Raw genomic sequence first — 72,089 nt, 5'->3', positions numbered from 1 at the left:
TTTGCACAGTCACACATCTGGACCCCGAGAGCGTCAAAGCTATGTTGTGAGGTGAAATTTTAACCCCGCGCTTTCCAATTCACCAAACAACTTTGCCCCTATCTACATAATGGGGAAAAAATGAAAGGAAAAGTGTTGGAGGCAAATTAACAGCTGCCAGATGTGAACAAGGGGGACTTAAAGAATGAGAGCGATGGCGCCAAAGAGTATATACTGTACAGTTGCTAAGGTGGGGCCCCGACATGGGATAATCACCACACCACCACGGGGATATGAACACACACACAAAGTGCGCCACACACTACCATGTGCTCGAACACATATACCACCCTCAGCGCACATTTCACCACACATACACCAACCTCGCCACATAAAAGTTGAAACACAAAAGTCGCCGTTCAATACGCGCCACGCGCAAAACTCTCCACATGCAAAACTCGCCACACGTGCAAAACTCACCTCATGGAAAACTCGCCACACGCAAAACTTGCACACGCGGAAAAATTGCCACATGCACAAAAGTTGCAACACATGCAAAAGTTTCCTCACACAAAACTTGCACATACTCAAAAGGCACCACACATAAAACTCGCCACGCGCAAAACTCGCCATGTGCAAAACTTGCTGCACACAACTTGCTACACTAACCTGTCACATGCAACTCGACACACAAAAAGTTGCTACACGCATGTCGCCACACAAAACTCATCTCACAAAAGTCGCTACATGCATGTCGCCACACGCAACTCAACACACACAACTTGACACACGAAACTCGCCCTAAAACACACACAAGTCTTGTATTATCCTTCAAAAATAAAAAATCTGATTAATAAGCAGACAAACTACAAGAGCAACAAATGTACCATATAGGAATCCGGCAGCTGTCAGTCACATGACCAGTCTATTATGTGTATGTGTGAGCTAATATATACTGCCAGGGGGTGGGCTTACTGTTGGCTGGGGATTTATCAGGCTGCCAATTTAGCTTACAAATACTGAGGTAAAAATACTGACCAAATAACGTGTGAACGAGGTCTAATACAGGAGGAGATGACATACAGATATATACTATATACAGGAGGAGATGACACACAGGTATATACTATTTACAGGGGAGATGACACACAGGTATATACTATATGCAGGAGGAGATGACACACAGATATATACTATATACAAGAGAGATGACACACAGGTATATACTATATAGAGGAGGAGATGACATACAGGTACATACTACATACAGCAGGAGATGACATACAGGTATATACTATATACAGAAGGAGATGACACACGTATATACTATATACAGGAGCAGATTACCTACAGGTATATAGTATATACAGGAGGAGATGACATACAGGTATATGCTATGTATAGGAGGAGATGACATACAGGTATATACTATATAAAGGAGGAGATGACACACAGATATATACTATATATAGGTGAGATGACACACAGGTATATACTATATACAGGAGATTACATACAGGTATATACTATATATAGGAGGAGATGACATACAGGTATGTACTATATACAGGGGAGATGACACACAGCAGGTATATACTATATACAGGGGAGATGACATACAGGTATATACTATATACAGGAGATGACATACAGGTGTATACTATATATAAGGGAGATGACAAACATGTATATACTGAGGTGAAAATGAGAGGTGTGAGGTGAAAATGAAAAGGTGTGAGTGCAAAATGAGAGGAGTGAGGGAAAATAGTGGAGTGATCGGAAAATGACAGATGTGAGGTCGAAATGACAAGTGTTAGGGGGGAATGAGAGGAGTGAGGGGAAAATAAGAGGAGTGAGGGGGAAAATGAGAGGTGTGAGGGAGAAAATGAGAGATGTGAGGGGGAAAATGAAAGATGTGATGGGGAAAATGAAAGGCGTGATGGGAAAATAAGAGAAGTGAGGTGCTATAACTAACCACAGATATTTACTATGCCCAGGCAATGCCGGGCTCTTCAGCTAGCTTAGATTTACAATCTCCATGCTTTTCTCATGGTCAACTTTATGTGGCCTGTTCAAGAGTTGGAACAGCCAAAAATCTGTTTGTCTTTGCACCTGATGGAAAAACTAAGAATGTCGTTTATCAAAAGGCTCTCGAATAAGTAGTAGAAGATTACTTCACATTACTTGGCCAATTTAGTTAAATCTGTGTGGAATATCTCTGGTGTTGAAATATATGTTGTAAAATGCTTCTATTAGCTTAGTTTTTGCCTTTTAATAATTACATTTCTATCTATTTGTTTTGTGGTTTTTTTGTGCAGAATAAATTTTTGTTGACACATTCTATTTTGCTAACAGCAGTTATTACCCCGGGCGAAGCCGGGTAGTACAGCTAGTCTAATATATAAAGCTGAATGTGTGTATGTATGTCTGGGATTGGCATCTGAACCGTCGCAGCTACAGCCACAAAATTTTGCACAGTCACACGTCTGGACCCTGAGCGTCATAGGCTATATTGTGAGGTGAAATTTTAACCCCGCGCTTTCCAATTCACCAAACAATTTTGCCCCTATCTACATAATGGGGAAAAAGTGAAAGGAAAAGCGTTGGAGGCGTCGCAGCTACAGGCACAAAATTTTGCAGTCACACGTCTGGACCCCGAGAGCGTCAAAGCTATGTTGTGAGGTGAAATTTTAACCCCGCGCTTTCCAATTCACCAAACAATTTTGCCCCTATCTACATAATGGGGAAAAAGTGAAAGGAAAAGTGTTGGAGGCGTCGCAGCTACAGCCACAAAATTTTGCACAGTCACACGTCTGGACCCTGAGAGCGTCATAGGCTATGTTGTGAGGTGAAATTTTAACCCCGCGCTTTCCAATTCACCAAACAATTTTGCCCCTATCTACATAATGGGGAAAAAATGAAAGGAAAAGTGTTGGAGGCAAATTAACAGCTGCCAGATGTGAACAAGGGGGACTTAAAGAATGAGAGCGATGGCGCCAAAGAGTATATACTGTACAGTTGCTAAGGTGGGGCCCCGACATGGGATAATCACCACACCACCACGGGGATATGAACACACACACAAAATGCGCCACACACTACCACGTGCTCGAACACATATACCACCCTCAGCGCACATTTCACCACACATACACCAACCTCGCCACATAAAAGTTGAAACACAAAAGTCGCCGCTCAAAACGCGCCACGCGCAAAACTCTCCACATGCAAAACTCTCCACACGTGCAAAACTCACCTCATGGAAAACTCGCCACACGCAAAACTTGCACACGCGGAAAAATTGCCACATGCACAAAAGTTGCAACACATGCAAAAGTTGCCTCACACAAAACTTGCACATACTCAAAAGGCACCACACATAAAACTCGCCACGCGCAAAACTCGCCATGCACAAAACTTGCTGCACACAACTTGCTACACTAACCTGTCACATGCAACTCGACACACAAAAAGTTGCTACACGCATGTCGCCACACAAAACTCATCTCACAAAACTCGCTACATGCATGTCGCCACACGCAACTCAACACACACAACTTGACACACGAAACTCGCCCTAAAACACACACAAGTCTTGTATTATCCTTCAAAAATAAAAATCTGATTAATAAGCTGACAAACTACAAGAGCAACAAATGTACCATATAGGAATCCGGCAGCTGTCAGTCACATGACCAGTCTATTATGTGTATGTATGAGCTAATATATACTGCCAGGGGGTGGGCTTACTGTTGGCTGGGGATTTATCAGGCTGCCAATTTAGCTTACAAATACTGAGGTAAAAATACTGACCAAATAACGTGTGAACGAGGTCTAATACAGGAGGAGATGACATACAGATATATACTATATACAGGAGGAGAACACTTGATCAGTGGGGGTGCTGGTTGCATGGACATCAATCTGTAAATTCCAGACAACGAGTTTATAAATTCAGCTTATTTAATAGAATTCTGTCTTTTGACTTCTCTCAGGATGAGCACAATGAGGCATTATATAAAGAATTTCTGACACAGCTGAACACTGCCCTTGTAAGTACTTGCTGTTTATATCATGTTATCTTGTGTCCTAGATTATTTTTCCCAACATCTGAAAAATAAATAATCAAAAACTTTGAGATGGCTGGGATATCTTATTTATTTTTCCTTTTTTGAAGGTAAAATTTAGAGAATTTTACTTATAGCGTGGTCTGCAATATTTAAAAGGAATCTGTCAGCAGGTTTTCTCAGAACAGCATAATGCAGACACAGAGACCCTGATTCCATCAATGTGTCCCTTACTGGGCTGCTTGCTGTAGTTTTGATAAAATCATGGTTTAATCAGCAGAAGAAGATCACTAGAGGATTAGAACACCTGCTTCCATGTAATCCCCCATATTCATTACCTCTGTATAAACTCTCCCCCAATGCTGATTGGCAGTTTTCTGTCGATGCAGAGTGTACACAGAAAGCTGCCAGTCAGTGGTGTGGGTGGGGTTAAACAAAGCTCACCATTCAGAGAACTGGTAGTTTTGCTGCAGTTAAACAGTGCTTTTATCAAAATTGCAGCAAGCAGCCCAGTAAGTGAGGCATCGCTGAAATCGGTGTCTCTACTGCTACATCATGCTGTTCTCACATGGGCTGGAAAACCTTGTGTCATGTCCCACACCGGTCCACAACTTTAAGGCTGGGGTCACATTAGAGAGGAATACGGACGTATGAGAGGCGCAAAAACAACCCATTGCACATGGACCAATGTTTCTCTATGGGGCAGCTCCTATATTTCTCGGATGTATTTTACGGGCTGAGAAAATCACAGCATGCAGCGTTTGTCAGCGTATTGCGCAAAAAATCCGCCAATGAAAGTCTATGGGGGTGAGAAAAATACGGATTACACACGGACCAGCAGTGTGACTTGCGAGAAATACGCTTCGGTGTCCTATAGAAAAGCCGGTAAGTCAGTGTGGTGTACAGTAATATCACACTGACAGGTTAGAATAGAATAGATAGAATAAATGTCTGCACATAGAATAGGTAGATATACAGTGTATATATATATATATATATATATATATATATATATATATATATATATATATATCATTGACACGCATATATATATTTATATTTTATACAGAGCTAGATAGCAGAAAAGACAGTAATTTAATTGCCGGCTTTTGCTATCTCCTTATCAAACCTGACAGGATATGAGACATGGTTTATATACAGTAAACCATTTCATAACCCATATTTTGTTTACATATTCCTCACTAGGGTTGAGCGACTTTCATTTTTTTAAGATCGAGTCGGGTTTTGTGAAACCCGACTTTGTCCAGAGTCGAGTCGAGTGCAGTCGGCCGATTATCGCTAAAAGTCGGGGATCGACCGAAACACGAAACCCAATGCAAGTCAATGGGGAAGCATAGTCAGCAGTGAGTGGAGGCCAGGAAAACACCTACAGTGCACATTTTAATGCCAAAAACATCCATTCTTGTTTCTGAAGCTTGTCAATCTTCATTAACTTTATAATAATAGTTGTTCAATGGAACTTAGGGGTCATTTGGCAAATTTGTGGGGGATAGGGCTGGTTCAAGGTTTTAGTGGGCCCAGGAATTGTGGACTACGTCACGGCGGTGGAGCAGGGAGAGGAAAGTATTTCAACATTGCAAGTGCTGTGATCCTGAGCAAGCAGGGGGGCACACTTGTTCGCATTGGCACTGGCACAGGGCCCGTCAAAGTACAGCAGTGTGTTTGCACGGCGGGGGCGCCTCCCACCAGCAGCAACACTTTTGCGTACTCTGAGGGGCCCTGTGCCAGTGACGTCGCCAACGAGTATGCCCCCCCACCTGATGAAGGAACCTGCACTTTCATCTGCACCTTCCTCTTTGTCCCTGTGTAAGGTGGTATAACATGCGGGAAGGGGAACCTTACTTTCAGCAGGGTCAGATTCTGGCTGTGTAGAGTGCAAGGGGAATGTAGTGGTCTAGGTCAATGTACCAGCAGACTCATCTAGCAGTGGCTGGGCAATGGGCAGGATGAGGAGGAAACAGATATAGGGCCAAAGAATAAAGTAGGCTAAATGCAGTTCAAAATTGGTAACAGGACAGGACTAAACAGGTGGCATTGCTTTGTTCAGTGGAGTAGCAAACCCAGGAGCAGCAGACACTGTTTTAAGGGCCCAACCACACTAGTAGGCCAAATGCAGTTTAATATCTGATACTATAGGCCCAAAGCCAGAAGGTTGAAGCTCAGCTTTATTCAGTTGAGGGCAAACACCAGGGAGGGGCAGACACCGTTAGTAGGCCCTAACCACCAATTTTTAAAAACACAGCACTTAATGAGAGCCAGAAGGTTGAAGCTCAGCTTTATTCAGTTGAGGAAAAACACCAGGGAGGGGCAGACACCGTTAGTAGGCCCTAACCACCAATTTTTGAAAACACAGCACTTAATGAGAGCCAGAAGGTTGAAGCTCAGCTTTATTCAGTTGAGGAAAAACACCAGGCAGGGGCAGACACCGTTAGTAGGCCCTAACCACCAATTTTTGAAAACACAGCACTTAATGAGAGCCAGAAGGTTGAAGCTCAGCTTTATTCAGTTGAGGAAAAACACCAGGCAGGGGCAGACACCGTAAGTAGGCCGTAACCAAAGTTGAAGGCCAAATGCAGTTTAATATCTGATACTATAGGCCCAAAGCCAGAAGGTTGAAGCTCAGCTTTATTCAGTTGAGGGCAAACACCAGGGAGGGGCAGACACCGTTAGTAGGCCCTAACCACCAATTTTTGAAAACACAGCACTTAATGAGAGCCAGAACGATGAAGCTCAGCTTTATTCAGTTGAGGACAAACACCAGGGAGGGGCAGACACCGTTAGTAGGCCCTAACCACCAATTTTTGAAAACACAGCACTTAATGAGAGCCAGAAGGTTGAAGCTCAGCTTTATTCAGTTGAGGAAAAACACCAGGCAGGGGCAGACACCGTTAGTAGGCCCTAACCACCAATTTTTGAAAACACAGCACTTAATGAGAGCCAGAAGGTTGAAGCTCAGCTTTATTCAGTTGAGGAAAAACACCAGGCAGGGGCAGACACCGTTAGTAGGCCCTAACCACCAATTTTTGAAAACACAGCACTTAATGAGAGCCAGAAGGTTGAAGCTCAGCTTTATTCAGTTGAGGAAAAACACCAGGCAGGGGCAGACACCGTAAGTAGGCCGTAACCAAAGTTGAAGGCCAAATGCAGTTTAATATCTGATACTATAGGCCCAAAGCCAGAAGGTTGAAGCTCAGCTTTATTCAGTTGAGGGCAAACACCAGGGAGGGGCAGACACCGTTAGTAGGCCCTAACCACCAATTTTTGAAAACACAGCACTTAATGAGAGCCAGAACGATGAAGCTCAGCTTTATTCAGTTGAGGACAAACACCAGGGAGGGGCAGACACCGTTAGTAGGCCCTAACCACCAATTTTTGAAAACACAGCACTTAATGAGAGCCAGAAGGTTGAAGCTCAGCTTTATTCAGTTGAGGAAAAACACCAGGCAGGGGCAGACACCGTTAGTAGGCCCTAACCACCAATTTTTGAAAACACAGCACTTAATGAGAGCCAGAAGGTTGAAGCTCAGCTTTATTCAGTTGAGGAAAAACACCAGGCAGGGGCAGACACCGTTAGTAGGCCCTAACCACCAATTTTTGAAAACACAGCACTTAATGAGAGCCAGAAGGTTGAAGCTCAGCTTTATTCAGTTGAGGAAAAACACCAGGCAGGAGCAGACACCGTTAGTAGGCCCTAACCACCAATTTTTGAAAACACAGCACTTAATGAGAGTCAGAAGGATGAAGCTCAGCTTTATTCAGTTGAGGAAAAACACCAGGCAGGGGCAGACACCGTTAGTAGGCCGTAACCAAAGTTGAAGTCCAAATGCAGTTTAATATCTGATACTATAGGCCCAAAGCCAGAAGGTTGAAGCTCAGCTTTATTCAGTTGAGGGCAAACACCAGGGAGGGGCAGACACCGTTAGTAGGCCCTAACCACCAATTTTTGAAAACACAGCACTTAATGAGAGCCAGAAGGTTGAAGCTCAGCTTTATTCAGTTGAGGACAAACACCAGGGAGGGGCAGACACCGTTAGTAGGCCCTAACCACCAATTTTTGAAAACACAGCACTTAATGAGAGCCAGAAGGTTGAAGCTCAGCTTAATTCAGTTGAGGAAAAACACCAGGCAGGGGCAGACACCGTTAGTAGGCCCTAACCACCAATTTTTGAAAACACAGCACTTAATGAGAGCCAGAAGGTTGAAGCTCAGCTTTATTCAGTTGAGGAAAAACACCAGGCAGGGGCAGACACCGTTAGTAGGCCCTAACCACCAATTTTTGAAAACACAGCACTTAATGAGAGCCAGAAGAATGAAGCTCAGCTTAATTCAGTTGAGGAAAAACACCAGGCAGGGGCAGACACCGTTAGTAGGCCCTAACCACCAATTTTTGAAAACACAGCACTTAATGAGAGCCAGAAGGATGAAGCTCAGCTTTATTCAGTTGAGGACAAACACCAGGCAGGGGCAGACACCGTTAGTAGGCCGTAACCAAAGTTGAAGGCCAAATGCAGTTTAATTTCTGATACTATAGGCCGAAAGCCAGAAGGTGGAAGCTCCGATTTAGACAGTGGAGGACAATTTGAATTAGGGACTGCAGACAGACTTAGTAGGCTGTCCCCTGTGGACCATGCATCCAACACATTAACCCATTGCACCGTAATGGACACGTAATCTTCCGTGGCCATGCCTACAGGTCCATGCGTCTGTTGTCAGGTGCACCTTTGTACTCACAGATTGCCAGAGTGCATGGACAATGCGGTCTTTTACATGCTGGTGGAGGGTTGGGATGGCTTTTCTCGCAAAAGAAGTGTCGACTGGTTAGCTTGTAGCGTGGTACAGCGTAGTCCATCATGGCCTTATTAATAGTAAATAAAATATATAACTAGGCTCTATGAACTTTTAAATAGGTTCCAGGGGTACACGGGCAGCATTGGTGTGGTCAGTGGAGGAGTATTGCAAGTAGGGGCCGCAGACAGGCTCACAAAGAACTAAAATAACAAACAATAGGCTCATGGCAGTTTTATATCGGTTACATGGATGCACAGGCAGGCAGCATTGTGGTCAGTGGAGGAGTATTGCAAGTAGGGGCTGCAGACAGGCTCACAAAGGCCTAAAATAACAAACAGTAGGCAGTCATGGCAGTTTGAAATCGGTTATATGGATACACAGGCAGGCAGCATTGTGGTCAGTGGAGGAGTATTGCAAGTAGGGGCCGCAGACAGGCTCACAAAGGCCTAAAATAACAAACAGTAGGCAGTCATGGCAGTTTTACATCGGTTACATGGATACACAGGCAGGCACTCCAGGCAGCATTGTGGTCAGTGGAGGAGTATTGCAAGTAGGGGCCGCAGACAGGCTCACAAAGGTCTAAAATAACAAACAGTAGGCAGTCATGGCAGTTTGAAATCGGTTACATGGATACACAGGCAGGCAGCATTGTGGTCAGTGGAGGAGTAATGCAAGTAGGGACGGCAGACAGGCTATCAAAGGCCTAAAATAACAAACAATAGGCTCATGGCAGTTTTATATCGGTTACATGGATGCACAGGCAGGCAGCATTGTGGTCAGTGGAGGAGTATTGCAAGTAGGGACGGCAGACAGGCTATCAAAGGCCTAAAATAACAAACAATAGACTCATGGCAGTTTTACATCGGTTACATGGATACACAGGCAGGCAGCATTGTGGTCAGTGGAGGAGTATTGCAAGGAGTGTCTGACACAGTTAGTACTACAAAAAAATAAATAGATGTTAATGTCTCGCAAAACAACTATAAGTAAAAAAAGGGTGGCATGCTTAGGTACAGGGGTGGGCTCATCTGCAGAGTTTATGACAAAGTAATTTGGCAGTAAATTAGTATTTACTGGTGTCAATATAGGACACTGACCCAGACTACTTTAACTAGCATCATAGATGCAAACAAATTGGTATTGTTTGTCAGTGCCAGGCATTGAATGATGTCAGTGCATAGACTAAACATTGGCGGAGCTGTGCGAGATAATTTTGCACGTGGTAGAGCACAGTTTGAGCTGGGGGGGGAACTCTCTTGTGGCCGGTGGTACTGCCCCAGGGCCCCTCATGTTACAACGGTGTGTCTGACGTTGGGTGCGCACCACCACCGCCAGAGACACTACATTGTACTATGAGGGACCCAGTGGCAATGCCGTCGACCAAAAGCGGGCACACCCGCCTCTTCAGACAATCAGCACTGTAACGGGTGCTTGCGCCAAGTGGCGAGACAACGGCCCCGTGGGGGGATTTTTCCAATTGGGGGAGGTGTAAACATGTCGTATGCTGGACAAACAGCTGCTGCAAATTAACAGATTGGAACACTCAGTAAGACCAGTCCACAAGCAAGACCTTTTTATAGGAAAGCTAGGTGTCAGCCGGGAAAGGTGGGGCAAAATAATTTGAAATCCAGGAGTGGTTCATTTTAATAAAGGTGAGATCATCCACATTTTGGGTAGCCAGACGAGTCTTTTCTAGAAAAGAAGTGCCGACTGGGTAGTTCGTAGCGTGGTACAGCGTAGTCCATCAGCGCTTTGAAAGCTTCGCTTTCAACTAACCGGTAGGGCATCATCTCTAATGAGATTAGTCTAGCAATGTGGGCGTTCAAACCTTGTGTACGCGGATGCGAGGATGAGTACTTCCTTTTCCTAACAAGAGTCTCATGTAGGGTGAGCTGGACTGGAGAGCTGGAGATCGTGGAACTAGCGGTGGTGCCGGTGGACATGGGTGACTGAGAGAGGGTTGGAGATGGTATTCTTGCCGGTGCCCTACATGCAGTGTTTCCTACTACTAACCTGGTGATTCCCTGACTGCTTTGGCCTGGCGACGAAAGCTGCACAGATACTGCAGGTGGTGTGGGAAATGGTCAGCTTACAGGGAGGGAAGGGATGTAACGTTGCTGACTAGCTTCATTGGCCGAGGGTGCTGCAACCTTTAGGGACGTTTGGTAGTTAGTCCAGGCTTGCAAATGCATGGTGGATAAATGTCTATGCATGCAACTTGTATTTAGACTTTTAAGATTCTGACCTCTGCTTAAGGTTGTTGAACATTTTTGACAGATGACTTTGCGCTGATCATTTGGATGTTGTTTAAAAAAATGCCAGACTGCACTCTTTCTACTATCGGATACCTTTTCAGGCATTGCAGACTGAGCTTCTTTAACCGGATGGCCACGATGTCCTCCAACTGGTTTTGGTTTTGCCACGCGTTTTTGGCCAGATACGGGCCCGGTAGATGGAACCTGTTGTGTTGTTGATGCCTGCTGCGGCTCCTCCTCCGCTTCAGAACTACTGCCGCCTGCACCCTGTTCCCCCAATGGCTGCCAATCGGGGTCCACAACTGGGTCATCTATGACCTCCTCTGCTATGTCGTGTGCGATTTCGTCTGTGTCACCGTGTAAGCCGGTGGTATAGCGTCCGTGACGGGGCACCATAGTCTCCGCTGGGTTTGATTCTGCCTCAGTACACTGCGAGGGCAATGTTCTGGTCTGAGTCAAAGGAACAGCATAGTAATCTGGCTGTGGCTGTGCATCTGTGCACTCCATGTCCGATTCAACTTCTAATGGACATGGCCTGTTAACTGTTTCACTGTCTAACCCAGGAACGGTATGTGTAAAGAGCTCCATGGAGTAACCCGTTGTGTCTCATGACGCATCCTTCTCTCTTGTTCTGGGTGAAGAAGACAAGGAAGCGACTTGTCCCTGACCGGGAGCATCCACTGACGATGCACTGCTCTGACATTTGGCACTTTCCGAGGAGGAGGCGAAAGAGCTAGAGGCAGAGTCAGCAATGAAAGCCAATACTTGTTCCTGCTGCTCCGGCTTCAAAAGTGGTTTTCCTACTCCCAGAAAAGAGAGCGTTCGAGGCCTTGTGTAGCCAGACAACGAACCTGGCTCAACAACTCGAGACTTAGGTGCTGTACTGCTTTTACCACGACCACCTGATGCTCCACCACCACTGCCATCATTACCAGCTGACAATGACCGCCCACGGCCACGACCTCTTCCACTAGACTTCCTCATTGCTTGCAAAACGTAACCAAAGTAACATTATTTGTTACTGTAAAACAACTTATAAGGTGAACTCAAACTTCTGTAGGATTTATATATACCTTTATAGGTGCCTGACACTGAAAGGAAAATCAGGCCCAATGTTGCACACTAGGTTTTCTGTGGCCCAATAATTTGAGACAGATGGCACACACAGGCCCAGCACTCAAGCAGAAATGCCAATCTTAATCTCCCACTATTTTTTTTTTTTTCTGGGAGAATTTACCCTAAAAAAAAAAAAAAAAGGCCCAGTATTACACAGTGTTTTCAGTGACACACAATGAGAGAGAGATGCCACACACAGCAATGGCACGGAGGCAGACTTGACAATATTTATCTCCCACTAATTTTTTTTTGGGAAAAGGGAGAATTTAGGAAAAAAAAAAAAAAGGCCAAGTATTACACAGTGTTTTCGGTGCCACACAATGAGAGAGAGATGCCACACACAGCAATGGCACGGAGGCAGACTTGCCAATATTTATCTCCCAATAATTTTTTTTTTTTGAAAAGGGAGAATGTACTCCCCCCCAAAAAAATGGCCAACTATTACACAGTGTTTTCGGTGGCACACAATGAGAGAGAGATGCCACACACAGCAATGGCACGGAGGCAGACTTGACAATATTTATCTCCCACTAATTTTTTTTTTGGAAAAGGGAGAATTTAGAAAAAAAAAAAAAGGCCAAGTATTACACAGTGTTTTCAGTGCCACACAATGAGAGAGAGATGCCACACACAGCAATGGCACGGAGGCAGACTTGCCAATATTTATCTCCCAATAATTTTTTTTTTTTTGAAAAGGGAGAATGTACCCCCCCCAAAAAAAATGGCCAACTATTACACAGTGTTTTCGGTGGCACACAATGAGAGAGAGATGCCACACACAGCAATGGCACGGAGGCAGACTTGACAATATTTATCTCCCACTAATTTTTTTTTGGGAAAAGGGAGAATTTAGAAAAAAAAAAAAAAAGCCCAAGTATTACACAGTGTTTTCAGTGCCACACAATGAGAGAGAGATGCCACACACAGCAATGGCACGGAGGCAGACTTGCCAATATTTATCTCCCAATATTTTTTTTTTTTTTGAAAAGGGAGAATGTACCCAAAAAAAAAAAAAATGGCTGACTATTACACAGTGTTTTCAGTGGCACACAATGAGAGAGAGATGCCACACACAGCAATGGCACGGAGGCAGACTTGACAATATTTATCTCCCACTAATTTTTTTTTTGGAAAAGGGAGAATTTAGAAAAAAAAAAAAAAGGCCAAGTATTACACAGTGTTTTCAGTGCCACACAATGAGAGAGAGATGCCACACACAGCAATGGCACGGAGGCAGACTTGCCAATATTTATCTCCCAATAATTTTTTTTTTTTTTTGAAAAGGGAGAATGTACCCCCCCCAAAAAAAAAATGGCCAAGTATTACACAGTGTTTTCAGTGGCACACAATGAGAGAGAGATGCCACACACAGCAATGGCACGGAGGCAGACTTGCCAATATTTATCTCCCAATAATTTTTTTTTTTTTGAAAAGGGAGAATGTACCCCCCCCAAAAAAAAAATGGCCAACTATTACACAGTGTTTTCAGTGGCACACAATGAGAGAGAGATGCCACACACAGCAATGGCACGGAGGCAGACTTGCCAATATTTATCTCCCACTAATTTTTTTTTTGGAAAAGGGAGAATTTAGAAAAAAAAAAAAAAGGCCAAGTATTACACAGTGTTTTCAGTGCCACACAATGAGAGAGAGATGCCACACACAGCAATGGCACGGAGGCAGACTTGCCAATATTTATCTCCCAATAATTTTTTTTTTTTGAAAAGGGAGAATGTACCCCCCCCCAAAAAAAAATGGCCAAGTATTACACAGTGTTTTCAGTGGCACACAATGAGAGAGAGATGCCACACACAGCAATGGCATGGAGGCAGACTTGACAATATTTATCTCCCACTAATTTTTTTTTTTGGAAAAGGGAGAATTTAGAAAAAAAAAAAAAAGGACAAGTATTACACAGTGTTTTCGGTGCCACACAATGAGAGAGAGATGCCACACGCAGCAATGGCACGGAGGCAGACTTGACAATATTTATCTCCCACTAATTTTTTTTTTGGAAAAGGGAGAATTTAGAAAAAAAAAAAAAAAGGCCAAGTATTACACAGTGTTTTCGGTGCCACACAATGAGAGAGAGATGCCACACACAGCAATGGCACAGAGGCAGACTTGCCAATATTTATCTCCCAATAATTTTTTTTTTTTTGAAAAGGGAGAATGTACCCCCCCCCCAAAAAAAAGGCCAAGTATTACACAGTGTTTTCAGTGGCACACAATGAGAGAGAGATGCCACACACAGCAATGGCACGGAGGCAGACTTGACAATATTTATCTCCCACTAATTTTTTTTTTGGAAAAGGGAGAATTTAGAAAAAAAAAAAAAGGACAAGTATTACACAGTGTTTTCAGTGCCACACAATGAGAGAGAGATGCCACACACAGCAATGGCACGGAGGCAGACTTGACAATATTTATCTCCCAATAATTTTTTTTGGGGAAAAGGGAGAATTTAGAAAAAAAAAAAAGGACAAGTATTACACAGTGTTTTCAGTGGCACACAATGAGAGAGAGATGCCACACACAGCAATGGCACGGAGGCAGACTTGCCAATATTTATCTCCCACTAATTTTTTTTTTGGAAAAGTGAGAATTTAGGAAAAAAAAAAAAAAAGGCCAAGTATTACACAGTGTTTTCGGTGCCACACAATGAGAGAGAGATGCCACACACAGCAATGGCACGGAGGCAGACTTGCCAATATTTATCTCCCTGCAGTTATCTCAGAAAAGTATGGCAGGCAGCTGTAAAAAAGGACTGCTGCACACAAAAGTGTGGACAAACACACAAGATAGCTGTGCAGAAAGGAAGGAAAAACAGGATTTGTGCTTTGAAAAAAGCAGTTGGTTTACACAGCGCCGTACACACAAAGCAACGCAGCTATCAGGGAGCCTTCTAGGGCAGCCCAATGAGCTACAGCGCTGAGGAAAAAAAAATGTAGCTTCCACTGTCCTGAAAACAAAAGGTGGTATTGGACAGTGGAAATCGCTACAGCACAAGCGGTTTGTGGCTTTATGTACCCTGCCTATCACTATCCCTGCTTCCGAAGAAGCTGCAGCAACCTCTCCCTACGCTCAGATCAGCAGCAGTAAGATGGCGGTCGGCGGGAACGCCCCTTTATAGCCCTTGTGATGCCGCAGAAAGCAAGCCAATCACTGCAATGCCCTTCTCTAAGATGGTGGGGACTGAGATCTATGTCATCACGCTGCCCACACTCTGCGTCCACCTTCATTGGCTGAGAAATGGCGCTTTTAGCGTCATTGTAACGCGACTTTGGCGCGAAAGTCGCGTACCGCATGGCCGACCCCACACAGGGATCGGCTCGGTTTCATGAGACGCCGACTTTGCCAAAAGTCGGCGACATGAAAATGAACGATTCGTTTCGCTCAACCCTATTCCTCACTACTAATGTTAGAAGTGTCTGTGTGTCAAATTTGGGAGCTCTAGGTGTAAAAATAAAGGGTTAAATCAGGGAAAAAACTGACGTGCTCTCCCGTGCAATTTTCTCCGCCAGAGTGGGAAAGCCAGTGACTGAGGGCAGATATTAATATCCTAGAGAGGGACCATGGTTATTGCCCCCCCCCCCAGCTGCAAGCAGCGTCCGAGGTCCGTCACAAAAGAACGGCACATCGCTAGCGCGTGCCGAAAATGGCATGCGCTAGTGATGCGCTACAGGGCAATATCACATTGCTGTCAATGGGTGCGCTAACGGACCCATTGCACGGCGTTAATTGTGACATTTTCGCCATGCAACGCAGTCCGTTAGCGTTAACCCATTAACGCAATGTGAACCTAGCCTAAGATCTGCCTATTCTGACACTTAGCCACTCTCTTCCCACTCCCGAGTAGCGGTGGGATATTGGATAATAAAAGGTTAATGTCACCTTGCTAATGTAAGGTGACATTAAGCCTGGTTAATAATGGAGAGATGTCAATAAGACACCTATCCATTATTAATCCAATGGTAATAAAGGGTTAAAAAAATACACACATTATGAACAAAGTATATTAATGAAATAAATACACATGGGGTTTTATCATCTTTATTGTATGCTCAATCCAAATGACGACCCTTGTCATCTGAAAAAAAGGGAAAATTAAAAAAAACAATATCCCATACCTGTCCGCCATACGGTCATGTCCCACGATGTAAATCCATCATTAAATAAAAGGGGTTAAATAAATTTACAGCCAGGAGCCTGCTAATGCAGCCACCCCTGGCTGTAAAAACTGGGGAATGAATGGAACTGGATGGAGTGCCAGAATAGGTGGATCTTCCAGATGTGCCTTTTCTGGGGTGGCTGGGGGTAGATATTTTTAGCCGGGGGGGGGGGGGCAATGACCATGGTCTCTCTCTAAGCTATTAAAATCTGCCCTCAGTCACTGGCTTTCCCACTCGGGGAAAATTGCGTGGGAGCCCACGCCAGTTTTTTCCGTGATTTAACCCTTTATTTTAACACCTAGAGCTCCCAAATTTTACACACAGACACTACTAACATTAGTCGGGTTTGATAAGGAGATAGCAAAATCTGGCAATTAAATTACCGGCTTTTCTGCTATCTAGCTCTGTATGAAATATAAATACATATATGTATATATATATATGTATCTCACTGACATATATATATATATAGAGAGAGAGAGAGAGAGACTGTATATATGTTTTCACGAATATTTGAGCCCATGGATCCATTCTATGTCCATTTTGCAAGCCGGCGAGCAACTCTCGCCGTACGGATGACATACGGAGGTTTACATGCGCAGCCATACCTTGCCTACGAATGACATATGGATCACTGTTCAGGGAACATTTCTGCGTATTTGGTCTGTAAAAAACAGACTGTATATTTATACTTTGTGTGTGACTCCAGCCTAATTGTTGAGAATAACCCTTTATCATTTTACTAATATTTTAAAATGGTTATGTACAATTACATACACTAAATATCTACAGACACTGCACTAGAGGCCATAAACAGAGCATCTAGTAGCAATATCCTAAGATGTGACATGTTTTCTTTTCAACCCCCCATTTCGTGCTTTAGGGGGATGTTTTGTGGCAGCAATTAGACTTGCTGGCTGTACTATTAAAGAATCATATTATTTTACTAAAATACCTGTGTGACCACCAAATGTTTAATGATAGCATGTGGTGTAGGTGCTTTGTCTGCAACATTGTCTATTTGGCATTGTTGCTGTAGCGGGGGATACTGGCTGCTACTATCAGCTCCACTTTGTGGAGCAGCTGCCAACTCTTCAGCCAGTAAAGGAGGTTCACAAACTGCAGGACCCCTTTGCAGTCAGCATTCAGGATTCAGGACCTGGAGATGACAATAGGTCTTTCTGCTCAATTATCTGCACTTAGCTCACACTAACAGCACCACTGACACAAGGTAAATGAACATAATACAAAAAAGAAATAAGCCAAATATACTTTGTTTTATGCATCTCCAAAACAAACTTCATCCACATAAAACAAAGCCTTAGCAAGGGAAAGTCAGTTTTACAGCAATGTAAAAAAAAAATTAAAAAAAAGTTACAGGTGTTGAAACGCAAGACATCAGTAAGACATTAAATTAGTTAATAATGTTATTTGTTTGTTGGTTTTCAATTAGTTAATTAATGAGATTGATTTTTATGGTTTCCAGAGAGACGTTGGCTGTTCACTTGATGAGGTTCTGGGAACAAAGAATATTCTGGTATGAGATACACCTGTTTAACAATCTCTTTTCTTTGTTTGCAAAACTAATATTTCCAGTTTTTATATATATTTTTGCTCAACTCCAGTCATCCACTAAGAAGTTTGATGCCACCCAGGATCAAACCAGAAAAATCAATATATGGTCCAAAATATATACAGGCACTTCTATATTACCAACTAAAGTCTACAGTATACAGAAAAGAAGTGAACACCCAATCAAAAGTTTATACTTTGATTTATAAAATAGACAAAGTATAGATATATTAAAAAGAGAATATATGCAGAGTTACTATGTCATTCAGGGAATAATTGAGATGTGTCCTAATGAACTATAAATAAAAAATTGAGCACAATAAAAGGTCGGGTAAACCTAAAGGATATTATGCATAAGTAAAATGCCCAATTTAGAAGAAATGCAGTACAATCAAAAGACCTAGTGGCCATAAATGGAAAGTGCAATCAAAGGATTACTTGTGGTTCCTCTAAACAATCAAAAGTACTGGTGGCCATACAAAATAAATAAGAAATATGAAATGTCACATCATGCATATAAAGAGAAAGCAAAGTAATAGGTACATTAAAAAAATCAAAAAGTAAATGAAATCGACCTGAATGACACAGGTATGAAACCCCAACGAATGTTTCGCATTCAGCTTCTTCCTGGGGGGGGGGTTAGTATATTTGATTGCTTGGTACTAGAAATTGAAAGTGGTAGTAATTCTGTGATTAATATTGAAATGTGACAAGGAGGAGCACCTGTATAGTCAGCGTGATTGTCAATTTATTGATCTGTTACATACTGTGGTGACATTACATTAGTAACAGCTTTTTTTAATTTTCACGCACTGCAATTGCAAATCAGGAAAGCTGTTTAATATCATTTGTCCTACATTTGCTACTAAAGAAAATCCTGAAACCTAGTCTTGTGTGTTACTCGCAAGAACGCTATACTTTTTTTAGTTTTAGTTTTTAAAACACAAATCGCAAATTTACAGAATTCAGAAATTTTAAATCAACTGTTTAGTAATTACCTTCCACACTGTGTTGTTAAAATGCTTTAAATTTGTTGGACACTTCATTCTTGTGTAGTCCAATGTTAGGCCTGTGCAAGCCACCAAAATATAGCGGCCTGTTACAGGTGCTCACTGTTGAAAAGTTTGTCTGATTTTTCTTTTTATAGGTATATTTTTGAGTAAAATGTAAATTTCGGAAAAGGAGAAATGGTCAAAAATAAAAAAAACAGTGCTTTCAGACCTCAAACAATGCAAAGAAAATAAGTTGATAATCATTTAGAAACAATAATACTAATGTTTTAACTCAGGAAGAGTTCATAAATCAATATTTTGTGGAATAACCATGATTTTTAATCCCAGCTTTCATGCGTCTTGGCATGCTTTCCACCAGTCTTTCACACTGCTTCTGGTGCAAAAATTTAAGCAGTTCTTTGTTTGATGGCTTGTGACTATCCATCATCCTCTTGATTACATTCCAGAGGTTTTCAATGGGGTTCAGGTCTGGAGATTGGGCTGCTCATGATAGGATTTTGATGTTGTGGTCTCTTAATTTTTGCTAGAGCTGTATATGCCATAAACTAGAAGACTGATAGAATAGTACCTGGGTTTGATGGGGTCCTGTAGTGAGTGTGGCACTCACCTCAATGCACTTCTCGGTTCGTACCTTCGTCATGGCAAGCGCATCATGAGTGGGAGGTCTGCATCCTCCCTGTACGTAACTTGCCAGAAGAGGGAGAGGCAGAGATCCAGGCTAGAGCACATGGGACCATCAAGGATGCGAAGGTTTGCAACCAGCTCTTTTCGGACAAAACTGTGGGTAGCCCTACACCCCTTCCAGGAGATGTTCAGCAACAATGCCAGAAGAACAGAGTTGGCCGTCGATCACATGGACATTGGGGATCACCACCCTATACGGCATTCAGCATATTGGGTCTCCCTGGAGGTGTAGCAGCACATGCGCCAGGAGATTGACGACATGCTGAAGCACGGGGTCAACTGAGTATCCAGCAGTGCCTGTAGTCCTTGTCCTACAGAAGGACAGGACAACCCGATTCTGCATGGATAACAGGAGGCTCAATGCTGTCACGGTCAACGATACATACCCAATGCCGTGCATCAATGATCTGCTTGATCAGTTGGCCAGGGCCAAGTACCTGACCATCATAGATCTGAGCTGGGATATTGGCAGATTCCCCTGACCTGTCTTGGTAACGCTCTGCCTTTATCATTTGGAATGTACGAGTCCACCGTGATGCCGTTCGGCATGAAGAATACCTTTGCCACTATTCAGCGGATGATCAACACGCTGCTCAAGGGAATTAAAGGGTATGGCCATCTTCAGTCCCATCTGGGAGGAACACCTATAGCATAAAATGCATGTTCTTGGGTGGATCCACCAGGCACACTTGACCATTAAACCATGAATGTGCCAGCTGGGCCTGAGAGAGATCCACTACTTGAGGCACCAGGTAGGCAGTTGGGGCTCTGAAACTGAGCCTGGGAAAGTGGAAGCCATTGTGTCCTGGCCCCCCACTAGGACCAAGAAATAGGTGATGTCCTTCCTGGGCACCGCTGGGTACAATAGGAAATTTATTACCCACTATTGTAGCCTGGCAAATCCCCTGAAGGACCTCACAAAGAAGAAGCTGCCCTCTGCAGGGTGCTTGGACAAATGTCATGCTTGGGCAAACGACTGCAAGGTGGTCTTTCAGGTGCTACAGACCGCTCTTTCCAGCTATCCAGTACTACACACAACTGAATTCACACTGCTATTTGGAGAACAGATCGATGCCAGTGAATTTGGCTTCAGTGCCATTCTCAATCTAGTCGACTCTGTGGACGAGGAACACCGCATTTTATACCTGAGTAAGAAGCTCCTGCCAAGGACATGGCCTACTCCACGATGGAGGAGAAATGCCTGGCTGCAGTTACTTGTACGGGTGCCACTTCACCGTGGAGACGGACCACAACCTCCTCAGCTGATTACACACTGTATCAATAACAAATGTGAGGTTGCTACACTTGAGCCTTGTGTTTCAGCAGTACCACTACGCCTATCGCCACAAAAAGGGCCATGACCCCAGTAATGCCGAAAGGTTATTACGGCGAGAGGAGGTTGTGGACAGGCACCAGGAGGAACACTGGAAAGTGCTGCCCTCTATCGCCCTCTAAAGGAGGGAAGTGTGAAGAGTATGGGGGACAAAAATGTCATGCCAATCAACTGTATCATATCTGGTGCAAGACTATAGACCTCCTTCAAAGAGCAAAGCTGTCGCAGTACACCTGGTTAAGCAGCTAGTTCAACTTCAAAAGCTCCAAGGGTAAAAACTCACACCCCCAGCAGCCTAACTGGTTTCAAGGTTTTTTGGCAGGACAAACCTCTGCTGGGAGCCCAAGCTGCTTAACTGCTTCAAAGTTCCCACCCAGATGTACAGGAGCTGTATTTTCTCAAAGAGTTATGGAGTTATCATACGTCCTAGCGATATACCGTTTACATTTTCGGGAATGGGTAGAATGTCCACAGGGGTCTCGGCCCATTCTAGCACTCGTGGGTGGGGAGTTACTTAGAATGGCTAGAAGCCAAGTAGGCGTGCTTGTTATCAATGCGTATGGGGCTGGCCATATCTCATGATGCCAAAATCGTCTCCCTATTACCTTCTGTTGAAAAGTTATGATCCAGAATAGCTTTTGGAGTTTCAGCTACCAGACCTAAGGGGAGAGAAAGTAGGATGATCCTGGGAGTGGGAAAGGGAGTGACCGACTAAGTGGTTAATTGCTCATGAGCAGTTGTGACTTGATTCACTTCTAAAGTCACACCATGTATCATGTTGGAAGAAACCTGAAACAGCTGGCAACCCACACCTCCCATATAGCTGCGCAGCACCAAGGCCTAACAACCTGCTGGTAACTGACTTTTGTATCATTTGCTTATACTTATTGTACTACCACCTGCATTTGCAGGCGGTCTTTTCTTTATCCACCTCTGCCAGGGGAACCTGCCAATACCCACTGGTGAGATCTAAGGTGGAGAAATAGTTAGCGGATTTCGGTGCAGCTAATGATTCCTCTATTCTGGGTAACGGGTAGGCAAGGCATCCTTATGTGTAAATCCACAGTAATAGCATAAAATGGGCGGCACAGTCTATTTCATTAGGGTCGTCTCCAGACCGCTACCCTCTGTACGGGTGCTCAGCAGTGATTAATACAGCCCTACAATGCTTGACTTCGGGTGCTCCTCTGAAAAAAGTGACCATCTCTGTAATCCATAAATGAGAAGAAAACGAGGGCACTCACCAGTCTTCAAAATTCAAGCTTTTATTGGCGATATATCCAGATAAAACTCATGGCCGGGAACGACGGAGCCGAAGCTCGTGGGAGCAGTGGAGAACGGGGACGACGGCCGTTTCGCGCTGTGCTTGCGCTTCTACGGGTCACTTGGTGCAAGAGCAAGACAGCGGAAATATAGTGCCGGCCACGACACCTCCCTCCACCTTCAAAGCCCTCCCACCAAACCTAAAACACTCTTAATATAAAAAGCAAAATTTAAAACAATCTCACATCATAAATGTTATCTCATAAACTATGAACAATGGCTAGAAATATAAACCAGGTTATTAAACTTGCATGTATAACATCTGCATACATTCCCAAGAACGGCATGGAAATTACACAACACTCCCAGAATTATCTATATCAAGATTGTTAATACCCCACCTATAATTAATTCTTAACAAATTATCATCTTATTATCCCACCAAACAGATCAGAGAAATATTGAAAGGTCCACCCTATCATTAAAGCCCAGGGGTCCCATCGCATTACTGCGCATGATCCACTTCACCTCGGCTCTAAGAAGCAGGTTATCCAGATCGCCCCCTCTTATGGGTAAACTAACCTTCTCGATCCCCGCGAAGGTAAGACACTCCGCATTACCCCCATGCTTCTCTTTTACATGGGTAATCAAGCGCGGTACCCCCTTACCTGTTACTACCGACCTTCAGTGCTCATGGAACTGGACATACATCGACCTTATCGTCTTTCCGATGTAGTAAAACCTACAAGGACAGAAAACCACATATACTACGTGGTCTGTCCTGCATGTTATAAAATCGCTCACAACATGTCTCAATGCTCCTATATGAAGGGTCCGTTCTATTACGTGCTGACTGCACATAGAGCAATGTCCACACCTGAAATTGCCTTTCAGCGCCACAGCATTCAACCAATTCTGATCAGGCTTAGTGATCCGGTTCCGCACTAATTTATCCCTTAGTCTGGTACTCCTTCTGTTGGCTATCAGAGGACCTCTGGCCACTACCTCCACCAGCTCCTTGTCCTGGCCCAGAATATGCCAATTTCTCTTGATAGCCAACCTAATCTGCCGATCCATATTATTATATGCAAAGCAAAAATTAAATCTTTTTCCTTTATCAGTACTCCGTATTATTGGCTCGCGCTCACCCCCCATTGTCCTGTCTTTTGCTACCCTTTCTTTTGCTGACATTACCAATTTCTCTGGGTAACCCCTCTCTTTAAATCTCTGCGACATCTCCTCTGATTGGCGTTTAAACCCCTCTTCAGTATTGTTGACTCTGCTCACCCTCATGAACTGACTACGGGGCAACGCTTGCTTTGTGTGTGCAGGATGAAAACTCTTGTAATGCATCATTGTGTTTGCTGCCGCCGGTTTATGGTATAACGATGTGCATATTTCGTCTCCTACAATTTCTACTAAAACATCCAAAAATTCCAAACGTCGCCCTCCAAACACGGACGTGAAAACCATATTCATCTTGTTAGTCTCATTCAAATAGGACACAAATCTATCAAACTCCTCCTCAGTACTGTCCCAGACCACTAATACATCATCTATATATCTTTGGTAGAATTTAATATGCCGCAAGAAAATGTTATTTTCTGCATAAATGTATTTTTCCTCAAAAAGGCTTAAGAACAGGTTGGCGAAAGTACAAGCTGCCGGAGTCCCCATCGCAGTCCCCACCTTTTGTATATACCACTCATCCAAAAACATAAACGCATTATGCGTGAGAATGAACTCCAAACCTTCACATACAAATCCAACGAAATCACGACTTTTATCTGTGGTGTTCAAAATCTGTTCAACGGCCCCCACGCCTATTTTCTGAGGGATCCTCGTGTACAGACTTTCCACGTCTATTGAGACCAAGGAATAATTTTCCTGCCATTCAAAATTTTTTTTTATTCCCGCCTATCTGAGGGACACGAATTGTTTCCTCGACAGTATAAAAAATTTTGAATGGCAGGAAAATTATTCCTTGGTCTCAATAGACGTGGAAAGTGAAGGTGAAGGTTTGGAGTTCATTCTCACGCATAATGCGTTTATGTTTTTGGATGAGTGGTATGTACAAAAGGTGGGGACTGCGATGGGGACTCCGGCAGCTTGTACTTTCGCCAACCTGTTCTTAAGCCTTTTTGAGGAAAAATACATTTATGCAGAAAACAGCATTTTCTTGCGGCATATTAAATTCTACCAAAGATATATAGATGATGTAGTAGTGGTCTGGGACAGTACTGAGGAGGAGTTTGATAGATTTGTGTCCTATTTGAATGAGACTAACAAGATGAATATGGTTTTCACGTCCGTGTTTGGAGGGCGACGTTTGGAATTTTTGGATGTTTTAATAGAAATTGTAGGAGACGAAATATGCACATCGTTATACCGTAAACCGGTGGCAGCAAACACAATGATGCATTACAAGAGTTTTCATCCTGCACACACAAAGCAAGCGTTGCCTCGTAGTCAGTTCATGAGGGTGAGCAGAGTCAACAATACTGAAGAGGGGTTTAAACGCCAATCAGAGGAGATGTCGCAGAGATTTAAAGAGAGGGGTTACCCAGAGAAATTGGTAGGGTCAGCAAAAGAAAGGGTAGCAAAAGACAGGACAATGGGGGGCGAGCGCGAGCCAATAATACGGAGTACTGATAAAGGAAAAAGATTTAATTTTTGCTTTGCATATAATAATATGGATCGGCAGATTAGGTTGGCTATCAAGAGAAATTGGCATGTTCTGGGCCAGGACAAGGAGCTGGCGGAGGTAGTGGCCAGAGGTCCTCTGATAGCCAACAGAAGGAGTACCAGACTAAGGGATAAATTAGTGTGGAACCAGATCACTAAGCCTGATCAGAATTGGTTGAATGCTGCGGCGCCGAAAGGCAATTTCAGGTGTGGACATTGCTCTATGTGCAGTCAGCACGTAATAGAACGGACCCTTCATATAGGAGCATTGAGACATGTTGTGAACGATTTTATAACATGCAGGACAGACCACGTAGTATATGTGGTTTTCTGTCCTTGTAGGTTTTACTACATCGGAAAGACGATAAGGTCGATGTATGTCCGGTTCCGTGAGCACTGCAGGTCGGTAGTAACAGGTAAGGGGGTACCGTGCTTGATTACCCATGTAAAAGAGAAGCATGGGGGTAATGCGGAGTGTCTTACCTTCGCGGGGATCGAGAAGGTTAGTTTACCCTTAAGAGGGGGCGATCTGGATAACCTGCTTCTTAGAGCCGAGGTGAAGTGGATCATGCGCAGTAATGCGATGGGACCCCTGGGCTTTAATGATAGGGTGGACCTTTCAATATTTCTCTGATCCGTTTGGTGGGATAATAAGATGATAATTTGTTAAGAATTAATTATAGATGGGGTATTAACAATCTTGATATAGATAATTCTGGGAGTGTTGTGTAATTTCCATGCCGTTCTTGGGAATGTATGCAGATGTTATACATGCAAGTTTAATAACCTGGTTTATATTTCTAGCCATTGTTCATAGTTTATGAGATAACATTTATGATGTGAGATTGTTTTAAATTGTGCTTTTTATATTAAGAGTGTTTTAGGTTTGGTGGGAGGGCTTTGAAGGTGGAGGGAGGTGTCGTGGCCGGCACTATATTTCCGCTGTCTTGCTCTTGCACCAAGTGACCCGTAGAAGCGCAAGCACAGCGCAAAACGGCCATCGTCCCCGTTCTCCCCTGCTCCCACGAGCTTCGGCTCCGTCGTTCCCGGCCATGAGTTTTATCTGGATATATTGCCAATAAAAGCTTGAATTTTGAATACTGGTGAGTGCCCTCGTTGTCTTCTCATTTATGGATTGCATCCTTATGTGTAATTCAGTTAATCTGCCTGTAGTCAACACACATCCTCATTGTACCATCCTTCTCTCTAACGAGGACTAACGGAGCTGCCCAGGGGCTACAACTGTCTCTGATCACCGCAGCCTTCTTCATCTCCTGTAACATACCCTTGGCACATTGATAATGAACTGGAGGTACAAGCTGGTACCTCTCTTTAATGGGCGGATGATCTCCAGTGGGGACATGATGTTGGACCCCTTTTAACTGCCCAAAGTCTAGTGCGTGTTTGCTGAATACCTGCTCATATTCTTGGACCACCCGGTAAGCCCCATGCTTTAGGTGCAAAGGAGTGGAGTCAGTGCCTAAGTGTAGCTGTTGACACCAATCCTCCAGCTGTCCTGCAGAGCCATTGTCCTCCGCTTGGTTGGACTGGACCAAGGGTTCTGCTGCTTGTATTGCATTGTTACTGACAGTGAACAGTTTAGCAAGGGTGGCATATCTGGGTAAATGGACCTCTTTTTCCCCACAGTTCAGGATGCATATTGGTACCCTCCCCTTGCTGATATCGACTACCCCTCTGGCTGTCAGGATAGTGGGTCTACTATCAGAATACATGGGTTCTACTAGGGCCTGGTAGTCTTGACCCCTGAGTTCTATTGCTACTCGACACCAGATTAACATTTCACTCCTGGGGGTATTGCAATGGGGATTGGATCACTCACTCTGACGCTGCTAACTTCTCCACCAGACAGTTCTACCTGTTGTCTCTGCGTCAGAGCTTTGGTCTCTTTTTTGCAGGACATGCTGCTCACTGGAACCAGCAGTTTTGGCTATCTGTTGCAACAAAACAATAACCTCGCTAAGACAGTTTTCTATCACATTAGTACCTAAAATCATCATTGGGTTCTTTCCTGTGATGAAACTATGTACAAACTCCAAATGAAAAAGGGATATTAAAGAACACTATACCATGACAATTGGTCAGATTATAATTTTGTTACTGTTAATTATATATTATACATGTTTTTATGGTACGATAAATGATTGTACAATTACTGTTGAGATACTTAGATATTTTACATCTCTAAATTATATTTGTTTAGGAACAAGTTACTGACAATGCAGGGAAGATTGCTGATCAACTGGTCTTTGAAATTCTCAAGATTGCGGTAATTTTTTTTTGGTTTGCTAATATTATTTTGCCTTTACACCTTACATATAATTTGTGATTGCTGCTATTAATTACTGACTGCAGCTGTAACGTAAAAATACAGTGGGGCAAAAAAGTATTTAGTCAGTCAGCAATAGTGCAAGTTCCACCACTTAAAAAGATGAGAGGCGTCTGTAATTTACATCATAGGTAGACCTCAACTATGGGAGACAAACTGAGAAAAAAAAATCCAGAAAATCACATTGTCTGTTTTTTTATCATTTTATTTGCATATTATGGTGGAAAATAAGTATTTGGTCAGAAACAAACAATCAAGATTTCTGGCTCTCACAGACCTGTAACTTCTTCTTTAAGAGTCTCCTCTTTCCTCCACTCATTACCTGTAGTAATGGCACCTGTTTAAACTTGTTATCAGTATAAAAAGACACCTGTGCACACCCTCAAACAGTCTGACTCCAAACTCCACTATGGTGAAGACCAAAGAGCTGTCAAAGGACACCAGAAACAAAATTGTAGCCCTGCACCAGGCTGGGAAGACTGAATCTGCAATAGCCAACCAGCTTGGAGTGAAGAAATCAACAGTGGGAGCAATAATTAGAAAATGGAAGACATTCAAGACCACTGATAATCTCCCTCGATCTGGGGCTCCACGCAAAATCCCACCCTGTGGGGTCAGAATGATCACAAGAACGGTGAGCAAAAATCCCAGAACCACGCGGGGGGACCTAGTGAATGAACTGCAGAGAGCTGGGACCAATGTAACAAGGCCTACCATAAGTAACACACTACGCCACCATGGACTCAGATCCTGCAGTGCCAGACGTGTCCCACTGCTTAAGCCAGTACATGTCCGGGCCCGTCTGAAGTTTGCTAGAGAGCATTTGGATGATCCAGAGGAGTTTTGGGAGAATGTCCTATGGTCTGATGAAACCAAACTGGAACTGTTTGGTAGAAACACAACTTGTAGTGTTTGGAGGAAAAAGAATACTGAGTTGCATCCATCAAACACCATACCTACTGTAAAGCATGTTGGTGGAAACATCATGCTTTGGGGCTGTTTCTCTGCAAAGGGGCCAGGACGACTGATCCGGGTACATGAAAGAATGAATGGGGCCATGTATCGTGAGATTTTGAGTGCAAACCTCCTTCCATCAGCAAGGGCATTGAAGATGAAACGTGGCTGGGTCTTTCAACATGACAATGATCCAAAGCACACCGCCAGGGCAACGAAGGAGTGGCTTCGTAAGAAGCATTTCAAGGTCCTGGAGTGGCCTAGCCAGTCTCCAGATCTCAACCCTATAGAAAACCTTTGGAGGGAGTTGAAAGTCCGTGTTGCCAAGCGAAAAGCCAAAAACATCACTGCTCTAGAGGAGATCTGCATGGAGGATTGGGCCAACATACCAACAACAGTGTGTGGCAACCTTGTGAAGACTTACAGAAAACGTTTGACCTCTGTCATTGCCAACAAAGGATATATTACAAAGTATTGAGATGAAATTTTGTTTCTGACCAAATACTTATTTTCCACCATAATATGCAAATAAAATGATAAAAAAACATAAAATGTGATTTTCTGGATTTTTTTTTCTCAGTTTGTCTCCCATAGTTGAGGTCTACCTATTATGTAAATTACAGACACCTCTCATCTTTTTAAGTGGTGGAACTTGCACTATTGCTGACTGACTAAATACTTTTTTGCCCCACTGTATATAGTTTAACAAACCAGGGGGAGCCTCTTTAATGGCTGCAATATCCATGATACCGAAACCAAACTCCAATCACTTACTCTGGTCTAACTATAGACCAATATTCCTTATTAACATAGACCTTAAGATTCTGGCTAAAATCCCATCTCAGCGCTTGAACTTTGGCCTGGGAACTCTAATACATATAGATCAAGTGGGCTTTGTTCCTTGTAGATAAGCCTCACATAATATACGGAGAGTCTCCCATTTGCTGCACCTCTGCAAACAGTGTAACCTTGTATGCATGTTATTGTCGCTGGATATTAAAAAAGCCTTTGACTATTTCTTGGCCTTATCTGTTTGCGGTCTTGCAGAAGTGGAAGGTTCCCGACTACTTTCTTACATGGATCCATGCTCTTTACAGCTCCCCATTGGCTTCCGTACGTTATAATGGCTTCTCCTCTGCGCTCTTCCCCATTGGTAGAGGTACTCGATAAGGGTGACCTGTATCACTCTTACTATTCCTCCTGGCATTTGAACCATTAGCTATTCACCTCCGACTCAATGCTGTTGTAGCGCCGCCACTGCTGCAGGGCCGAGGGGTACCCGGTACTGGGCCTCTGAGTCTCTGCTCTGGGGTTGTCACGGTGGCTAGACCCGGTCCGTGACCCTGCTGAGGGGCGCCCAATAATAGGTGTGGATGGTGGTGGTAGTGCGGTGCAGTGCCGGTCACAGTAAATAACAAGGACACCAGGTTGCAGTCTCTTTACCTCTTTACTGAAGGCTTCGAGTTAGCCAATCCAGAGCACTGTTAACCGGGCTGTCTGAGACCGGCCGGTCCAAAGGCACATTAGGAGTTCCCCTTGACAGGTGAGAATCAGCGTCTACCTGCTAGCGCCTATGTGTTGTAGTCCTTCCCTGCTGAGCACCCCGGGATAGTCCTCACAACTGATTCTGTCTGTCTCTGATGTTCGTTCTCTCCGTCCCCCAGATGATATGGCTAGGACGCACCCGTATGACGGGGTAGGCCTGGAGTTCTTCCGGGACTCTAGAGTCGCCCCTCTCCCACAGCTGCCTCCGTTGTCTGCTTAGGTGTTTAAGTGAGACAGCCAACCTATAATTGGCTGTCCTGCCGTGGTTTGAAGTAATGCTTAAAGTCTCTTACTTTCTCGGCGTTCCGGCCACCGACTGTTTGCGCCTCAGAAGGATGTTGCCTCGATCTTTCAGCACGACTCCTTCTGGTCCTATTGCCTCATTGCTGTATTCCCGTTGCTCACTTGTTGCATTGTTCTCTTAGGAGTCTGCCAGGATCCCATCCCTGACAGGTCCTCTCTCTAGCTCTTCCCAGTTACTTCTCCTTGTCTTGTTGTCCAACCCCCAGTTTTACCAGAGTGTGAGGAGTGGCCTACTAGATAGAACCACCCCCCCTGGTGGCCGGAGTGTGAAGTGTAGTGTGTGATACCTGATCAAGTGAACTCCCTTAGTGCAATCAGACGCAACATCACTCCCCTTAGCGGCAGAGCGACGTTACTGCAACGACCAGGACTCTGGGGCACTGCACTCCCCCCCGGTTAAATCCAGTACTCCCGGACTGGGAAAATAAGAACAACAATACATGTTAACAGAAAACACACAAAATTTTGAAACATCATAAACAATTAAACACAACAGTGCTTCCCTTTATGGGAGGTGAGGATTCTTGAACGTTTCAAAGGTTAGGTCATGCACAGTTTATGACTCTCAGTTCAGTGGTTGAAACAGCGGGGACCCCGGCTAAACAAAGGGGTCCCCTTCTAGAAGTTTTTGGAGCAATCACTGTCCATTACTCCGTTGTCCATTTTAAAACCTGTAACAAAAGATATGCACACAAACAATTGTTAACTAAATAGCAGCCCTCACTAATACCTCCAAGTTTTGTAGCGGAGGGGAGTTTGATTCTGAGTGCTGCGCATAGACCTTCGCAGCGCAGGGGTTGCTACTGGCCTAACAGGGCCCACTATGCTTGCTACTGCTGGTGTAGTGCACTGCCTTCTAGCTACACTTCTAGTGAGTCTGGGTAGCACTGGCAGGCTGGGGTTCTCAGGGCTGCTGCTAGCAACAGTGGGTACGGCAGGCTCGCCGATAGCAGAGGGAGGATTTGCCAGTTCAACGGTCGGCACAACATCTTCAGGTAGGGCTTGTTGAGGTTGCGGGGACGGATGATCTGGTACCACCATTGGTTCTGGTGGGTTCGGCTGTTGGAACGTTAGAACAGGTACCACGATGGCCTGATTTATCTGAGTCCAGGACTGGGGAAAGTCACCAAGGACAGTGTGGATCATCTTCTCCTCTTCTACAGGTGGGGAGGTTCCTGGATCCATTTCCCTCGCTCTCAGTTTATCAGGGCAGGCTTTAAGGTGGTCCCTGGAAATCACTGTCGAGGTCTCCCCTCCATCCTTGCTGATGAGGCAAACCTTCGTGTTGTCGAAATCGGATGGCAGGACAGTATACGGTTCCGCTTCCCATTGGTCGTCGAGTTTGTGTAACCTCCTCTTTCGTTTGAGTACGTGCTCACCAGGTGGCAAGGGAATTGCAGGGGCATGCTGGTTGTTGTCCCTTTCCTGTTTTTGCCTGGCCTGAGCAAGGCTTCTTTCCACGCACTCCTGTACCTTGCGGTACCTTTGCCGCCTCTTGGTATCCCAATCGGCATCCGGCGAGGTATCCTCGGGGGTTAGGACCCCCATGTCCAGATCAACGGGTAACTTGCTAGACCTTCCTCGCATCAGGTACGCTGGAGTGCAGTTGGTGGAATTTACTGGGATGTGATTATATATGTCCACCAAGTCAGGCAACTTCGTTGGCCACAGGCTCCGTTCCTCTACGGGCAAGGTCTTTAGTAAGTCGATCACCACCTGGTTCATCTTTTCGCACATCCCATTGGTTTGGGGATGGTACGGTGTGGTTCTGATCTTCTTACACCCGTACAATTGGCAGAACTCTTGGAACACTTCCGCTTCGAATGCTGGTCCCTGATCGGTCAGTACCTTCTCCTGGTAGCCATGGGGCCTACAAAAGTACTGCTGGAAAGCCTTGGCGGCCGTCCTGGCCGTTAGGTCCTTGACAGGCACAACCACCAAAAATCTGGAGTAGTGATCCACGATGGTAAGAGCGTAGACATAGCCTGACCGGCTAGGTGTCAGCTTCACATGATCCAGTGCGACCAGTTCGAGCGGCCGCTTGGTGATGATAGGCTGCAAGGGAGCCCGTTGGCTGCCACGGTCCCTCCTGCGTAGGCTACATGGACCGCACTCTCGACACCACTTCTCAATGGCTCTCTTCATGCCAATCCAATAGAACCTCCCTCGGAGTAGCCTCTCCAGCTTCTTCCATCCGAAGTGTCCGGCTCCATCGTGGTAGGCTCCCAGAACCATGGGCGCATCTCGCCTTGGCACTACTATCTGCCATACCAATTCGTGAGTACGTGGGTCGATGCCTCTCTGGCACAGCTTGCCATCATGGATAAACAGTTTACTTCTCCCCTTCCACAGCTGTTGGGTCTCCTGTGGATCGTCTGGGCCGGGATGCAACCCTGCCTGCGTCAAGAGCTCTTTCACCCGACGGACCGCGGGGTCACCATCCTGGGTCTCCGCCCATCCATGGTGGGGCAGGGGATTCAGCAGGGCATCCGGATGGTTCTTGTGCCTGTTCTTCACATGATGGGAGTTCTGAGTGGCTTTGGGGTGATGGAATGCAGGCAGCTCCACCTCTTCAAGTGCCTCCGGGTCTTCTCCCATTTCGGGCAAATTGGGCATTCGGGACAGGGCATCGGCATTCGCATTCTTGCGTCCTGCCCGGTACTTGATGGTGAAGTCGTAGTTGGACAGTCGGGCCATCCACCGCTGTTCCAAGGCCCCGAGTTTGGCGGTATCCAGATGCGTTAGCGGATTGTTATCTGTGAAGACGGTGAATCTCGCTGAGGCCAGGTAGTGTTTGAACCTCTCTGTCACTGCCCAGACGATGGCAAGGAATTCCAGCTTAAAGGAACTGTAGTTGTCAGGGTTCCTTTCCGTGGGACGAAGCTTCCTGCTGGCGTAAGCGATTACCCTCTCCTGGCCTTTCTGTACCTGGGACAGCACGGCCCCCAATCCTACATTGCTGGCATCCGTGTACAGCACAAACGGTTGGTCGTATTCGGGGTAGGCCAGTACCTCTTCTCCCGTCAGTGCCGACTTTAAGCAAGTGAAGGATCCCTCCAGCCCCTCGTTCCAATCAAATGGGGTGTTCCTCCCCTTGGTCTTCTTTGATTGGCCCACCAACAGGTCTTGCAAGGGCGCGGCCTTCTTGGTGAAGTCCTTAATGAACCTCCGGTAATAGCCTACCAGCCCGAGGAACTGCCGGACTTCGTGGAGGTTGCTGGGCTTTGGCCAGTCCTGGATCACCGTGACCTTGTCGGGGTCTGGGGCCACTCCTTCGGCGCTCACCACATGGTCCAGGTACTGTACTTTAGGTTTCAGCAGATGACATTTGGACGGTTTCACCTTTAAGCCAAAGTTGGACAGGGCTTCAAACACCTCAGCCAGGTGCTTCAGATGGTCTTCGTAGGTCTTAGAGAAGACAATGACATCATCCAAATACAGCAGTACGGTTTCAAAGTTCTTGTGCCCCAGGCAGCACTCCATCATCCTCTGGAACGTCCCCGGGGCATTGCACAATCCGAAGGGCATGTAGTTAAATTCGCAGAGACCCATCGGTGTCGTGAAGGCCGTCTTCTCCTTGTCCGCCTCCGCCACGGGAACCTGCCAGTACCCACTGGTGAGATCTAAGCTGGAGAAGTAGTTAGCAGATTTTAAGGCAGCCAGAGACTCCTCTATCCTGGGCAGTGGGTATGCGTCCTTATGTGTAATGCGATTCAACTGCCTGTAATCAACACACAATCTCATTGTACCATCCTTCTTTTTAACAAGGACTAATGGAGCTGCCCAGGGGCTACAACTGTCTCTCACCACCCCGGCCTCCTTCATTTCTCGCAACATGTCCTTGGCACACTGGTAATGAGCTGGGGGTACAGGGCGATATCTCTTTTTTATGGGTCGGTGATCTCCCGTGGGGATGTGATGTTGGATCCCTTTCACCTGTCCAAAATCTAAGGGGTGTTTGCTGAATACCTGCTCGTACTCATGAACCACCCTGTAGGCCCCCTGTTTCTGATGGGATGGGGTAGAGTCAGTGCCCAAATGCAATTCCCGACACCAATCTTTCGAGTGCCCTGCAGAACCGTTGTCCTCCACCACGTTTGACGGAACCAAGGGTTCAGGTGTCTGTATCACACTATTATTGACAGCGAACAGTTTGGCGAGCGTGGCATACTTGGTGAGGTGGACCTCTTCCTCCCCACAATTGAGGACACGTACGGGCACCCTCCCCTGGCGGACGTCGACCACCCCCCGGGCTGTCAGGATAGTAGGCCTATTGTCTGAATATACGGGTTCTACCAAGGCCTGGTAGTCCTTACCCCTGAGGCCTATGGCTGCCCGACACCATATTAACATCTCACTCCTGGGGGGTATCGCGATGGGGTTTGAATCACTCACAGTGACACGACCAATCTCACCACCAGTCAGCTCTACCTGCTGTCTCTGCATCAGAGCTCTGATTTCTTTTTGCAGGGCGCGTTGTTCACTGTGGCCAGCGGTTTCTGCTACCTGTTGCAACAAAACAATAACTTCTGCAAGACAATTTTCTATCACATTAGTACCGATAGTCATCATGGGATTACATTCTCATCGATCAATATCAACAATCACAATCCCTTGGGCTTTAAATTCCACCCGCCCCACCTTGATGGGGGGCCACGAGTAATATCGGTGTCCTCCCAATACCGTTTATAAAGCACGTAAGGCATAGTCGTCACCTGAGAACCGGTGTCCAGCAAAGCGTTCATGGGGATACCGTCAACCACTACAGGAAGAAATGGTCGCCCTCCAATGTATTTGGCTCTCCAATGCTGCGGGCCTGACCGTCCTACTCCTGGGGGTTGGCCCTTTGCCCCAGGGGTTGCTTGTTTAAAGGACAGTACCTTGCAAGGTGGCCCACCTGATGACAGCGGCGGCAGATGGGTCGTCCGTCCCGATGAAAGCGATCGTCGTCCCGGCCTTTGGTCGGCGGAGTCCTCCTCTGTCGCATCCAAGGGACATCCTCTGGTCTGGAGGCCAGCTGGATCTTCTCCTTGGGGGCCTCCTGTAGGGACTGCACTGTCCGGGCCAGGGCAGCAATGCTCTTGGTCAGCTCCTGCATCTGGAGGCGGAGTCCTGCAGGGGAGTCGTCCTCTAGGCTCTGGGCATCGGCCTCGGCGGCGACTGGGGCATCCGACGCCACCTCCTGGTGGTACGTGAGAGCGGGATGCCTGGGAGGTGATGCACGGTTGGGCTGTCACTCCTGCAACGCCTGGATAGCTTTATCCTTGAATTGCGCAAAAGTCAAGTCTGGATTTTGCATGGCCAGGAAGTGCAATTGGCCCCGTTGGTGACTGCACAGGAGCCCCTCAATGAACCGCTCCTTCAGGAGTTTATCCTCATCCTGCATGCTGTCGGGATCACTCTGGTTAATAGCCCGCAGCGCCTCCTGGAGATTAAGGGCATAGTCCCGTAAGCTATCCTGCGGTCTCTGTTTGCATCCATAGAAAGTCAGTTTAATTTCTGTAGCAGTGCGGGTATCGAAGGTGGCTTTAAGCTTTGCAAAAACCTGCTGTGCAGTTCCCTTATCCGCAGCGGGCCAGGACTTCACTTCTCTCAGAGCCGCCCCGAAGAGTTGGCCGATTATCATATGAACCTTCTGAGGCTCCGTCAGGGGATAGAACTCGAGCAGGCTGCAGATTCCCTCTTTAAAATCGTTTAATGTGTGCGACTCCCCGGAGTATCGCGGGAGCCAGGCCGCTCCGGGCAGGTACGGCATAGAGAAGGTCATTATGGCCTTTGTGGTAGCGGCAGTGTCTGACTGGCTGATGGGGGCAGCGGGCTCCGTGGCCACCAGTGGTGGTATTAGGGCCGCGGTTACGTCCGCTATGGGGACCGGAGCTGCCTCTGCGTTCACGGCTGCGACCGCCGCCTCCGCTTCCCCTGACTCAGACATGGCTGTCCCTTCCTCCCACTAACCTGCTGGAGGTCGGAGTTCCTCTTCCGGGGTTGGCACCTTACCGCGCTTTCTCGTTCCGCGCTTCTTTTTGACCGGTTCCGCCCACGAAACTAAGGCTCCTCCCTCCGTGCGCAGCGATGGCGAATTGTGGCGGGAACTCTTGGCGGCAATAACAATGCACAGTCTTTGCAATAAGTCACAGTTCAAGCACAATAAATCACAGTTCCAAGGCACACATGACCTGATTCTTCAGGCTTAAGTAGATACTGTTCGTGACGCCAAGTTGTAGCGCCCCCACTGCCGCAGGGCCGAGGGGTACCCGGTACCGGGCCTCTGAGTCTCTGCTCTGGGGTTGTCACGGTGGCTAGACCCGGTCCGTGACTCTGCTGAGGGGCGCCCAATAATAGGTGTGGATGGTGGTGGTAGTGCGGTGCAGTGCCGGTCACAGTAAATAACGAGGACACCAGGTTGCAGTCTCTTTACCTCTTTACTGAAGGCTTCGAATTAGCCAATCCAGAGCACTGTTAACCGGGCTGTCTGAGACCGGCTGGTCCAAAGGCACATTAGGAGTTCCCCTTGACAGGTGAGAATCAGCGTCTACCTGCTAGCGCCTATGTGTTGTAGTCCTTCCCTGCTGAGCACCCCGGGATAGTCCTCACAACTGATTCTGTCTGTCTCTGATGTTCGTTCTCTCCGTCCCCCAGATGATATGGCTAGGACGCACCCGTATGACGGGGTAGGCCTGGAGTTCTTCCGGGACTCTAGAGTCGCCCCTCTCCCACAGCTGCCTCCGTTGTCTGCTTAGGTGTTTAAGTGAGACAGCCAACCTATAATTGGCTGTCCTGCCGTGGTTTGAAGTAATGCTTAAAGTCTCTTACTTTCTCGGCGTTCCGGCCACCGACTGTTTGCGCCTCAGAAGGATGTTGCCTCGATCTTTCAGCACGACTCCTTCTGGTCCTATTGCCTCTTTGCTGTATTCCCGTTGCTCACTTGTTGTGTTGTTCTCTTAGGAGTCTGCCAGGATCCCATCCCTGACTGGTCCTCTCTCTAGCTCTTCCCAGTTACTTCTCCTCCTTGTCTTGTTGTCCAACCCCCAGTTTTACCAGAGTGTGAGGAGTGGCCTACTAGATAGAACCACCCCCCCTGGTGGCCGGAGTGTGAAGTGTAGTGTGTGATACCTGGTCAAGTGAACTCCCTTAGTGCAATCAGACGCAACATCACTCCCCTTAGCGGCAGAGCGACGTTACTGCAACGACCAGGACTCTGGGGCGCTGCACTAATATACAGGGTGTAGAAATAGCGTCAGTTTCCCACAAACTCTTTATGTTTGCAGATGACATGCTACTTCTCTTATCAATGCCACATACATCCTTGCCAGCCCCACTTCAAGCTCTTAGTAATTTTGAATGTATCTCTGATTTACAGGATAATCATTCAAAATCATATGGAATAAATATATTACTTCCTTCAGCTAGTGTTTCACCGCTCCAACATGACTTTCCATTTCAATGGGCTACTAACCACCTGGATTACCTAGGAGTGACATTGATAAACAACTTGGCTCCCTTTTTGCAGCAAATTATCCTCAAATGCTCCACATACTTCGTTTGTTACTCCAGGAATGGGAGAGGTTGCATTTCTCCTGGCTTGGTCGTGTGCATGCACTGAAGATGACTATTCTCCCCAAATTACATTATTTAGTTCAAGTTTTGCCAGTCCCTGTCCCTTCATACTACCTCAAAATAGCCCCAAAACTAGTCGATACTTTTGTCTGGAGGAGTGGCCTCCCCAAGGTTAGTAGAGCTACCCTATATCGTCATTGTTTAAAGGGAGGTAGGCAAATCTCGAAACCTATTATAACACACTCTCTTAAGATTTGGGACTTGTTGAAATATTCCTCGCAGCTAATCTCGCCATTCTTGCCCCTCGCCCCCCTTTGGGGCAATCTCCAGTTCCACCCAGGTATGGAGCCCCTTAGGAACTTCCGTTTATAGGTCACTGCAGGGATGACCAGAGTGTTCATGATCTCTTCAATGTTGAGGGGATTATTCCATTCTCGGTCCTGAGAGAAAAATATAATTTTCCCCCCGTGAGAGGTGTTTCGTTATTTGCAACTTAAAAACTTTGTCACTTCATTACTATTCATTACTAAAAAATTCTACCCCTCCATATACCTTTACTCCCTTTGAACAAAGATGATGTCAAAATCCACACGCACCTGGCATTACATCACTTCTCTACTCCTAAATCAACTCTCCCTCACATAGGTGCTGTTTAAACTACACTTCTCACTGGGAATCTGATATTGGTTCCACTCTAAAGGTACATTTAGCGACGCTGCAGCGATCTAGACAACGATCCTGATCACTGCAGCGCAGTGCAGTGCACAGTGCAGAGAAGCACAGCGCCGGGGGACAGACACCGGAATGTAAGTATGTAGTATTTGTTTTTTTTTACATTTACGCTGGTAACCAGGGTAAACATCGGGTTACTAAGCGCGGCCCTGCGCTTAGTAACCCGATGTTTACCCTGGTTACCAGTGAAGACATCGCTGAATCGGCGTCACACACGCCGATTCAGCGATGTCTACGGGAGATCCAGCGACGAAATAAAGTTCTGGCCTTTCTGCTCCGACCAACGATGGCACAGCAGGATACTGATCGCTGCTGCCTGTCAAACTCAACGATATCGCTATCCAGGACGCTGCAACGTCACGGATCGCTAGTGATATCGTTCAGTGTGAAGGTACCTTAACTTATTCAGAATGATCCCAAATTTGGTCCTCCTCTATTGGAGGAATATTAAATACCCTTATGCTGGAAACTAATTATAAGGTGTTGACCAGGTGGTACTTGACCCCAGCCAGAGTGGCTAAGGCTAACTACTCTCCAAATTGCTTTAGAGGGTGTAATTCCACAGGCGATATGTTCCATATATGGTGGCTATGCCCAATTGTACGTAGATTTTGGATTAGAATAAATCACCTGATCTCCTAAATACAAACATAAACCTAATAAAAAAAACCTTGGGAGGTTTTACTCAACAAACGTATCCCCAACATCCCTAAACACACTCAAGCCCTCATCACATTTATATTCCTGGCAGCCAAACAAACATTAGCTTGGAAAAAACAAGTCTAGATTTATCTGCTTTCTTGTTATATGATCAATGAAAAACTATCTGCCATACCTACAGAAACAGTTAGTAAATTTTAGAAAATATGGCTTCCCTGGGCAGAGTATGCCAACCATACCCCCTTTGCCACACCTGTATTTTGTCTAACCAATCCAGATTCTCCTGATTCTGGTTGAATCACTTAACTGGAAATGGACATAATATACCCCCCTCCTCTGGCTTCCCCCCCCCTTGCCTCCCACCCTGTTATTTGTTGTCAAATGTTTAAAAGCCCTTTTATACGTATGCTGTAAACATACTGTATGTCTGTATTGAGGTTTTCTTCACCCTATTTGTAAAATTCAATAAACATTTATTGTTTAAAAAAAAAGATATTTAGTTTAAGACAATTGAAGCCAGTGGAATTCTGTAGTTCACAAAAAATCCAGTAAAAAACTCCATTCATATGCACAGAATGTGGATAGTCATTACAATTTGTGTGATTTCAAAGATTAAATTAAAATGTCCCTCCAATGTTACTGGATTCTTTTAACCTGGCATCCACATGTCTGCAAATATATTGATTGTTTTCTTTTATATTTTTTTAAGGATAACTTGGAAGTCACGGGTCAGCTGCTAAATGTAGTATGCAAGTTACTGGTAAGAATTAATAATATATGACTAATGCCGCTATTTCATTATTACATGATCTTTTACCTTTATCTTGCCTTTTATACAGACCACAGTGCTCAAAGAGGACCTTTTCCAGTTTGAGCATGTTAAGCTGTGCTAGCCTCATCATGGAAATGGTGGATACACAGCTGAGTAAAATGTTTTATTTTTTTAATTTCTCATCTTCATTTCAAAAATATTAGCTTGTAAAGTTTATTTTCTTGTATTCACATAGGCATTAGGGTTGAGCGAAACGGGTCGGCAATTTTCAGAAGTCGCCGACTTTTGGCAAAGTCGGGTTTCATGAAACCCGACCCGACCCCTGTGTGGGGTCGGCCATGAAGTCGGCGATCTTCTGAATCTGGAATCGGAATTCCGATACCGATTCCCGATATGTTTAAGATATCGGGAATTGGTATCGGAATTCAGATTTAAGTGTAAAATAAAGAATTAAAATAAAAAATATTGCTATACTTACCATCTGACGGGCCCTGGTACTAACCGGGAACCTTCCTTCCTTAGAATCAGCCTTCCAGGACCTTGCGGTGACGTCGCGGTGACGTCGCGGCTTGTGATTGGTCACGCGGCCGCCCATGTGACCGCTCGCGCGACCAATCACAAGCCGCGACGTCACCGCGACGTCACCGCAAGGTCCTGGAAGGCTGATTCTAAGGAAGGAAGGTTCCCGCTTAGTACCAGGGCGCATCAGATGGTAAGTATAGCGATATTTTTTATTTTAATTCTTTATTTTACACTTAAATATGGATCGCAGGGCCTGAAGGAGAGTTTCCGCTCCTTCAGACCCTGGGAACCATTGGAAAGCCAATGCACTGCATTGGGTTTCGAGTTTCGGCCGACCCCGACCCCGACTTTTTTATAGGATCGGCCGATTTCACTCGACCCGACTTTTGAAAAAGTTGCGTTTCGTGAAACCCGACCCGATCCTATAAATGTAAAGGTCGCTCAACCCTAATAGGCATTAATAGAGAACTTGCCCAAAGAGAAGGTCAGACCTAGCTATATTTGTGCAAGACACACAGCCTTGCTTTCCTCATTGATCTCACTGCTAGCATCTGTTGTGTTTACAAGTGAGGGAGTGGAATAGAGCCGAGATGTGTGTCACTACAAATACTTCTTGCAGCTGCAGCTTTCATTCCACGGCACTGTTAGGCTGGTTTCACATGTCCTGATATTTCCGATACCGGAGATATCCGTGTCCGCGTGTCCATGTGACACATCCGTGTGGCACATGTGCGGCAGCCATGTGCCACCCGTGTGCCGCAACAGGACCACATGGACAGCCGCCGGAAAGCAGCACTACATTAAGCGCTGTCCCCTTGCATGTGGTGCTGAAGCCGGCTGTCATCCGTTCTCTCCTGCCTGGGAGAAGGGATGAAAGAAAAAAACAATGTGGGGTCCCCCCTATATTTTACAACCAGCCTGACAAAACTCACAGGTGCAGGCTGCTATTCTCAGGCTGGTAAGGGGCCATGGATATGTGCCCCCCAGCCTAAAAACAGCAGCCCGCAGCTGCCCAAAAAAGGCGCATCTATAAGGGTATGTGCACACGCTGCGGATTTTGCTGCGGATCCGCGGATTTGACCCTGCGAATCCACAGCAGTTTTCCCAAAGTTTACAGTACCATGTAAACCTATGGGAAAAAAAACCCACTGTGCACATGCTGCGGAAAAATCTGCACGGAAACGCAGCAGATTATTTTCCGCAGCATGTCAATTCTTTGTGCGGATTCCGCAGCGGTTTTCAACCAGCACCATACGGAAAGTGCAGTTGAAAACCCGCAGAGGAATCCGCAGAAGAAACCGCGAGAAACCGCGTGGTTTTGCACTGCGGATTTTCCAAATCCGCTGCGGAAAAATCCGCAGCAGAATCCGCAACGTGGGCACATACCGTTAGACTTTTTTTCTTACTGTGTGGTTTTATTAACCCTTTAACTACTGTAGGATTAGTAATGGATAGATGTCTTATTGACACTTCTCCATTACTAAGCTGGCTTAATGTCACCTTACAATAGGAAGGTGACATTAACCCCTCATTACCCCACTTGCCACCGCTACAGGGCAAGTGGGAAGAACCGGGCAAAGCTCCAGAATTGGCGCATCTAATAGATGCGCCTTTTCTGGGCAGCTACGGGATGCTTTTTTTAGGCTGGGGGGCCCATATCCATGGCTTCTTACCAGCCTTAGCATAGCAGCTTGCACCTGTGAGGTTTGCTGGCTTGGTTGTAAAATATAGCGGCGACCCCATGTTTTTTTTTTTTCTTTCATTCATTGTCCCCTGCTTGCGCTGCTGCCGACAGAGCAGGGTACAATGGATGACAGAGCCGGCTTCAGCACTACACCGTGTGCACGTGTGGGACGTTTGGCGGGCCGTGTGTCCGGGTAAAAACGGACATGTCTGCGTGTTTTGCATACGGACACACGGTCCATCAAAACATGCTGACATCTGCATAGACCTATTCATTTGAATAGGTCTACATGTGTCAGTGTCTCCCGTACGTGAGAAAACTGTCACTACATATACCGGAGGCACTGACATGTGATGGGCAGCATGGTGGCGCAGTGGATAGCACAGCAGCCTTGCAGCGCTGGAGTCCTGGGTTCAAGCCCCACAAAGGACAACATCTGCAAAGAGTTTGTATGTTCTCTCCGTGTTTGCGTGGGTTTCCTCCGGGTACTCCGGTTTCCTCCCACATTCCAAAGACATACTGATAGGGAATTTAGATTGTGAGCCCCACAAAAGTGTTTGTTATGACATACAGTTTTGCTCAACTCTTTTTCGCCACAGAGATCAGTGAGGAGAGCAAGGGTGTGTATCATTACATGTTAAAGTTGGGTCTCACCTACTCTTGCGGCCCAACTTTATTATTTTTTTTTTTTTTCCGAGGGGAAAAAGTAAAAGAGTACAGAGACAAATCTCTGCTAATGCCCCCTTGATCTTAGTGAAGATTAGAAACTAAACTTTACAAATTAATATCTTTACAACGAAAATGAGATCTGAAAAAAAACTGTATTATTCATCTGTATAGCCACTATTCTGGGAAGTGGCCAGTTTAACGTACTGGTGAAAACTGGTGAAAGTTACTTTTTTAATTGGTCCCTGTATCTGTAACAAACAACATAAATCAATAGTGCAAGCAAATATAGGGATGTTGTAATATATGTTATTAGAATAATTGATGGAGAAAGGTTGAACATGATGGACCTATGTCTTTTATCAACCTAAGTAACTATGTAAAGAAATGTGCTTCTTTCTCGTCTTATGAGCCCCTACTTCCCCCATGCTCCTTGAACTCCCCATTCACTCTAAAAAAAAAAAAGCTTGACTCTGTCTTGATAAGTATGAACTACCAACACAATTGACACAGATTTACCACAACAAAGAGGGACCAGAAGACTGGCTAATTTGTTCAGCTTGGCGTCTCTGTAGCTTTCCAGCTTGGATGATCTTAGCAGTTCAGTATTGGGCACTTCCCTCTCCTATATTCCGTATTTTGTGGATTATAAGAGACACCTGTTTATAAGAAGCAATCCAAATTTTCGGGAGGAAAATAGGATTTTTTTTTCATAAAATAGTGCATATTATAATCCAGTTTTGAGGTAGCTTAACTGGGGGGCAGAGGTGGTGGAGCGGGGTCCCAGGTGGCAAGGTTGCTGCCTGCGGAGGCAGGAGATGCTGTGGGCTCCAGGCTGGTACCACAGGGTGTTCAGTGGTGCGGGGGCTCCGCTGACATTTTGTGACAGTCCGAAGCCCTGTTCCTTCATTACTTTCTAATGTGGTGGACTCCAGGAAAATGGCCACCGGAAACGCTTTTGAGATCTCGGGAGCCAAGATCTTGTGCCGAGATTTCAATTTGAACATGTGCTGCCTTTGGGATCTATTTTCCCAGAGTCCACCATATAAAAGAGTATGGAAAGTGAAGGGCTCAGGGCTGTGACAAAATGTTGGCGGAGCCACCGCACTGCCAAACACCTTGTTGTACCAGCCTGGGGCCTGTAGCCATCGGCCAACTCCTGCCGCTGCCAGAAATATCCGGTAGCAACGACCCTGGGACCCTACTCCACAGCATTTGGTAAGTTCCACTGCAGCTACAATTTTGATTATAAAATGCACCCCAATTTTCTCCCAAATTTTATAGAGATAAGTGTATTTTATAATCCGAAAAATAGGATATACTTGTCTTTGGCAATCTGAATTGCCAGTGTTGAGTCTTTTACTGCCTAGTGAGGAGTGGAGGAGATGATTGTTGGTAGAGGAGTTTTGGAGTGTTTATCTTTGATTGTTGCTAGGCTGTGTCCAATCCCTTGTCCTCTCCTATTTAGCTTCCCTACTTTTTCTATTCAGTGTTCCCCTCTGTGTTCTGTGAATGCATATTTGTCAGGGAGAGACTAGGTGAGTGAGAGCTAATAACCCGGGCTCCTGCAATTTCCCTAAGACTAGGGAAATCCTGACTGACTGACCCTCTACCTGAAGTTTACACTGATGGTGTGCATGTTCAGGCCTCGAACCTCACCCTATCTCCTGAGCTCAGCCCTAGGCTGAAACCTTCACCCACCACCCAGTGAAAAGGTAATACTTAAATACCCACAGTTAGCACAGACAAGGATAAAAGAAAATATACACCACGCCGCAGACACTCAGGAATACACTATAAATGTGCAGGGCAAAATAAACACAAATATAGGAAGGAGTAAATAAGACGAAGGAATATACACCACCAGCAACGAATCTCCAACCACCAGCTCTCCACTCCAGACCGAGATAACAATGCAAGACAGAAGCTATAATCGGCGATGCCCAATGATCAGGAGAACTATTTAAAGGTCATGGAAATGGCCCAGCTTCCAATCCGAGGATCAGGTAAATTAACCCCGGAACAGCTAGACTAAATCTAGCAGACGCCAAAGAGTAAATAGTGGTAAAAAGCGGAATTACCGCTGTCTGTCGGACGACCTGGTCTGAACAGCATCCGACATGACAGTACCCCGCCTTCTACGAGGGACCCCAGGGCCCTAACGGCTAATAGGACCCAGCTTGTCCGGACGACGGCGGTGAAACAACATGACCAGCCGGTCAGCATGAACATCCGAGGCTGGTACCCAGGACCTCTCCTCAGGCCCATAACCACGCCAGTGTACCAAGTACTGTAAAGTGCGACGCACTACACGAGAGTCAACCACCTTGGAGACTTCAAACTCCAAATTACCATCCACCAAGACTGGAGGTGGCATAGGCGCCACATCCACAGAACCCACGACCTTCTTTAGAAGAGACCTGTGGAACACGTTGTGTATCTTATACACCGTAGGGAGCTCCAATCGGTACGCAACTAGGTTAATGACGGCGGTGACCCTAAATGGACCAATAAACCGTGGACCCAATTTAAGGGACGGTATCTTGAGTCTTATGTTTTTTGTGGATAACCACACCCAGTCATCCACACTCAGGTCCGGACCTGGCACACGCCTACTGTCAGCCACACGTTTGTACCTAGCACCCACACTCAACAGGCGCTGTTTAACTCTCCTCCAGACTGATGACAATTGTGTTCCTAACTGGTCCTCCTCCGGAACGCCGGAAGAGCCCCTCTGACTCAAGGTACAAAATTGAGGATGTAGCCCGTAAGCACAAAAAAACGGAGACTCCCCAGACGACTCCTGGCGGTGATTATTGATGGCAAACTCAGCCAAAGGAAGAAAGGTAGACCACTCCTCCTGGTTATCAAAGACAAAGCAGCGTAAGTACTGTTCCAAATTTTGGTTCATACGCTCAGTCTGACCATTTGACTGAGGATGAAACGCCGAAGAATGAGAACTTGATTCCCAGCCGTGAGCAAAACGCTCTCCAAAATTTTGCCACAAACTGAGACCCCCTATCAGACACGATGTCAGATGGAACTCCATGAAGTCTGACCACCTCCTGCACAAATACCTGAGCCAGAGTCTTAGCGTTAGGCAATGCAGGCAAAGACACAAAGTGCGACATTTTAGAAAAACGATCAACAATCACCAAGATGACCGTGTTTCCAGCTGATGAGGGCAAATCAGTGATGAAATCCATGGAGATTTCCGTCCATGGCTTACTAGGTACCTCAAGAGGAAGTAGTGTGCCAACAGGATGGGAGCGGTGCGTCTTAGCCCTAGCGCACGTGGTACAAGCTGACACGTATGAGACCACGTCCTGTCGGATCTTGGGCCACCAAAACCAACGTGACACCAACTCCAAGGTACCTCTAACCCCTGGGTGACCAGCCAGGACGGCATCATGATGCTCCGCCAAAACCTTTAGGCGGAGATGAAGCGGAACAAAAGATTTGTTGACGGGAAGCTCAGAGGGTACCTCCTCCTGAGCCTCGGCAATCTCAGCCTCAACCTCGGTAGTGAGAGCCGAAACCACAACACCCTTTTGGAGGATGGGTACTGGATCCTCCCGAGGTTCTCCCCCTGGAAAACACCTGGACAGAGCATCCACCTTTGTGTTTTTAGACCCCGGTCTGTAAGTGACCACAAAATTGAACCGCGTGAAAAACAATGCCCAGCGAGCCTGCCTGGGGGACAGACGCTTGGCTGACTCCAAATACAGCAGATTCTTATGATCGGTAATAACAGTTACCTGATGGACCGACCCCTCCAAGAAGTGTCGCCATTCCTCAAAGGCCAACTTAATTGCCAACCAGTCCCTGTTGCCGATATTGTAGTTACGTTCGGCGGATGACAGTTTCTTGGAGAAATAGGCGCACGGACGTAAACCACTCAAAGATGAGCCTTGAGATAGTACCGCCCCCACACCAACTTCAGACGCATCGACTTCCACAACAAGTGGTTTAGATACGTCTGGCTGCACAAGAATGGGGGCTGAAACAAAACTGTTCTTAAGAAATTCAAAGGGCAAAATAAACACAAATATAGGAAGGAGTAAATAAGACGAAGGATTATACACCACCAGCAACCAATCTCCAACCACCAGCTCTCCACTCCAGACCGAGATAACAACGCAAGACAGAAGCTATAATCGGCGACGCCCAATGATCAGGAGAACTATTTAAAGGCCATGGAAATGGCCCAGCTTCCAATCCGAGGATCAGGTAAATTAACCCCGGAACAGCTAGACAAAATCTAGCAGACGCCAAAGAGTAAATAGTGGTCAAAAGCGGAATTACCGCTGTCTGTCGGACGACCTGGTCTGAACAGCGTCTGACATGACAATATTTCTCTGACTGGTATGTTAATTTATTCATGTACATCTTCTTTTGTTTGAGGGGAACAGATATAGGGCTAATTCAGGAATTCAACAAGGTATGTGACCCCAGTATCTTCAAATTAGGGAATATAGGGGGTGCTCACTGTGTGTACGAGGTGGTGCTCCAAGGTATTAGTTAGCAATAAATAACAAAAAAAAGCTTGAGCACTCAAATTATTATTATTTATTATTATTATTATTTATTATTATAGTGCCACTTATTCCATGGCGCTTTACATGTGAGGAGGGGTATACATAATAAAAACAGGTACAATAATCAAATGAAAATATATTGTCCAATGTAGACCAATGAGGCAAATACCTCCACCATACAACAAAAGAAAAATTACAGGATGACCAGATTGAAAGACAGATTCAATTTCGCAACGTTTCGGCACGAATATGCCTTTCTCAAGCTGAATCTGCTGTAGAACGGGGTCAAAGATAATGGGACCTAGTCTCCATTCATGCCTGGATAGTGTGGAGGTGCCAGGCACTCGTGCAGAAGATGTCAGTAGAATGCAAAATCACAAGTGAGGCAGCCATCTTTTATCGTACTGCACTCACAAATGAACTGATAATACATTCAAACCTGCACAGCAGTTACCGGAGAGACAGAGACCTTGTATGGGAAGAGCTGAACACAATCTGGCCAACAAAAGTTTCAATATACTGTGTAGAAAATTTTTGGCTCACCATTGTATACTGGCCTTAAATAATGTTATACCTCATGTACACAAACAGCTTGTTTTTAGAAGTGACATGAAACAACAAGCACACTTTAAAGAATTTTTGACTTAATTTATGAGTCACAAATTAATTGGAGTTCCCAGATTTGGTGCAAAAGCCTGTAGTCAGGCTACGTGACTGCAGACTGCTGAATCATTACACGGTCACAATTTCTTGGTATTCCCAGTGTTAGTTGGTGGTCCCATAACCACATGTATGCAATTTGCATACATGAAGTCACATGCTGACTAATCTCATCCAACTTTTCTAACTTCACTTCTATTGAGAGAAGCCAAACAAGTCTAGGTCACACGTGACCACAAGTATGCAAATCGCATATATGCATTTATATGACTGCTCGCTGACTGGGAATAACGAAGAACTGTGACAGTGTGTGCACCGCCTGATCATCCCCTTTAATACATTGCATATAATATAGACAAATATTTAAGCCCTTGTTACCTACAAGTTTATTCATTTTGGCATTTTGTTTTCAGGGGAAAACACTCTCTACCCTTAGTGAAACCCTGGTAAGTAAGCAGCAAAAATAACTAATATCGCTTTTCCTTTCCCAGACAATTTTCTCATAACCCAAGAAAATACCATTAATGCCTCATAGGTGCAAGTCTCGTCTCTGGAACACTGACTTCATCACTTCATGCCAATTTTAGTTTTTGCATTTACTTTTTTCCTTCCCTTATTCAAAAAGCCATAACTTTTTTATTTTTTCACTCACATAGCCATAATGACACCATCCATTTTTATAGTTTTGAATGACACTATAAATTTTTTCATACAGTGTACTGGAAAACAGGAAAAATAATTCCAAATGTGGTGAAATTGCAAAAAATTGCATTGTTTTTTAGGGTTTTGTTTATACAGTGTTCATTTAGTCATAAAAACGACCTGGTATTATGATTCACCACATCAGTACAATTGTGGCCATACCAAACTTGTTCACTTTATTTAATCTTTTAGTGTTTAAGAAAAAATCAGAAATTAAAAAAAAAAAGAATGTCATTGTTTGTGTCACCATTTTTTGAGACCAGAAAATTTTTTAGTTTTCCATCAATGGAGTTGTGTAAGGGCTTTCTCTTTTGCATGGTGCTCAGCAATGACTGGGAGCTTGTCAGACCGCTGGAAGGGACAGAGTGTGTTGCCCCGGACCCCCGGGCAGTGGAAGTGGGCACCTGAACTACATAAGTGCCCCACCGAGGACTATAAGCATCCAGACATCGGCTTGTGGACTTCCACTAATACTGTTATTGCCGCTGTTGTTGCCACTGAAATGGCAGTGAAGGGTACTAGGGAAAGAGCAGAAAGTTACACCCAATTTACTGCATCTACTTTCTCCACTTCTTTTGCTTTACAATAAATTGTTTCCCTGTTGGATTACAACTGTGTTTCTGGATCCTGATTGTCCGCGCTGCAGAGACTATGGAGAAGATGTAAATTGTCTGGGGTTTCATCTGTCCTGTCTGTTTATGTGCAAGGGGCCGGGGTGCTTGTGGACTGGTGCTTTGAGTGGCCTTATCTGCTACTACCACCCCGTGCCACATTGTTACACTGTAATACAGTCATCATCTGCCAGCAATGGGGTGAGCTAAGTCTCTGAGCCCACTTCATGCGCCTGCTCCATACTTGCACCATCAATATACTGCAGAAGTCAGTAAGGAGTTAAAGAAGTTGTCCAGTCAATATAATAGCTATCCATATGACCGCACTTATAGGGGCTGTCACTATTGGTCAATTGCTTTATATACAGTTATATGAAAAAGTTTGGGCACCCCTATTAATCTTTAGCTTAATGTTTTATAAAAATTGTTTTTTTTGCAACAGCTATTTCAGTTTCATATATCTAATAACTGTTGGACACAGTAATGTTTCTGCCTTGAAATGAGGTTTATTGTACTAACAGAAAATGTGCAATCTGCATTCAAACAAAATTTGACAGGTGCATAAGTATGGGCACCTCACCAGAAAAGTGACATTAATATTTAGTAGATCCTCCTTTTGCAAAAATAACAGCCTCTAGTCACTTCCTGTAGCTTTTAATGAGTTCCTGGATCCTGGATGAAGGTATTTTTGACCATTCCTCTTTACAAAACAACTCCAGTTCAGTTAAGTTTGATGGTCGCCGAGCATGGACAGCCCTCTTCAAATGATCCCACAGATGTTCAATGATATTCAGGTCTGGGGACTGGGATGGCCATTCCAGAACAGTGTAATTGTTCCTCTGCATGAATGCCTGAGTAGATTTGGAGCGGTGTTTTGGATCATTGTCTTGCTGAAAGATCCATCCCCTGCATAATTTCAACTTTGTCACTGATTCATGAACATTATTGTCAAGAATCTGCTGATATTGAGAGGAATTCATGCGTCCCTCAACTTTAACAAGATTCCCGGTGCCGGCATTGGCCACACAGCCCCAAAGCATGATGGAACCTCCACCAAATTTTACTGTGGGTAGCAAGTGTTTTTCTTGGAATGCTGTGTTTTTTTGCCGCCATGCATAACGCCTTTTTGTATGACCAAACAACTCAATCTTGGTTTCATCAGTCCACAGGACCTTCTTCCATCTGCAGCAAATTGATGCTGCAGCTCTCTTAGGTGGTCTGAGGATTGTCCTTGACTGATCTCACCATTCTTCTTCTCTGCTGTTTTTCTTGGCCTGCCACTTCTGGCCTTAACAAGAACTGTACCTGTGTTCTTCCGTTTCCTTACTATGTTCCTCACAGTGGAAATTGACAGGTTAAATCTCTGAGACAGCTTTTTGCATCCTTCCCCTGAACAACTATGTTGAATAATCTTTGTTTTCAGATCATTTGACAGTTGTTTTGAGGAGCCTATGATGCCACTCTTCAGAGGAGATTCAAACAGGAGAACAACTTGCAAGTGGCTACTTTAAGTAGCTTTTCTCATGATTGCATACACCTGGCTATGAAGTTCAAAGCTCAATGAGGTTACAAAACCAAAAAAAGTGCTTTAGTAAGTCAGTAAAAAGTAGGTAGGAGTATTTAAAACAAGAAAATGATAAGGGTGCCCATACTTATGCACCTGTCAAATTTTGTTTGAATGCAGATTGTACATTTTCTGTTAGTACAATAAACCTCATTTCAAGGCAGAAACATTACTGTGTCCAACAGTTATTAGATATATGAAACTGAAATAGCTGTTGCAAAAAAACTATTTTTATAAAACATTAAGCTTAAGATTAATAGGGGTGCCCAAACTTTTTCATATAACTGTATGTAAAAAAAGATCTATAAAAATATATACTTACCACCTGGACCGGCACCAGTCATTTGCTCTCAGCCCTGAAACAGTGTCCGAGCAGGAGAAACAGTATTTCTTCTACCGGGACATAAATGTAAAGGCTGACCCCGATAAAAAGATGCTGATTTGTCTTAGTGGTCACATGACATTGATAAGGGGCATTAGTAGGTGATTTCCCATAAAAGACAACCCCTTTAAAGGGAACCTGTGGGGTCATTTTGTCCTTCTGAACTGACCGCACTATCAAAAAGGTCATGTAATTTGCTTCCCTAACATCTGTCTGTAAAGCTAAGCGCCCAAGTATATAAGTAAAAAAAAAACCCACTTTAATCATTAGTTACTAATTTCCAGTAATGTGGGTGGCTCTTGATATTGCTTTAATCACGCGCTTGTTGTCTATAGTCATGCCCACCGCTGTTTGAATGATGGGTTGAAATGCCAATGGCACGCTCCGGATATGCGCATTGAAGCTGCATATATGTCCCCATCTAAATTTTCGATCTGCACATTCTCTAAAAGCGGCTTCCGGACCATGCACAGATCGAAAAGGAAGCAGGGGACATATGCCCAGTGAGCTGGTTGCGTAAGCGTGGAATTTCGTGAGAGAGCACTATGACGTCAGTGCAGTTCAACCCATAATTCACACTGCAGTGGCCATGACTACTCTCAGGGAAAGTGTGACTTAACTGATATCCAGTGCCACCCACATGGCTGGAGGCCACGAATTTATGTAGACGGTAACTAAAGATTAACGCCTGATGCAGATGTCCATGTAGCACAGAGTGGTTATAGATCTCCTGAACTAAACTTGAGAGGCTCATATATTCCTGGGAAGCTGTCAAGTTTGGGCCAGGAGACTCAAAAACAGTGTGTGCATCACGGTTCTTACATGGGCCTAATTGCTCTCAAGTCCACCACCGCAGGAGTCCACTCAGCTCTTTGTTTGAAATCCTGATTGATAGTGAATTTGTCACATTACCACAATAACCAAGCATAAACCAAGTGGAATAATGAAAGATTTTAATATCAACCATTCTTTCTGGGCTATGTTAAAGGGAATTATACAACCTTGGGGTCACCTCACCAGAGCTACTTGCCTTATAAATGTCTATTGTGATCCGAGTATGGTCCATCTTTCAAAAACCTGTGAATTCAGTCCTTGGAAGCTTCTGTTTAATTATCACAATTAAATATTCACATTGATTTCTTGTTTTTCACTTTCAGGGTAACATTAGTTTGGGTGTGAAGAATATTGCTGGTGGACTTTTAGGATAATGAACAGAAAATAATCTATATATGGTAACTGAATTGTAAGGCATTTTAATACAATATATTTATGCATTGCATTGGTGACTGTGCAACCAGAGAATTGAAGGTCAGCTAACAACATTGATGGAAAAATAGACAATTTTTATATCTCATCTGATATGTATGCAGCGCCCCAGAGTCCTGGTCATTGCAGTACTGACGCTCCGCCACTAAGGGGAGTGATGGTACGTCTGATGGCACTAAAGGAGTTCACCTGACCAGGTATCACAGTCACACATTACACTTCACACTCCGGCCACCAGGGGGAGCAAAGGGTTCTATGTATTAGGCCACTCCTCCCACTCTGGTAAAACTGGGGGTTGGATAGGAAGTTAGAGAGAAGCTGACTGGGTTTTGCCCAGGTAACATCTAGTGAGAGAAGAGCGTTGCTTGGGAAGATCCAGGGGGATCCCTGTCAGGGGTGGGATCCTGACAGAGGCCTAGCGAAAGGACAGAATGTTACGGAGCCGCGCCTGCACTTCATTGCAGCGGCATCTTAAGAAAGGACACGAAGCGAAGTATATTGTGGAGAAGTGAGAAACGAGATCACAGCACAAAGGCGATAGCACCAGTAGGAGTCGTGCCCCGAGATCTGCAACATCCTACTGAGGCGCGTAGCCGATGGCCGGAACGCCGAGGAAGTATTGGGCTCCAAGCATTACTTCAAACAGCGGCAGGACAGTTAACTCTAGGTTGGCTGTCTCACCTAAATCACCTAAGCAGACAACGGAGGCAATTGTGGGAGAGGGGCCTCTCTAGGGTCCCAGAATAACTCCAGGCCTACCCCGTCATACGGGTGCATCCTAGCCATATCATCTGGGGGACGGAGAGAGAAAGAACATCAGAAACAGACACAACAGTTGTGAGTAGTGTTGAGCGATACCGTCCGATACTTGAAAGTATCGGTATCGGAAAGTATCGGCCGATACCGGCAAAGTATCGGATCCAATCCGATACCGATACCCGATACCAATACAAGTCAATGGGACTCATGTATCGGACGGTATTCCTGATGGTTCCCAGGGTCTGAAGGAGAGGAAACTCTCCTTCAGGCCCTGGGAACCATATTAATGTGTAAAAGAAAGAATTAAAATAAAAAATATCGCTATACTCACCTGTCCGACGCAGCCGGGACTTCAGCGAGGGAACCGGCAGCGTTGTTTGTTTAAAATTTGCGCTATTACTTGGTTACGTGAATTCCCGGCTTGTGATTGGTCAGGTCGGCCATGTTGCCGGGACGCGGACCAATCACAGCAAGCCGTGACGAAATTACGTCACGGCTTGCTGTGATTGGTCCGCGTCCCGGCAATATGGCCGCCCTGACCAATCACAAGCCGTGACGTCACGGGAGGCTGGACACGCGCTCATTTTAAAATGGGCGCGTGTCCAGCCTCCCGTGACGTCATGGCTTGTGATTGGTTGCGCCGCGGTCAACCAATCACAAGCCGGGAGGCTGGACGCGCTCATTTTAAAATGGGCGCGTGTCCAGCCTCCCGTGACGTCACGGCTTGTGATTGGTTGCGCCGCGGTCAACCAATCACAAGCCGGGAGGCTGGACGCGCTCATTTTAAAATGGGCGCGTGTCCAGCCTCCCGTGACGTCACGGCTTGTGATTGGTCAGGGCGGCCATATTGCCGGGACGCGGACCAATCACAGCAAGCCGTGACGTAATTTCGTCACGGCTTGCTGTGATTGGTCCGCGTCCCGGCAACATGGCCGACCTGACCAATCACAAGCCGGGAATTCACGTAACCAAGTAATAGCGCGAATTTTAAACAAACAACGCTGCCGGTTCCCTCGCTGAAGTCCCGGCTGCGTCGGAGAGGTGAGTATAGCGATATTTTTTATTTTAATTCTCTCTTTTACACATTTTAACATTAATGTTGTTGCGATACCCGATACCCGATACCACAAGAGTATCGGAATCCCGGTATCGGAATTCCGATACAGCAAGTATCGGCCGATACCCGATACTTGCAGCATCGGAATGCTCAACACTAGTTGTGAGGACTATCCCGTGGTGCTCAGCAGGGAGGTACTACAACACACAGGCGCTAGAAGGTAGGCACTGATTTCCACCTGCAAAGGGAATTCTGGATGTGCCTTCGGACCGGCCGGTCTCAGCCAGCCCTGTTAGCAGTGCTCTGGATTGCGGATCCCGAAGCCTTCAGTAAAGAGACTGCAACCCTGTGTCCTCGTTATTCACTGCGCCGTGCACCACGCACCATCATCACACCTTTCATTGGACACCCCTCAGCAGGGTCACGGACCGGGTCTAGCCACCGTGACAACCCCAGGACCGAGACAGAGAGGCCCGGTACCTAGTACCCCGCAGCCCTGCGTCTGGGGGCGCTCCATGTACTGTAGAGCATGGGTGGGATTTCTCCATTCATTTTATTCAGCAATCCGTGCATCCATTATCCAGGAAAGGTCAGAGAGGCCCAGCGCCTGTGCACTGCAGTACTTTGCTCTGCCCTCAACAGGGCAGACAAAGTACGCCTGCGCCGGAGCCGCGGCAGGAAGACAAGAAGAGGACATCATCCTGTGAAGATGGGAGGCGCTGGACCCGGTCTGTGACACCCATCGGACCGGACTGCAGCAGGACCGCCCCCCTGTGTGAGTATAATATAACCTGTTTTTCTTATCTTTCAGGATACATCGGGGGCTTATCTACAGCATTGCAGAATGCAGCAGATAAGCCCCTGATGCCGGTGGCCTTAGTTTATAGGCCATTTTTGGGATGACAGATTCCCTTTAATGAGCCTTGTCACATGACTTGGGATAAAAGCCAAACCAGAATCTCAATATGCAGACACTGTGCTTCGGGGTATTAACATGTCACTCTCCGCAAGGAGAAACAATACTTCTTGGATCCCGGTCAGATGCCTCTCAATCAGCCAAACCAGATCTCCACTTTGCACTGACGAGGGGCAGTACCCCGAAACACAGTGTCTGCAAATTGAGATTCTGGTTTGGCTTTTATCCTAAGTCATGTGACAAGGCTCGCTAAAGGGTCGACATTGACTGTTAGGATTGCTACCTTCCAATAGGTGGCACTAGAGTTCTAGTCCTCTTCCTCTCTGAAGAGACAATTTACATATTTCCCAGAGGAGCATTGCGGCTTTAAGTCTCCTCACCTTGACATGCTTAACATGGATCTCAGTTAGACACCTCTCAATCAGCCAAACCAGATCTCCACTTTGCACTGATGAGGGACAGTGTGACTTGCCACACGGGTTGCATTCAGCATAGCTCATTCTGTTCCTGTGAATGCTGCCACTTCTTCCTTGCATCTGCATGTATACAGCAGGGTGTACATACATACAAAAAAAAGCAAAAACAAAAGTAGCATATACGATGCAGTATGTAAATAGTAGTAGTACATGCAAATAACATAGGGTATCTTGCCCTATCCGTACATACATATATCCATCCCATCATCTATGTCAGTGAGGCGGAACAGTGAATAATCTTTATTGTCAGTGCTGGGGTAATGTTCCTTTATGCATTACTTATACTCTCTGCAGTGTCTGTGCAGGAGATTATGTTGGGCCAGTGTGTGACATGAGGAGTGAGGGGGGTTTAGGTGGGGTTACAGATCTGTGCTCACTTCTGGCTTGAAGCCCAGCACAAGGAATGATGGGAAATGTAATAAGAAGGTAGCTGAGGATTCTGAAGAGGAAGTGTTCACAATGACAACAGAACTGGTGCCAGGGCACAGGAAGCAAAGCAGAAAGGTATAAAACAACATGAAAATTGGCAGAAAATGTATATGGGGATGTTTAGGGACAATATCTTTAAGCATTTATGGCAAAACCTGTAAGGGGATGTGCACACGTAGATGGAACCTCTGCGGATTTTTCCGCACCTGTTTTGAGAAATCCGCACGTAAAAAGCACTGCGTTTTACCTGCGGATTTAGCGCGGATTTTATGCGCTTTTTGTGTGGATTCCACCTGCGGTTTTACACCTGCAAATTCCTATTATGGAGCAGGTGTAAACCGCTGCGGAATCCGCACAAAGAATTGACATGCTGCGGAATAAACAATGCTACGTTTCCGCACGTTTTTTTCCGCAGCATGTGCACTGTGGATTTTGTTTTCCATAGGTTTACATGGTACTGTAAACCTGATGGAAAACTGCTGTGAATCCGCAGCGTCAAAACCGCAATGTGTGCACATACCCTAACAGTCAGGGTAGTGTACATCCTCTTTATATAACATAATGTCCGTATTTTTAATAAGTATTAAAAAATATATAATCTACTGCAACAATCACAATACACGAAAAATGCTAAAACAATTGCAGAATGACTGTATTTTTTACCACTCACCTGCAAACAAAAATAAAAAAATAGGCATATTACAGGGTTATTTAGTAACTTCTTTTTAAGTTTTCGATATATTGTATAAATCCTATTTCTCTTCCTCACTGTATACAATTACATATATCGATTTAGATTATTTTTTTCTGTTTTTTTTTCAGATATCATCTCCTTTCTTCTGGCGTTTAAACACTGATTCTTTGCTAAATTTAACCAGCCATTGTGTGTAATTGCCATTCACTATAGTTTTCCTATTCTTAGGCTTCATTCAGACATTCGTTTCTCATGTACAGTACATGTTTTATCCATGGCTTTGAAAGATAGAACATGTACCTACTATCATATATGGAGATGTTCACATGTTTGTGGTTTTTTGCAGACTGTGTGTCTGCAAAAACAATCTCGACAATGTCTGTTTTTTTATCCAAGTCATTCACTGATGAAAAACTAATAAAAACGCAATCCAAAATAAAAACACTCTGTTTTTTAAGTATGAGAAAAATCCCAGATGACTGAATGAGGCCATTCAGTAGATGTTTGTCTTTCTTTACAATTAATAAATAGATGTGTCATTTCATAACAGATTGTTTGAATTATTTATATGGTCGCATGCCTCGAGCAGGGGAAGAATGCACACTGGCCTTTCTAATTCTTATATCTACAAAGAGGAGCCATTTTAATTGTAGCTAAGAGTCATGTTAGCTAATAGATTTGTATATCTATCCTACTGCTCAGAGGTTAGAGATTTTGCATTTCTGGACTTCTGTTTACCGTGAACATACTATAAAATTGAAAAATTAATGTCCTGATTCATCAAAGCTTATACGCCAGAAAATTGGTTTTAAAAGGTTTGAAAATTAACAACATTTTTGAACAATATAAGGCATTGCAAAAATGTGGGCGTTTTCACGTAATTTTCAACCACCTTTCACAATGTGATCAGAATTGGATCGGGAAGGAGTCGAGATGAACGGTGGAATTCCTTACACCACAAATCTTTCTCCAGTCTTAGAATGGAATACGATTTGTGGCAAACTGCACACAGAGACACATGCCACATTGTGCCATATCTGATTCATTGAGAGACGGGCACATCTTAATGCATCAGACACCTCACACTCAACCCTGATCCATCATCAAGACTGGAGTGAAACATGCCAGTCTTTATGAAACATGGCCTTAGACTTCCAACACAGTTTACATGTATGAAAATGGCTGCACTGACCCCTGTATTTCAATTTTCAAAAATTGTTGCTCCACATGAAATAATGCACAGTAAAAGCAGGTTGATTCTGTAGCTTATAATTCTTAACTCCAATATTCAACTGAGGATGGCACAGTAACTAGCACAAGCAGAAAGCTTCAACTATATCAAATGTTTACTCAGAAGAAGACTACTAGATTAGCGATAACAATCAGTGTATTGTAGCCAACATTGTGCTTTTGCTTACAATTTTGAGGCACATTAAAACAGAAAACAGGCATAGAGATTGGGGGTTGCATATCATATTTGAGGCACAAAGCTTTAAAGTTACCAGTCGCAACAGAGGCAGTCTACACATAGTTAAGTCTACATTCACACTTCAGTTTAGGTATTCCTTTTGACATTTATGATTTTCACAACAGACAAGCAGAATTAACAGATCCACTGCATAAGTGATGCAGCCAAAAGCAGAGAGATCACAATGATTATATTATGGAACTTGTTTGAGTTCTTTTATGTGTCTGTTGTTAGAATAGAAGAAAATAATCCCATGTGCTGCACTTTTCTACCAGACACATAATGGAGAGAACAAAGAGGATACAGGAGTATACTGGGTATTCAAATTTATTAAATATACAAAAATGTAAATACACACATAGACTACATAAATGTGAAGCATATATAAAAAATACATACAAAATGCATAAGGATGGAGACAAGTTCTCACCCGGGTGAGCAGAGCCCAGAAAATCAATCTGTCTGCATGTCACGGCAGACTGATAGAGTGTAAAGCCGCAAGACACTACTAAGCTTATAAGTGCAATGAAGTGACCAACAGTCACTACTAGTAGGCACTGCAGGGTATGCTTACCGCCAATAAGGTGGGCACACAAGGACACCGGGCTGGAACCAGGATGGAAGGACCCCCAACGCACGTTTCACTGGGATAATTAGCTGCTTTCTCAAGGGTGAGAACTTGTCTCCATCCTTATGCATTTTGTATGTATTTTTTATATATGCTTCACATTTATGTAGTCTATGTGTGTATTTACATTTTTGTATATTTAATAAATTTGAATACCCAGTATACTCCTGTATCCTCTTTGTTCTCATTATTAGCATGGAGTGGGTGGCCTCCTCTGTAGGCTTTGGGTCGTTTTACACTATTTAGTGGTAATTAGCCCTTTGTTGTTTTCTTTTTTGAAACATGTGCTCTGGTTCTGTTATAATAGCATAATGGAACCCAGATGGGCCACATAATAATCCATAGGTTTAAGTTTGGATTAATAATGCAATGCGTACATTTTGGACATTATATCAATTTGTAAGTTCTTATAAAAAGAACAAAGATAATGTTGAAAAGGTATCACAACACAGCTGTTGGGAAACACGGGACCAGGTGCTCCTTCTCTGTCCCTAACACCAGGGGGCACCTCAACTCTCCCTATTCCCCGGGATACTTCTGAACGTGAAGATGCCGGGGCCGCCACCCTTGCCTAACCTCCTGAGTTGGCCCTCAGTCTGTTCTCTTCCCCCACCCAGGGAAGAGGGGTGCTACTCTGCACCACAGTACACAAACAAGGCTACACAAACAGGGGTTAGCTGAGAGCTCGGTGTTTCCAACATAGCTGATTAACCTCTGTTCTGCCAAAATAAATAAACACTATTAAAATGAAGGAGAAATGCTTCTTCTCAGCACAGGAGTAGGAGCAATGAGATGCTGTGTTCATTTGGCTACTTTTTGCTGCGGTAACCCCCGTGGCAAAAGGTGTAAATATAGCCTTTCAATGAGACACACAACAGGGCTTAGCGTGCTAACTTGATCACTGCCCCAGGTCATACTCTTAAACCTAAAATTCTAGCATTTTCACACAATACAAACTTTAGACTTGATGGGCTCCCCAAACATTTGCAGTACTCAGACCCACCTTTAAATATGGGGCACTCACTACAGCAGGCTAAATAGAATCAACAGTTCAGTCTGAATGTGCCCATCAAATTCACTACTTCAACCAACTCTATCCTACTGACTGCCACCAATATAGCACAGGAGTGCATTGGCAGTGGAATACTTTGCTTAGTACATTCACTCACTTTATCTGTCCGTCTGACCAAATCGTATATATCTCTTTATCTCAGTTCTGTGCATCTCCAATATGTAGCGGAGGGAGCTGTAACCATTAGGAGACAGCAGGGGAATCAGTTAAAGAAGCACTTTCATCCAAATTTTTATCCTCTTATTATATTGCAGTCATCATATTATATAGCACTGTGTACTTAGAATTGCTCATTTTGCCCTTTTACCCAGTTAATTCTTCTCTTTTCCATTAGGTCTATGACATCATGTGATTAAAAACTGACTAGCTGAGTCCTTCTAATCTTTATGTAGAAACATAAAGTCTCTTTTCCCTATGTGAGTCATAAGTCACTGCAAAAGTCTCTGGTAGGGGAAAGGAGGGAGAAGCCAGATGAGGAGTTGAAGAGAGGATTGATAAATGCAAAGAAGAGAAAATAGAAGAATTAGCTGGGTAAAAAGGCAAAATGAGCAATTGTAAGTACACAGTGCTATATAATATGATAATTGCAATTGATGGGAGTGCTTTCTTAAGTCAAAGTAGGAAGTGTTCAGACAATGTGTCCTTTCTTGAGATACATGTGAGCAGAGTACAGAATATTAGTCTGTAGAAAGAGACTGTAAGGTGGGGAGAACTGTCTCTGGAGATTATTTGCTGAGTGTTAGGCCAGGGTCATACCTGGCACTGCCGCCGGCACTCAGGACTGGAGCGTTCAGCTGCATAGAAATATATACAGCCGCACACTCCGGTCCCGAGTGTAGGAGGCAGTGCTGGATATTGATGCGAGAGACTCACGCGAGTTTCTCACATTGCACTCGCAAGTGTGATCCCCGCCTTACAGTGATGCTTGTTATGATCCTTAGTGGCTGAGGATCACAGAATGGACTAGCTAAGTTACTGAACATAGAACAAGCTCTAGGGAGGTGGTAACTGGACTGACCGCAACCTGATCCTAACAAACACACTAAAGGTAGCCGGTGAACGTGCCTAAATTCCTGGACGTCTCAACGCAGCCTGAGAAACTTGCTACTCCTATATAGAAAATAAGACCTCACTTGCCTCAGAGAAATGACCCCAAAGATATAGGAAGCCCCCAACAAATAATAACGGTGAGGTAAGGGGAAAATACAAAACGTAGAAATGAAAACAGATTCAGCAAATGAGGCCCACTAATACTAGATAGCAGAAGACAGGCAGGGAACTGAGCGGTCAGTAAAAAACCCTATACAAAATATCCACGCTGAGAATTCAAGAACCCCCACACCAACTAACGGTGTGAGGGGAGAAATTCAGCCCCCTAGAGCTACCAGCAAGCAAAGAAATCACATATTAGCAAGCTGGACAAGGACAAGTAAATAACCAAAAAACATATTGAACACTGATGAGCAAAAATAACCAAACAGAAAACTTAGCTTCTCTTGGAGAGACTGATAGCGAAGGAATTCAGGAGAGATCAAAATAGCACTGAATACATCGACAGCAGGCAAACACTGAAAGTCCAGGTGAGCTAAATAGGAAACCAGCTAACAGATAACGAGACAGCTGATCCAGCCTCAGACCTGCAGAATGACACAAAGAGCCACCAGAGGGAGCCCAAAGACAGCACTCACACAGTACCACTTGTGACCACAAGAGGGAGCCCAAAAACAGAGTTCACAACAGTACCCCCCCCCCTGAGGAGGGGTCACCGAACCCTCATAAAAACCCCCAGGGCAATCAGGATGAGCCACATGGAAGGCATGAACCAAATCGGCCGCATGAACATCAGAGGCGACAACCCAGGAATTATCCTCCTGACCATAGCCCTTCCACTTAACCAAATACTGAAGCCTCCATCTAGAAATACGAGAATCCAAGATCTTCTCCACCACGTACTCCAATTCGCCCTCAACCAGCACCGGGGCAGGGGGCTCAACAGACGGAACCACAGGCACCACATACCTCCGCAACAAAGACCTATGGAACATGTTATGAATGGCAAACGACGCTGGGTGGTCCAAACGAAATGACACTGGGTTAAGGATTTCCAAAATCTTATAAGGACCGATGAAGCGAGGCTTGAATTTAGGAGAGGAGACCTTCATAGGAACATACCGAGAAGACAGCCATACCAAATCCCCAACACGAAGTCGGGGACCCACACCGCGACGGCGGTTGGCAAAGCGCTGAGCCTTCTCCTGTGACAACTTCAAATTGTCCACCACATGGTTCCAAATCTGCTGCAACCTATCCACCACAGAATCCACCCCAGGACAGTCAGAAGGCTCAACCTGACCCGAGGAAAAACGAGGATGAAAACCAGAATTGCAGAAAAACGGCGAAACCAAAGTAGCAGAACTAGCCCGATTATTAAGGGCAAACTCGGCCAATGGCAAAAAAGTCACCCAATCATCCTGATCAGCAGAAACAAAACATCTTAAATAAGTTTCCAAGGTCTGATTAGTTCGCTCGGTTTGGTCATTCGTCTGAGGATGGAAGGCCGACGAAAAAGACAAATCAATGCCCATCTTAGCACAAAAGATCCGCCAAAATCTGGACACAAACTGGGATCCTCTGTCAGACACAATATTTTCAGGGATGCCGTGCAAGCGAACCACATTCTGAAAAAATAGAGGAACCAAATTGGAGGAGGAAGGCAACTTAGGCAAGGGCACCAAATGGACCATCTTGGAAAAATGATCACACACCACCCAGATGACAGACATTCTCTGAGAGACTGGAAGATCCGAAATAAAATCCATGGAAATGTGCGTCCAAGGCCTCTTCGGGACAGGCAAAGGCAAAAGCAAACCGCTGGCACCAGAACAGCAAGGCTTAGCCCGAGCACAAATCCCACAGGACTGCACAAAGGAACACACATCCCGCGACAAGGAAGGCCACCAGAAGGACCTAGCCACCAAATCTCTGGTACCAAAAATCCTAGGATGGCCTGCCAACACCGAAGAATGAACCTCGGAAATAACTCTGCTGGTCCATCTATCTGGGACAAACAGTCTCTCTGGTGGGCAACGGTCAGGTCTATCCACCTGAAATTTCTGCAGCACTCGTCGCAAATCTGGGGAAATGGCAGACAAAATCACTCCCTCTCTGAGGATACCAGCTGGCTCTGAAACTCCCGGAGAGTCAGGCACAAAACTCCTAGAAAGAGCATCAGCCTTCACGTTCTTCGAACCAGGCAGGTACGAGACCACGAAATCGAAACGGGAGAAAAACAATGACCAACGAGCCTGTCTAGGATTCAGCCGCTTGGCAGACTCGAGATAAATCAGATTTTTGTGATCAGTCAAGACCACCACACGATGCTTAGCTCCCTCGAGCCAATGTCGCCACTCCTCAAATGCCCACTTCATAGCCAACAACTCCCGATTACAAACATCATAATTCCGCTCAGCAGACGAGAACTTTCTTGAAAAGAAAGCACAAGGTTTCATCACAGAGCAATCAGAGCTTCTCTGCGACAAAACAGCCCCTGCTCCAATCTCAGAAGCATCAACCTCGACCTGAAAAGGAAGAGAGACATCAGGCTGACACAAAACTGGAGCCGAAGAAAACCGGCGCTTCAGCTCCCGAAAGGCTTCCACGGCCGCAGGAGACCAATTAGTCACATCAGAACCCTTCTTGGTCAAATCCATCAAGGGTTTAACCACGCCAGAAAAATTAGCAATGAAGCGACGGTAAAAATTAGCAAAACCCAAGAACTTCTGAAGACTCTTAACAGATGTAGGCTGAGTCCAGTCATGAATAGCCTGGACCTTGACTGGGTCCATCTCAACAGTAGAAGGAGAAAAAATAAAACCCAAAAAGGAAACCTTCTGTACTCCGAAGAGACATTTTGAGCCCTTCACAAATAAGGCATTAGCACGCAGGACCTGAAATACCATCCTGACCTGCTTCACATGGGACTCCCAGTCCTCAGAAAAGACCAAAATGTCATCCAGATACACAACCATAAATTTATCCAGATATTCTCAGAAGATGTCATGCATGAAGGACTGGAACACAGAAGGAGCATTAGAGAGTCCAAAAGGCATCACCAAGTACTCAAAATGACCTTCGGGCGTATTAAATGCTGTTTTCCATTCATCCCCCTGCTTAATACGCACAAGGTTATACGCACCACGAAGATCTATCTTGGTGAACCAACTGGACCCCTTAATCCGAGCAAACAGATCAGATAATAATGGCAAAGGATACTGAAATGTGACCGTGATTTTATTTAGAAGACGATAATCTATACAAGGTCTCAGAGAACCATCCTTTTTGGCCACAAAAAAGAATCCTGCACCAAGAGGGTAGGAGGACGGGCGAATAAGTCCCTTCTCTAAAGACTCCTTTATATAACTCCGCATCGCGGCATGTTCTGGTACAGACAAATTAAAAAGTCGTCCCTTAGGGAACTTACTACCAGGAATCAAATTTATAGCACAATCACAATCCCTGTGTGGAGGCAGGGCACCGGATCTGGGCTCATCAAATACATCCTGGTAGTCCGACAAAAACTCAGGGACCTCAGAAGGAGTGGAAGAAGCAATTGACACCAAAGGAGCATCGCCATGAATCCCCTGGCAACCCCAACTTGAAACAGACATAGCTTTCCAATCCAGAACTGGATTATGGGCCTGCAGCCATGGCAGACCCAAAACGACAACATCATGCAAATTATTCAGCACAAGAAAGCGAATCACCTCCTGATGTACAGGAGTCATGCACATGGTCACTTGAGTCCAATACTGAGGCTTATTCTCAGCCAATGGTGTAGCATCAATTCCCCTCAGTGGAATAGGGAATTCCAAAGGCTCCAGAACAAAACCACAGCGCCTGGCAAACGACAAATCCATCAGGTTCAGGGCAGCACCTGAATACACAAAAGCCATAACCGAGTAGGATGACAAAGAACAAATTAAAGTAACAGACAAAATGAATTTAGGCTGTATAGTACCAACGGTGACAGATTTAGCGATTTTTTTTACGTGGGGAACCCCACCATAACATTCTTAATGGCTTCAGAAAGACCTTCTCTGAAATTTGCAGCCAGGGCACACTCATTCCATTGAGTAAGCACCGACCATTTCCGAAATTTTTGACAATACACCTCAGCTTCATCCTGGCCCTGAGAGAGAGCCAGCAAGGCCTTTTCTGCCTGCTTCTCAAGATTAGGTTCCTCATAAAGCAATCCAAGCGCCATAAAAAACGCATCCACATTCAGCAATGCAGGATCTCCTGGCGCCAGGGAGAAAGCCCAATCTTGAGGGTCGCCACGTAACAGGGAGATAACAATTCTAACTTGCTGAGCGGAATCACCAGAGGAACGAGGTCTCAAAGAAATAAATAATTTACAATTATTCTTAAAATTCAGAAACCTAGATCTATCTCCAGAAAACAACTCAGGAATAGGTACTTTTGGCTCAGACATAGGACTGTGAACAACAAAATCCTGAATGCTTTGCACCCTTGCAGCAAGATGATCCACACTAGAAGTCAGCCTCTGAATATCCATGTCTGCAGCTGAACTCAAAGCCACCCAGAGATTAAGGGGATGAGAGAAGCTGGACAGACTGCAGCAAAGGGAGAGGAAAAAAAAAAATTGTACTCAGGACTTCTCTTATCCCACTTCTGCGATGCACTTTTTGGCCTGCTGTACTGTTATGATCCTTAGTGGCTGAGGATCACAGAATGGACTAGCTAAGTTACTGAACATAGAACAAGCTCTAGGGAGGTGGTAACTGGACTGACCGCAACCTGATCCTAACAAACACACTAAAGGTAGCCGGTGAATGTGCCTAAATTCCTGGACGTCTCGACGCAGCCTGAGAAACTTGCTACCCCTATAGAGAAAATAAGACCTCACTTGCCTCAGAGAAATGACCCCAAAGATATAGGAAGCCCCCAACAAATAATAATGGTGAGGTAAGGGGAAAATACAAAACGTAGAAATGAAAACAGATTCAGCAAATGAGGCCCACTAATACTAGATAGCAGAAGACAGGCAGGGAACTGAGCGGTCAGTAAAAAACCCTATACAAAATATCCACGCTGAGAATTCAAGAACCCCCACACCAACTAACGGTGTGAGGGGAGAAACTCAGCCCCCTAGAGCTACCAGCAAGCAAAGAAATCACATATTAGCAAGCTGGACAAGGACAAGTAAATAACCAAAAAACATATTGAACACTGATGAGCAAAAATAACCAAACAGAAAACTTAGCTTCTCTTGGAGAGACTGATAGCGAAGGAATTCAGGAGAGATCAAAATAGCACTGAATACATCGACAGCAGGCAAACACTGAAAGTCCAGGTGAGCTAAATAGGAAACCAGCTAACAGATAACGAGACAGCTGATCCAGCCTCAGACCTGCAGAATGACACAAAGAGCCACCAGAGGGAGCCCAAAGACAGCACTCACACAGTACCACTTGTGACCACAAGAGGGAGCCCAAAAACAGAGTTCACAACAGATGCTGCTAGTGTCAGTGAGAGATGGCTGATCAACTGAGCAGAGTGTTCTAGAGGATGTGAATGTGGCTGTGGTAAGATCATTGGCTGTGTGTTGAGATGTCCATCTTGCTGTGTGTGGTGTATATGGGAGACATCATAGCTGCTAGTTTCTACCCTGTAGCTTAAACAGAACTGAGAATCAGATATAGACCCTGCAGAGGGGAAAATTGGTGAAAAATGGGAGCTATATAATGGCAAGAAATTGTGTTATTCCGCATAAACATAAATAAAGGAAAAGACAATTGCTTGATCCAATAATAAAGTAAAGCAGTTTTTATTCCACAATGTGTTACCACTCCAATTGGCATCTTTCTCAGATTTAAAAACCAAGGCTCTTCATTTTGGTTAGCGCAGCCCAAACTATGAATTGCCTTTTCCTTCAAGTATCCTGGTGGAGTTCATCCCGAGCCAAGGGACAGCAGCAACAGTTATTGAGCTTTCACAGGAATTGTGCCATCACAACTCGCTCAGGTGAGCACATTACCTGGATCCATTATCCTTCTATATTATTTCAAAACTCTCTTTTTTGGTGATGACTTTGTATCTCCGTTCATACTGCACCCACACACACAAATGATACACCACTTGAAAGGTAAACTTGCCCCGTTCAGCAAGAAAATAGCCAAACAAACTACACATCCACGATGTGATCACAAAATACACTTTAACCCCTTAACGACCGCCGATACGCCTTTTAACGGCGGCCGCTAAGGGTACTTAATCCACAGCGCCGTTAATTAACGGCGCTGTGGAAAAAGTGAATAGCGCCCCCCAGAGTCGGATTGTCTCTGGGGTCTCGGTTGCCGAGGGTAGCCGAGATCCCAGAGAACATGATTCGGGGGGTTTTTACCGACCCCCGAGTTGCGATCGCCGGTAATTAACCGTTTACCGGCGGTCGCAACAAAAAAAAAAAAAACGCGATTTGCCGTTTAATTTCTCTGTCCTCCGATGTGATCGCACATCGGAGGACAGAGAAATGTGGTCCCCGATGGCCCCCAATAGCCCCCCAATACTTACCTACCTCCCCCGGTGCTCCTCGTGTCTCCCCATGGGCGCCGCCATCTTTTTTCCGGGAAAAAATGGCGGGCGCACGCGCAGTGCGCCCGCCGCCCGGCACCCGGATGTTCTTTGGGGTCTCGGCTGCCGGGGGTAGCCGAGACCCCAAAGAACATGATCGGGGTCGGTTTGCACCGACCCCTGCTTTGCGATCGCTGGTAATTAACAGTTTACCGGCGACCGCAAAAAAAAAAAAAAAAAAAAAGCGATCAGTTATTTCTCTGTCCTCTGATGTGATCGCACATCAGAGGACAGAGAAATAGGGGGATTCGGGGACCCTAACATACTCACCCGGGGTCCCTGGGTCCTCTTCTGTCTTCTCCTGCCAGCCGGCTTTTTCATCATGGCGGGCGCATGCGCAGTGCGCCCGCCATCTGCTGCCATCTGCCGGCCGGCAGGAGAAGACAAGATGGGGCTAAAATTAGGGTTAGGGTTAGGGTTAGAGTTAGGGTTAGAGTTAGGGTTAGGGTTAGAGTTAGGGTTAGGGTTAGGGTTAGAGTTAGAGTTAGGGTTAGGGTTAGGGTTAGGGTTAGAGTTAGGGTTAGGGTTAGAGTTAGGGTTAGAGTTAGGGTTAGGGTTAGAGTTAGGGTTAGGGTTAGAGTTAGGGTTAGGGTTAGAGTTAGGGTTAGAGTTAGGGTTAGGGTTGGGGCTAAATTTAGGGTTAGGGTTAGGGCTAGGGTTAGAGTTAGGCTACTTTCACACTAGCGTTTTTTGGCTTCCGTCGCAATGCGTCGTTGGAGAAAAAACGCATCCTGCAAAAGTGCTTGCAGGATGCGTTTTTTCTCCATTGGCTTGCATTAGCGACGCATTGCGACGGATTGCCACATGTCGCATCCGTCGTGCGACGGATGCGTCGTGCTTCGGCGGACCGTCGACACAAAAAAAACTACATGTAACTTTTTCGTGCGACGTGTCCGCCATTTCCGACCGCGCATGCGTGGCCGGAACTCCGCCCCCGCCTCCCCGCACCTCACAATGGGGCAGCGGATGCGTTGAAAAAACAGCATCCGCTGCACCCGTTGTGCGGCGCTTACAACGCTAGCGTCGGTACGTCGTCCCGACACACTGCGATGGGCCGAGTATGACGCTAGTGTGAAAGTAGCCTTAGGCTTCTTTCACACTTGCGTCGGTACGGGGCGGTCGCAATGCGTCGGCCCGATGTACCGACGCACGTTGTGAAAATTGTGCACAACGTGGGCAGCGGATGCAGTTTTTCAATGCATCCGCTGCCCAGTCTATGTCCTGGGGAGGAGGGGGCAGAGTTACGGCCACGCATCCGCGGAAATGGCGGACGCGACGTACAAAAAAAAGGTTACATTGAACTTTTTTTGTGACGACGGGGGCTAAAGTTATGGTTAGGGTTGGGGCTAAAGTTAGGGTTGGGGCTAAAGTTAGGGTTAGAGTTGGGATTAGGGTTAGCGTTTGGATTAGGGTTGGGATTAGTGTTACGTTTGGGATTAGGGTTGGGATTAGGGTTAGGGTTGGGATTAGGGTTAGGGGTGTGTTGGATTTAGGGTTTTGATTAGGGTTATGGTTAGGGTTGAGATTAGGGCTGTTTTGGGGTTAGGGTTGTGATTATCGTTAGGGTTGTGATTAGGATTATGGATCGGGTTGAGATTAGGGTTAGGGCTGTGTTGGGGTTAGGGTTGGAGTTAGAATTGGGGGGTTTCCACTGTTTAGGTACATCAGGGGGTCTCCAAACACGACAGCCAATTTTGCGCTAAAAAAGTCAAATGGTACTCCCTCCCTTCTGAGCTCTGCCGTGCGCCCAAACAGTGGTTTACCCCCACATATGGGGCATCAGCGTACTCGGGATAAATTGGACAACAACTTTTGGGGTCCAATTTCTCCTGTTACCCTTGTGAAAATAAAAACTTGGGGGCTAAAAATCTTTTTTGTTGGAAAAAAATATTTTTTTTTATTTTCACTACTCTGCATTATAAATTTATGTGAAGCACTTGAGCTTTCAAAGTTCTCACCACATATCTAGATAAGTTCCTTAGGGGGTCTAGTTTCCAAAATTTGGTCACTTGTGGGGGTTTCTACTGTTTAGGTACATTAGGGGTCTGCAAACGCAACATAACGCCCGCAGACAATTCTATCAAAGTCTGCATTCCAAAATGGCGCTCCTTCCCTTCCGAGCTCTGCCGTGCGCCCAAACAGTGGTTTACCCCCACATATGGGGTACCAGCATACTCAGGACAAATTGGACAACAACTTTTGGGGTCCAATTTCTCTTGTTACCCTTGTGAAAATAAAAATTTGGGGGCTAAAAAAATCTTTTTTGTGGGAAAAAAAATATTTTTTATTTTCACTACTCTGCATTATAAACTTCTGTGAAGCACTTGGGCATTCAAAGTTCTCACCACATATCTAGATAAGTTCCTTGGGGGGTCTATTTTCCAAAATGGGGTCACTTGTTGGGGGTTTCTACTGTTTAGGTACATTAGGGGTCTGCAAACGCAACATAACGCCCGCAGACAATTCTATCAAAGTCTGCATTCCAAAATGGCGCTCTTTCCCTTCCGAGCTCTGCCGTGCGCCCAAACAGTGGTTTACCCCCACATATGGGGTACCAGCATACTAAGGACAAATTGGACAACAACTTTTGGGGTCCAATTTCTCTTGTTACCCTTGTGAAAATAAAAATTTGGGGGCTAAAAAAATCTTTTTTGTGGGAAAAAAAATATTTTTTATTTTCACTACTCTGCATTATAAACTTCTGTGAAGCACTTGGGCATTCAAAGTTCTCACCACATATCTAGATAAGTTCCTTGGGGGGTCTATTTTCCAAAATGGGGTCACTTGTTGGGGGTTTCTACTGTTTAGGTACATTAGGGGTCTGCAAACGCAACATAACGCCCGCAGACAATTCTATCAAAGTCTGCATTCCAAAATGGCACTCCTTCCCTTCCGAGCTCTGCCGTGCGCCCAAACAGTGGTTTACCCCCACATATGGGGTACCAGCATACTCAGGACAAATTGGACAACAACTTTTGGGGTCCAATTTCTCTTGTTACCCTTGTGAAAATAAAAACTTGGGGGCTAAAAAATCTTTATTGTTAAAAAATATATATTTTTTATTTTCACGACTCTGCATTATAAACTTCTGTGATGCACTTGGGCATTCAAAGTTCTCACTACACATCTAGATAAGTTCCATGGGGGGTCTAGTTTCCAAAATGGGGTCACTTTTGGGGGGTTTCTGCTGTTTAGGCACATCAGGGGCTCTCCAAACGCGACATGGCGTCCGATCTCAATTCCAGTCAATTTTGCATTGAAAAGTCAAATGGCGCTCCTTTGCTTCCGAGCTCAGCCATGCGCCCAAACAGTGGTTTACCTCCACATATAGGGTGTCGGCGTACTCAAGACAAATTGTACAACAGCTTCTGGGGTCCATTTTCTCCTGTTACCCTTGGTAAAATAAAAATTTGGAGGCAAAAAGATCATTTTTGTAGAAAAAATGCGTTTTTTTTATTTTCACGGCTCTACGTTATAAACTTCTGTGAAGCACCTGGGGGTTTAAAGTGCTCACCACACATCTAGATAAGTTCCTTAAGGGGTCTAGTTTCCAAAATGGTGTCATATGTGGGGGGTCTCTACTGTTTAGGCACATCAGCGGCTCTCCAAACGTGACATGGCGTCCGATCTCAATTCCAGCCAATTCTACATTGAAAAAGTAAAATGACACTCCTTCTCTTCCAAGCTCTGCGGTGCGCCCAAACAGTGGTTTACCCCCATATATGGGGTATCGACGTACTCAGGAGAAATTGCACAACAACTTTTGTGGTCTAATTTCTCCTGTTACCCTTGTGAATATAAAAATTTGGGGGCAAAAAGATCATTTTTGTAGAAAAAATGAGATTTTTTATTTTCACGGCTCTACGTTATAAACTTCTGTGAAGCACTTGGGGGTTCAAAGTGCTCACCACACATCTAGATAAGTTCCTTAAGGGGTCTAGTTTCCAAAATGGTATCACTTGTGGGGGGTTTCCACTGTTTAGGCACATCAGGGACTCTCCAAACACGACATGGCATCCGATCTCAATTCCAGCCAATTCTGCATTGAAAAAGTCAAACGGTGCTCCTTCAATTCCAAGCTCTGCGGTGCGCCCAAACAGTGGTTTACCTCCACATATGGGGTATCGACGTACTCAGGAGAAATTGCACAACAACTTTTGTGGTCTAATTTCTCCTGTTACCCTTGTGAAAATAAGAATTTGTGGGCGAAAAAATCATTTTTGTGAAAACAAATGCGATTTTTTATTTTCACGGCTCTACGTTATAAACTTCTGTGAAGCACTTGGGGGTTCAAAGTGCTCACCACACATCTAGATAAGTTCCTTGGGGGGTCTAGTTTCCAAAATGGTGTCACTTGTGGGCGGTTTCCACTGTTTAGGCACATTAGGGGCTCTCCAAACGCGACATGGCGTCCGATCTCAATTCCAGCCAATTCTGCATTGAAACAGTCAAACGGTGCTCCTTCACTTCCAAGCTCTGCGGTGCGCCCAAACAGTGGTTTACCTCCACATATGGGGTATCGGTGTA

General features: G+C 45.2%; 2 long non-coding RNA genes across 2 annotated transcripts in view; both read left to right on the top strand.

The window, feature by feature from the left end:
• LOC143773824 (uncharacterized) overlaps positions 1 to 4,031 on the top strand; it is a 5,896-nt gene extending 1,865 nt beyond the window's left edge. Inside the window, exon 3 of the long non-coding RNA XR_013215385.1 lies at positions 3,975 to 4,031. This is a non-coding gene — a long non-coding RNA (uncharacterized LOC143773824). The remainder of the gene's footprint in view (positions 1 to 3,974) is intronic.
• Positions 4,032 to 27,169: 23,138 nt separating this feature from the next.
• LOC143773823 (uncharacterized) lies at positions 27,170 to 57,289 on the top strand. Its single transcript, XR_013215384.1, has 5 exons — positions 27,170 to 27,235; positions 39,756 to 39,806; positions 48,302 to 48,334; positions 52,305 to 52,379; positions 56,873 to 57,289. It is a non-coding gene; the product is annotated as an uncharacterized LOC143773823 (long non-coding RNA).
• Positions 57,290 to 72,089: the final 14,800 nt, after the last annotated feature.

Source organism: Ranitomeya variabilis, chromosome 5 (assembly GCF_051348905.1).
Source record: "Ranitomeya variabilis isolate aRanVar5 chromosome 5, aRanVar5.hap1, whole genome shotgun sequence".
NCBI lineage: Eukaryota > Metazoa > Chordata > Amphibia > Anura > Dendrobatidae > Ranitomeya > Ranitomeya variabilis.
The sequence above is the reverse complement of the archived record's forward strand: the minus strand, read 5'-3'. Positions and strand labels throughout refer to the sequence as shown.